This window comes from Sus scrofa, chromosome 12, assembly GCF_000003025.6.
Source record: "Sus scrofa isolate TJ Tabasco breed Duroc chromosome 12, Sscrofa11.1, whole genome shotgun sequence".
NCBI lineage: Eukaryota > Metazoa > Chordata > Mammalia > Artiodactyla > Suidae > Sus > Sus scrofa.
In genome coordinates, this window is record NC_010454.4 from 25,593,714 (window position 1) to 25,664,287 (window position 70,574).

Genomic DNA, 70,574 nt, shown 5'->3' on the forward strand with positions numbered 1-70,574 from the left:
TACAGCTCACGGCAATGCTGGATCCTGAACCCACTGAGCGAGGCCAGGGATTGAATCTGCATCCTCCTGGATGCTAGTCAGATGCACTTCCACTGAGCCACGACGGAAACTCCCCATGCAAAGGAGGTCTTATAGCACCCCTACCAACTCTGCTTCCCACCATCAGTGCCAGTCGCCGCTGCCCCTTCCCACTGGCGTTTTCCAACACCACTTCCTATCACACGGGAGCCCCGAGGCTGGCCTGTGAAGGCAGCCAGTAAAGTCTGAAGCTAGACTAGAAAGGTAGCAAGCGGAGGGCCTAGAACTCTAGCCAGGATGAGGCATCTGCACTTTATAAAGCCAGGGAGGGAGGAGTGGCTGCGGAAGGTTTTTCAAGAGGAAGAGGATGAGATCTGCTTTAGAAAAACGAAGTTCAGAGCGGTGTTCAGGATGAACCCGAGGCCTGGGAGAGGCGGGGACACCAAGTATGGCCTCCTGCGAACTTCTCACCCAGGCTACCGTCAGGGCGGGCTGCTTTGCTCACAGTGTTGGACGGCAGAGGTCGGGGGAGGGCCTCACCGCAAGCCCCCCTGATTGCTGGACCACTAGCTGATCAGAGCAGCATCTGCTAAGTCGGGCTTTGACTGACACCCCATGGCCTCTCCCTGTCCTTCAAATGGACCCACCTGGGGAGGACAGCACAGCTCCCCACCCCATCAGTCCACACTGGCAGAATCTGTGTAAAACTAGCCGTCGTAAGGAAAACGGCAAGCCTGGGAGGGTTTTTTTCTCTCCCACCCCATGTCCAACGCCCACTGCCTTCTTAGTCAGAGACCCTCGGGCCTGAACAAGGGAACTATTGAGCCTGACCGAGGGGGAGAGGGATGAAGACACTCCCAGCTCGGCCCCCTCCCCGGCAGGGACAGGACACGGCTTTTTTGATCCGAGGCCCAGGGAATCCCTCGCTGATAAAGGCCCATTGTGGCAGCTTCTGGAGAAACCCGGAGGCCATCGGGGGGAACTCTGGGGCTAAGCAGCCAGTTCACAGCCCTTGCACATTTGTGAAAAGAATCAGTTGGCGGAAGTCAAGGGAGAAGGAGGCCCCTGGGCCACCCCTGGCACCATCCCTGGCAGGGAGGATTCGGGGCAAACCCAGCAGGAACCTGCCTGCCTGCCACCGCCACTGCCAAAGGGCTGACCTGGAGGCAGGAGGACCCCAGAAGCTGGGGAGGGCCCCCCTCGCACACCTGGGTGAGAAACCCAATCTCCTGCCGACTGCAAGAAACACAACTGCTCTGTTAAAAAGGGCCTGGGGAAGAGTAGCCTCCTGCCCCCACCCCCCACAGGCGTCCAAGGCAATAAACAGCAGGAAAGGAGGAAGGCGGCCGAGTGGAAGCCGGTCTGGAACCTATTTAGCAGTCATGCTCTTTCTGCTCATCTTTCACGCACTTTGCGAGTCCAGGCACCTTGCAGGCCTCACTATTCTTACAGGAAAAAACCCAAAAACCAAGAAACAAAACCCCCGCAAGTGGGAAGACATATCCTAGGCTAACTGATGCCAGGGAGACAGTGGGGAGATGGGCTGGACGAGGCTCCCGAGCATCAAGCAGAACGAGGCTTTGGTGGGAGGGTCAGCCGAGGGTGGGGAGCCCGTCGTGCCCTTGTCCTAGAGCTCCCAGTGGTGGGAACGCACGAGACCCCAGCGGAGAGGCCCTGGGAGAGGCCCTGGGAGCCCGTCGTGCCCTTGTCCTAGAGCTCCCAGTGGTGGGAACGCACGAGACCCCAGCGGAGAGACCCCGGCCTGCCCCAAGTCTGCGCTTCAGGCCCCACCTTTCCCAGCTGACAGCAGGCCCATCACCCTGGGAGAGGAACTGCAGGATCCAGGTCAGAGACCAGCTCGCGGCGTCCTCTTAAAGAGACGGCTCTCCTTGGCCAGGTGGTGAGCCAGGGATTAACCTGAGAGCAGAGGTTAAAGCACAGTCAAGGTGAGGGCTCAATGTACGCTGCCGTCGCCGTTTTGTTGCTATGAGGATCTGAACTGGGACTGGCATTGGCTCATTTCTCGGTCACAGGTCGGCTTTCCCTCTCTGCCATTCAAAGTGCATAAACCCGGCCCCCCTTCAAAGGCTGAATCCTTTCCTCATCCAAGCAAAGCGGAATAAGCAAAACAAGCCCACGACAGGCAGGACACCTGAAGCCATCTGATGAATGTAGACACCTATCTAGGAGTTCCCGCCGTGGCACAGTGGAATCCATAGCATTGCTGCAGCACCAGGAGGCAGGTTTGATCCCTGGCCCCAGCCCAGTGGGTTAAAGGACCCAGCATAGCTGCAACTGTAGCTCAGATTTAATCCCTGCCCGGAAACTCCATATGCCTCGGGGTGGCCAAAAAAAGCAAAGTCTATCCAGAGCGCATGGAGGGCTTATTAGCACACGGGTGTTTTATGTCCATCTCTCGTTTGGTGGTGGGCCTACAACGCTCAGTTTGTAGGGGCACCAAAAGCCACGGGTAAATGAACCTCCATCCACCCTCACCTCCCTAGGAAACCACATTGCCACCAACCTCACCTGACACCACCGATTATTTCCGGCTGCAGCTGGACCTGGAACACAGCAGTGTCTTCTGAAACCAAAGCATTTTCTGCCTTGCCGGAGAGTCTATCCTCGCCGGTGATACAAACACCAGCACACAAAAACCACTAGAATGCTCTGTCCTCAACCCATGAATTCCAACAAGCAACCACCACCCCCCCCCGCCCCCGCCTGCCACCAGAAAAAAAAAAACCCAGAAAACAAAGTGAAAACACCAAACCCATTACGACTGAGCTGGGAGGTCTGGATGTCATTTATTGATAGCAGTTTACACACACTTGTTTTCTTCTGGTGGTTGTTTCAAGGCACAGGCGCAGAGCCCTCTGTAAGGGCAGTCTCTGAACGAGGGAGCCAGGAACGCAGGACGCACACGTCTTTGGCAGGCCTGTGCAGCCTCGGCAGGATGCAATCCTTCAAGCTGGAATTCCGCCGGTACTTGACACCAAGGTGGGGGGTGGACAGGAAGTCTGCAGGACTCACATCTCGGTCCAGGGCCGCTCTTTCACTAGCCGAGTCCACTCCAGTTTTAGGACCCTGAGGGGCAGCACATCAGGCCCACCCACCTTCACAGGGGCAGAGTTTTCAGTCCACGTCGGTTGTACACACCTGCTTCCGCTGGCCCCAGTTAAAGAGAATCAGCCTTATGCTGAGAGACAGATCGCTTCCTCTCGGACCCTCCCCAGCACCTCTCTGTGCAGGGACCACTGGAAAAAAACCGAGGCCTGTGTTCGCAGTTCAGCTGCATGGGCCTCAGGTCTTGAATGACTGATCGGTTGGAGGCCACCAGCGTCCTGCCCGGCTCGTCCCACTCACAGCCCTGCCTCTCTTCTGCCCATTGCCAGTGCCTAGGTGGGAGCGCCAGCAGGCCCCCGAGACGGGAGCCAAGTGGGTGTGCATAGGCACTTGGCAATTTTTGGTGGGGAGGTGGATAAAAAGAGGGGATGGAAATGAGAGGAATGAAAGAGCTTCGTCTGATAGAGTAATTAGAAATCCGAAGTGATTTTACTTTTATTTCCTTCACTTTAAGCCAATCATGAAGTTTCACAGTGATTTCTGGGGTGGGAGAAGGAAGGAGCGGCTGAGATCACCGGGGCTGGGGTCCAGTGGCCCCGGGAGGGGCGGGCCTCACTGCGGCAGCTGGAGGAGCACCGACTGGCCGGCCGGCAGGTAGGTGATGTTCCGGGAGCGTGACAGCTGGTACGCGATGTCCTCCGCGGCCTCCAGCTTGCGCAGCTCGATGAGGCCGTCGCCCGCAGTGGCCAGCGAGTTGGCGATCAGCTCCGCCGCCTTGGAGTCGCCCTCGGCGGAGATGATGGCTGCCTTCTTCTGCTGCTCAGCCTACGGCGGGCGGAGAGGCAGAGGGAGACCAAGGTCACAGCAAGGTCGGGGTGCCGGACGGCAGGCTACGGCCTCAAAAGCACCCGGTCAGGCGCCCTCACTGGGCCCTGAAAGGCACTCTGGGAATGGGCCGCCCCCTGCAGGCGGGGTCGGCAAGCACTGGCCGCCCAATCCTCCGCTCGCCCATCATGCCCACTGCTCAGCCCTGCAGGGACATGTTTCTGGTGGCTGCAGAAACCGCTGTCTTGTTTCACAGTCCTCCAGAACACGAATAACAACGCAATGCAGCCCCCCTGCTCTGAGGATCCCAGGCCAAGGAAACCAGGAGAGAAAGAAGGAGGAACCGACCCTCGTCTTTCCCTCCAGCTCCAAGTCAAAGCGACTTCGGTCAAGACCAGCGTGGCTCGGAAGGACCACAGACAGGGGACGCTCCCTAGACAGGAGCTAAACTGCTTCCTGACCAGGACGAGCTCTCCTGGGCTTTCCCTACCCTTTGGGACAGGATGGCATCGACCTGCACAGCACGACCTTCAGAAGGACGGGAGGAGAGCACAGTGCCAAGCCTCTCGGCAATGGACACACAGCTGTTTGGACACACAGCTGTTAAACGGAGGCTCTGGGACTGTTCACTCAACAAGTGATCCTTAGCATCTAGGCCCAGGCACGGTTGTGGACAGGTTCTAGGTGCTGGAGAGAGGAAGGAGAGCAAGAAGTCGCCACCCACACGGAGTGATATGCTCTGGAGTTAAACGTCTACCCATAAACCCCTCTATTCTCTGATTCTGAGGACCCCCTTGGATGAGGACTATAAACCCAAGACGACTAGTCGGGGGGCGAAGGGGGTACAAGAAGCAAATACATCTTTGCAAAGACCAAAAGACCAGGCTCCATGCAAACATGCTGTGTCCCAGCCCATTCTGACACATCTGGACGGATTTAGTGCTTGAGGGAAAAAAAAAAAAAAAAAAAAATCCAGTGATGATGGTACATCTGGCGCAACGTTTGATCCTTTCTGCTGTCAGCTTTCACTGTGTAACCATGGTTAAAAACGACTTCTCAGTGAAGCTGAAAATGTTCCAGAAGGAACATCTTTATTTGTGGGAGAGTGTTTTTGATCTTAGGGAAGTGGAAAAAAAATTACCCTTCAGTGATTTAGGAACATAACCCCACGTATCCCTGACTGGACCCCAAAGACTCTGGAACCAATTGCAGGAGCAGAGTCCCTTCAATCCCCTTCCGATGTCCCGGAAGAAGAGATGACAGATGATGAATTTCCAGGCCACCCAGCAAACCGGGAGGCGGAGCACAGGAGGAAGGGGGAGAGGGGCTCCTGCCATCTGGTTGAGCGCTCACCTTTTCCACCACAAATCTGGCCCTCTCTGCTTCCTGCTGAGCCACCTGTTTGGCTTCCACCGCTTCTGTGAACTCCTTGCCGAAGGTCAGATGCGTCTAAGGGGAGAGAGTGAGCGCGAGACCAGGCAGTGTAATTGCTTAGACAGCGCTGCTGCAAGGCCCCCATGGCCGCTGGAGGAAGAGGCCAGGAATGGCTCTAGCAGCTGGAGGCATCATGAGGCCAGAACACCCTTCCACCTCCACATCCGTGCCCTACCTGAGTGCACTTCCAGAATCCGCGGCTGCCCAAAGTGCCCCTGTGCATCATGCTGCCCCCTCGGGTGGGAAACAGCCCACGGGCGCCAGAAGGTATCACTCAACTGACCACCTCCCTAGGGGAGGAGACATGGGGGGTTCCAGCACCCCCACCGCTGACTAGTGCTCTTCCAGGGTCCTTTGATGGCCTGCTGGAAGCCCCCAGAGAAGCCAGATGGAAAAGTGAGCCCCTGAGAGGGAGGGATGCAGCTGGTTCTCAGGGATTCAAGAGCATGATGCTTGGTGCTTATGGATTAACCAGTCCACGTGTTCCTCACAGCGCCTCCACCACGCAACAGGAGGAGGACGGGTGAGGTTTCCAAACCGGGACTGTGCAAACCACGGTACTGCCTGTGCCTGAGTGCTTCTGGTCAAGGCAGAAGAGTAAGAGAAGGCAGGGAAAGATATCGCTTAGGGTGAAGGTTTAAAATTCTGATCACCCACAGACCTTCCCTAGTAACAGGCATGACCGAGACATTGCTGAAGTGTTGAGACAGTCGCATCGGGACAGTTCAGACTGTGCAAGGGATCCCAGCACTTCTAAGGCCTGGTCTAGGGTGACTTATTTATTCCTCTAACTTGTTATCAAACAGAAAGAAGAAAGGGGACGACAGCATTGGCTCTGCTACCAAATTCTACTTGCTTCATTTCTTTCCCCACCCTCCCAACCTCTACTTTTACTCTTTTTTTTTTTTTTTTGGTCTTTTTGCCATGTCTAGGGCCGCTTCCACGGCATATGGAGGTTCCCAGGCTAGGGGTCTAATCGGAGCTGTAGCCTCTGGCCTACACCAGAGCCACAGCAACTCGGGATCCGAGCCGCATCTGCAACCTATACCACAGCTCATGGCAATGCCGGATCCTTAACCCACTGAGTGAGGCCAGGGATCGAACCCGCAACGTCACGGTTTCTAGTCGGATTCGTTAACCACTGAGCCATGACGGGAACCCCTCTACTTTTATTCTTTTGGCTACACTTGCAGCCTGCAGAAGCTCCCAGGTCAGGGAGCGAACCCGTGCCACAGCTGTAACAACACTGGTTCCTTAACCGGTTGAACCATGAGGGAACCCCCCAAGAGTAAATCCCAATCCACTGTCCTTCAAAATTTTTAACACTCCTAATAACTCTTAAACTGCAGCTGTTCTCCATTGCCCGCTCCATTTCTGGACTCTTGTTCAAGGTTTGGGGATGAAAATACAATCCTGAGACATGAAAACGCAATGTGCAATTAAGGAATAAAATTGCTTTCTTTTTTTTTTTTTTGTCTTTTGTCTTTTTTTTTTGTTGTTGTTGTTATTGTTGCTATTTCTTGGGCCGCTCCCGTGGCATATGGAGGTTCCCAGGCTAGGGGTTGAATCGGAGCTGTAGCCACCGGCCTACGCCAGAGCCACAGCAACGCGGGATCCAAGCCGCGTCTGCAACCTACACCACAGCTCACGGCAACGCCGGATCTTTAACCCACTGAGCAAGGGCAGGGACCGAACCCGCAACCTCATGGTTCCTAGTCGGATTCGTTAACCACTGCGCCACGACGGGAACTCCTAAAATTGCTTTCTAAAAGGGCCAGCTGAGGGCAGCACATTCCTCTTGAAATCTAATTTTCTCCTCACACCTCTTAGATAGGGTTTCTTGCGGTCAGCCCGCATTTCCCCCGAATGGAGTGTGTGGTTAACGTCTAGCGAAAGGCCAAGCTTCTCCTTGGGCTTTTACTCAGCGTTTTCACACGGCCAAGGTGTGTAGCTTAACACTGAGAGGGAGTGGGAGAGCCTGAGGCGCTGCCCTGGTCAGAGGAGCCACGGGGCCGCAGCCTGGCGTCCAGCCAGCAGAGGGAGCCCAGCAGCCCTTCCCAGGCTGGAAGGTGGCTGCTGCAAGGTGGAGCAGTGCCCTGGGGTGAGTGCTGGGTGCTGGATGTCACTCAGGGTCGCTGTTTAAACAGCTGCACAGGCGCGAAAAGCGGGAAGTGGTGCCTCTCCCCAGCGACGCACAGGAGAACTGAACAGGAAACACTAGCTCACCACCCGAACAAATCACGCCAAAGGATTTTTCCCAGAGAATCCGAAACACGACCCCCTTCCCCTCATCCTCCTGGATCTGAAATGCTATCCTGCCCGTATTGCTTTCTGTCTGTGTTAAGGCATTCGATGTCATAGAAATACAGCCACACAGACCACATGGTCTCAAGAGGATGGCTTATGCCTCAGAGATGCCCCACCCCCCACCCCCAGTGCCAGGCTCTGGGCAACAGAACCACTCGTTTACACTCTATCACCTTTCACGGGGAGTTCCCAGGCCTCGCCTGACTGTGCTGCAGACCCTGAGTGTCAGGAAATTCTCAGGGGTCAGGCTGGGAGGTCCGTGCTAGGGAGAAAGACTCTCCAAGCTGTTCTCTAGTCTCTACCGGGCAGTGTCTGCCGGTGTCAAACGGGGTTAAGCGAGACATCACTCCCTGGGGAGCGCGGGAGAACACTCACAGTTTGGGGGAAGGTGAAAAGTCCAGTGGTTGGGGACCCTCTGAGTGGAACCAAAAATCAAAAGAAAAATGTCTGTGGCACATGGGAGGTCCAACGAACCCAAGGAGGAGCGCCTCATACCATCAGGAAGGTTCCACGTTTTCAAGTCTTCGTCGAGGCAAATCGTAGGGAGGACCTCACGGTGTCTACCCAGCCATGGAGCCATGCGCCCTCCCCCACAGGCTTGCCAAGGCTCTTACCAGAGACACGTCATCCAGGATGAGCCCAAAGGTGGCTGCTCGCTCCGTGAGGTCATCGCTCACCTGTCTGGAGACCAGCTCTCTCTGGGTGATCAGTTCTCCAGCGTCAAAGCGAGCCTGGTTCCAAAGGAGGGCAGAGGAGCCGGTCAGGATAAGGAGGAAGCGGAGGCCCAACGAGCCACCACCAAGCTCTTCCTGTCACCCGGGGACCTCCGGGGGGGCTGGGCTGGAGGCCGAGGCTTTGCCACTCACCACCACGGACTTGAGGATCTCTGTGGTGATGGAGGGCAGCACACGCTCGTCGTAGTCCTCCCCGATGCTGGTGAAGATGCGGGGGAGCTGGCTGGCGACCGGCCGAAAGAGGATACGCAGGGTGATGTTGACATTCTGTAAATCTTAGGGTTGGGGACAAATGCTGGGGTTAGAAATAAAAACCCCAGTGGCCTTCTGTGACCTCTCCTACCCAGATTTGCTGCGATTTATATGCGTGGTCGCCTTGGTAGAGAACCCAGCAGAGCACCTGCGTTAAAAGCTTCTCAAAGCTTTCTGGTGATGACAGCTTTTCAGGGCATCCTAATGTTCTTGGATATAAACAAGCTCAGATTATACGTCCAATAGGCGCCACGGAATGTTTGAAGCACTGAGTATTTTTACTTTTTTTGTCTTTTTGCCATTTCTTAGGCCGCTCCCGCGGCATATGGAGGTTCCCAGGCTAGGAGTTGAATCAGAGCTGTAGCCGCCGGCCTACACCACAGCCACAGTAACACGGGATCCGAGACGCGTCTGCAACCTACACCACAGCTCTCGGTAACGCCGGATCCTTAACCCACTGAGTGAGGCCGGGGATCGAACCCGCAACCTCGTGGTTCCTAGTTGGATTCGTTAACCACTGAGCCACGACAGGAACTCCAAGCAGTGAATATTTTAAGAAAACAAATCAATGCCAAGAACTGCAGTGCAAGGCTTCTCCAAGGCCCGGTGACTGTGGCTGGGGGCTGTGGAGAGGTGATCGTGGGTCCAGCTGACCAGCAGCCCGAGGCCTGGCTGCAGCCCCGACCCCGCTGTGTACTAACTGCACAGCCTCACCAAGCCTTAGCCCATCTCAGCCTGTCTCCTTGTCTATAAGAACGCCCCCACCCCCCAATTTCATCTGCCCTCCAGGCAAGTGGGGGGAAACTGAAGGAAGAAACAGACATAAAAGCACTCTGACAAACGCGCACCAGATGGAAGGGGTTATCAGACGCATCAAGAGGCCAGTTCTAATTACTTGGCCCGGTCAAAGGAATCCGGGAAGGGAACTAAAACTTCCCCTTGACAACCCAGGCCTGCTTGGCGCTAAAGTGCTCAGAGCTTGCTCGTGGTCACAGCAGTATGGACCAAGCGCCCGGGAGAGCAGCTCTGAACCAGGCACCAGATGTGGGACATGTTCACACACGAGTCCCTGATCTCTGCGGTTCCCATCAAGTTCTGAAGAGAGGTGCACAGTGTACCCTTGAGGCGCACCGTGTAACCACTAAACGGTAGAGAGAGAGAGCACTCCCGGAGAGAGCGAACACTGAGAACCAGGCCTGTAAGATAAAATAGGATTTTTCTTGATTAACCACACCCCACCACTGAGGTCCTCTGACGCGGTTGCTAAGCCGGACCCTTTACAAGGCTCCTTCCTCTCCCCGGCTGGCGGGGGGGGGGGGGGGGGGGGGCAACAGGACAGACGATGCAACACCAATGCACCGCGTCCCCTCCTCAGCCCGCCACACATCTCCCTCTCAAGTGCCAGCAGATGCATGTGCCTCGTAAGCGGGCTCCTCTCTGCTCTCCCCACAGGCTGTGCCCGCCACGCTTCCCTCTAACTGCCTGTCCGCAGGACCACCTCCCAGCTAGACCGAGCTCCTAAGGGCACCTGCTGCCTGCTGCCGTCGTCTTTAAACCCCCGCTCTCTGACCCAGCCCCAGGCCTGGCACCACCACAGAAAGCAAACATCTGCTGAGGATCAGCGACGTCCCCTCAACCCTCTCCCCTTGCTGCACAGAAACGTCACCCCTGAGCCTGTACCTGCCATTCCGTTTACCGCCCGTGCACCTCTGGGGGTGGGAAGAGGGGAGAACCAGAACAGCCATTCATTTTAGGCTCCGACTGGGACGCCAGTGGTGCGCCAGGCACCAGACTTGGGGATGTGGGCTTTGGCCTGTGCGAAAGCCATGAGAGTGCAGCACTGCTGGAAGCAGAGGCCCTGGGAAGCAGGGCAAAGGCTAAGTCAGCTGTGAAGGCCAACAGACGGGCTGGAGATCAGTTTACAGTCACCCTGGGGAATGAGAACCGACTGGGAAGGGTCAACTGAGGGGGCACAGGCGCATTTAGATTTCTGTAAACCTGGATCACCGGGTAACTCTTGAAATACATCTGCGTGCATTTCTCTAAATTTGTACGGCTCTGTGCGCGGATCTCCAGTATACAGGCACGCCTCGTTTTATTGTGCTTTGCAGACACTGCATTTTTTTACAAATTGAAGATGTGTGGCAACTCTGGATCAAGCAAGTCTATCTGTGCCATTTTTCTTTTCTTTTTTTTTTGTTTAGGGCCACACCCACGGCATATGGAGGTTCCCAGGCTAGGGGTCCAATCGGAGCTGTAGCTGCCAACCTACACCACAGCCACAGCCACGCCAGATTCGAGCCCCATCTGCGACCTACTCCACGGCTCACGGCAACGCCGGATCCTTAACCCACTGAGCGAGGCCAGGGATCGAACCTGAAACCTCATGGTTCCTAGTTGGATTTGTTGCTGCTACGCCCCGAGGAGAACTCCATATCTGTGCCATTTTTCTAAAAGTATCTGCTTTGTGTCTGTGTCACATTTAGGTAATTGTTGCAGTATTTCAAAAATTTCCAGCATTGCCGGATTTGTTGTAGTGATCTGTGATCAATGATCTGTGATGTTACTTCGATAATTCACCCAAGGCTCAAAGGCTGGTCAGCATTTTTAAGCCATAAAGTTTGCTTGTTTGTTTTTTTTGGCCACAGCCTGCAGTGGCGGGATGTGGGATCTCAGTTCCCAGACCAGGGATGGAACCTGGGCTGCAGCAGTGAAAGCGCCAAGTCCTAACCACTAGACCACCAGGGACTCCCCAACCACAATGTTTTCTTTCTTTATCTTAAACTTTTAATGACTTTTACTTTTTCCATTATAGTTGCTTTACAGTGTTCTGTCAATTTCTACTGTACAGCAAAGTGACACAGTCACACACACACATGTACACATTCTTTTTCTCACATTATCTTCCATCAGTAACTTTTTCTTTCTTTCTTTTTTTTTTTTTTTTGGCTGCGCCTGCACCATACAAAAGCTCCTGGGCCAGCTACTGAACCTCTGGCACGCAGCGACCTGAACCACAGCAGGGACAACACCAGATCCTCAACCTGCTCGGCCACCAGGGAACTCTGTCAAGCATTTCACTGTATTAGAGCATCTGCCTCGCTGTGGTGGTCTGTGACCAAACCAGGGGTATCTCGAAGGGTTGCCTATTTCCTTCTATGCTGCATAAAGGCACATAAAACTCTTTAGGAAAGATATGCCAGGAACTCTTACAATGTGAAGTTCGACCCCTTCTGGATCTCACAGTAGCCTCCCCGACTCTCCACTTGCCCTGACCCACACACAAGACTCACCTTTGCTACCAGTGATCACTGGCACGTTACGTGGTCGAGAGCGGCAGTCAAAGATAATTGGCTTCTGTACCCAAGGGATGAGAAAGTGCGTCCCTTCCCCTACAACAATGTCCTGCACACCACGGAACCGGTCAAAGATGACAGCTCTGTGCCCAGCATCCACTAGGAATGAAGGAAAACGATGGGTCAGAAAAATCCCTTCACCCGTTAACCAAAATGATCATGCCCTTGAAAGATCCCTGGCGCCTTTTTTTTTTTTTTTTTTTTTTTTTTTGCTTTTTAAGGGCTGCACCCAAGGCATATGGAAGTTCCCAGACTAGGGGTCAAATGGAAGCTATAGCGGCTGGCCTAACCACAGCCATAGCAACATCAGATCCAAGCCTCGCCTGCGACCTACACCACAGCTCACGGCAACACCGGATCCTTAACCCACTGAGCGCGGCCAGGGATGGAACCTGTGTCCTCATGGATACTAATCAGGTTACTGCTGAGCCACAACGGGAACTCCTCCCAGTGCTTTCTATTCATGTATTAAGTCTCCCCTCTCCTGCTCTACATTCCCAGACTTCTGACCTCTAGAGGCTTCTAAATGGCTACAAAACAAAGCAATCACTCCCATGTGTCTTCCCAAGGACTTTGGTTACAGGAGCTTTCCTCAGCACCCTTTCTCTCTGAAACAACTGGCTGCTGATTTTCTGATTAACCACCTCACTCCCAAACTCGCAAAGCATTTCCAGAAATCACTTCTCAAAACTTTCTAAAACTCACCAAGGTCTTCACTGTTACCACATTCCCTCCGGTTCCAGCCTCACCCAGTGTGCGCAGAAACAGCACCCTCACTCCGGCAACCCTACAACTCAGAAGGCCCCACTCTTTACTTCCAATAGCTTGGTTTCTCTACGGTTTTAAGGGGCTACAGAGCTGTCTTGCTGACTGAGAGAGAAATGAGTGATGGTGATGATGTCTAGCCATGCAGGGCTGGCCAAAAAGATCAGAGTATATCTGCCTTTTTGCACTTTGTGGTCAGTTCAATTATCTTTTTTTTTTTTTTTTTTGCTTTTTAGGGCCATACCCGTGGCATATGGAGGTTCCCAGGCTAGGGGCCTAATTGGAGCTGTAGCTGCCAGCCTACACTACGGCCACAGCAATGGAGGATCTGAGCCGCATCTGCCACCTATACCACAGCTCATGGCAATGACGGATCCTTAACCCACTGAGTGAGGCCAGGGATTGAACCCACATCCTCATGGATTCTAGTTGGGTTCGTTAACCACTGGGCCACAAAGGGGACTCCCTGGTTCGATTGTCTTTACCCTGAAAGTAATCCTCCGTGAGTTGGGTCAGTCCACTGCTGCTTTCCAACAGTGAAAGTTCAAGAACATCAGAGCTGGACGCGGTCTTACACATACACTAGTTCAACACTGTTGCCCGACCATGAGAAAGCTGAGGCCTGGGGAGGGAAAAGTGACTTGCCTAGGGTCACACAAGAAAGTGGATGAAAAACCAGCTTAAAGCCCTGCCACACTGCTGAAAGCTGGGCAATGCATCTCAACGCTATTTTCTCTGGAATGACCCAACCACAGCAGAGCAAAAGCTCCTGTTCAGGACAAGGACAAGGTCACCAAAGGTCTAAAGCCCTTGAGTTATCCCCCACACAGGCAGAAGGGAACAAACGAGATCTCCATTTCAGCTGGCCAGAGAAACCCTGACACTCTGCTGCAGCATCACTGTAAAGAACAAGAGCAACCGGAAACACCAAACTGGGCTGGGAGGCTCTCTGTGAATCTAGGCTCCGAGAGAACCTTACAGCTACAGGGACAGAGGCTCTGATGACAATGCAACTATACGGTGTTAGGATGGTGGCAGGTCAGTCTTTGGTCACAAACACATTCACGGACAGCGGCTGCCCACAGGAGTGTCACATGGGCCAGGCAGACCAACAGACATCTTCTGGCAAAGGGCAGTGGCCCACCACCCTTCAGTGTCTCACCATTATACAAGGCAGAGTTCACCACGCCTCCTGCAACGGCTAAGGCCAGGCCAAACTTGCCGATGGACTCAAACACCTTGGCAGCCATGTCTCCTTCTGCTGGACCCACTCACACCTAGGGGTGAAAATAAAATAAACAAAAGACTAGATCCCAAAATCCCGAGAGAAAGCCCTCTCTGAGACATCACGGGTACTTCTGAAGCTGGCTGTTTATTTCTCCATTCTTTTTTTGTTTTTTTGTTTTTGGTCATTTTAGGGCCACACGTGTGGCGCATGTAAGCTCCCAGGCTAGGAGTCAAATTGGAGCTGTAGTAGCCAGCCTGTGTCACAGGCATACCAGATCTGAGCCTCATCTTTGACCTACAAGGCAGCTTTCCGCAACACCAGATCCTTAACCACTGATCGAGGCCAGGGATCGAACCCTTGTCCTTATGGTTAGTAGGCGGGTTTGTTACCACTGAGCCACAACGGGAACTCCATTATTTCCCCATTCTTGAGAGCTTTGAATCATCCACTGAAGGACATTTCATAAATAACACTCTGCAGCTTTCAAAGGGTATTATCAATCCCTTTGCTTTTCTTTTTTCTGCTGCTTTTTTTCTACCACTTAAGAAAAGGGGCCTGGGGATGTTCCAGCACAACGGGTCAGTGGCATCCCTGCGGTGCCAGGACCAAGGTTCAATCCCTGGCCCAGCACAGTGGGCTAAAGGATCTGGTGTTGCTGCAACTGCGATTTGGGTATGATCCTTGGCCTGGGAACTCTATATGTTGTGGGGCAGCCAAACAGGAAACAAAAAGAAACAAAAGGAAAAAAGGGGGCCTGGGGCAGGTGGTTCAAAATGCAGGAGTTCCTGTCGTGGCTCAGTGGTTAATGAACCTGACTAGTATACATGAAGATGTGGGTTCGATCCCTGGCCTCGCTCAGTGCATTAAGGACCTGGTGTTGCCACAAGCTGTGGTGCAGGTTGCAGATGTGGCTCCGATCCCTCGTTGCTGTGGCTGTGCTATAGGCCGGCAGCTGCAGCTCCAATTCGACCCCTAGCCTGGGAACCTCCACAGGCCTTGGGTGCAGTGCCCTAAAGGAAAAAAAAAAAAGGAAGAGGGCATGGGATTATGGGATTGATACTTGATACTTAGCACCACACCAGACCACCCTCCCCTTTCCTGGAGAGGCAGGCCCCAGGAGAGTCTGTGTGGTTAATTCCTTGGAATTTGGGCTCAGAAAAGAATGTGATTACAACAGCAAAAGAATGACACTAGGCAGTCTTCCTCACATCAACCTCTATGAGGATTACTACAAAGGAGGAAACTGAGGCACACAGAGGTCACAGGAGGAGCCTAAGATCACACAGCTAGCAGTGATGCAACCAGGATTAGAACCTGGAGGTCTCGTTCTAGAAGGCAGAGCTAAACTCCTGACCCTGCTGCTGCTTATCATCCGGGATTGAGAACGACCTGTTGTTACGGAAGCACAGGCTGGATGACATTCTGGGGCCAACACACCACAAGAACCAACTGGGCCAGAAAGGCCCTAAACGGCTGCAAAGCGAGAGGGAGAGGGGCGGGGTGGGCGGGAGCAACGCCGATCTCACTCGAATCCACTCAAGCACTTAACTTTGTCTTGCTCCGCCCCATAGTGGTCATCCACTTCGGCCTCCCCTCCCTCCTCCCCAGATCACAACTTCTGAGACTACCCTGACCTCTCCCCGTGCATTTAAATATTTCTCTACCAGACCTGAATTCCCGGTCCTGACCCCTCAGCCTTTCCATTTCTAACAGCTTCTGGATTATTCCTCACCCTGCCCCCATACACACCTCCTTACTCTAACGCAACCTCCTCCCAGGCTCACCCCCGTTCCCTTCCGACACCAGGTGGACCCACGCACTCGTCCCACCGGCCCAAACTTCAAGGCATGGGAGCTCAGAGGGACCACGGAGACAACCCGTCGGGGGCCGCAACCACCCTGCTCCATTCTCACCTGCTTCCACTCTGACCTCCACATGAATTCCCCAGCCACACATACCGCGCATGCGCCGCGCAGCTCCTCCTCTTCCCCCCAGCTCTCCTTCCAAGATCCGCGTCTTTGATTGGCAGGGACTGGCGCTGTGCGTTCTGGGAAGCGTGGCTTGCGGCGGTACCCTGGTTCCCGGGCTCTTCGCACGGGAACTACAATTCCCAAAAAGCCATGCAGCGGCCGGCCCGAGCTGAAAGCTTTTTCTCTTTGGTGGTACTAAATGCCCAGGGTTGCCGCAAAGCCTTTTGGGGGCTGTAGTTTCTTGGGAGAGAAATGCACGTGCCTGTTCTGAAGCGATCCTAGAGCCCCCGAAGATGGGCCCTAAGGCTCTAGGAAAGAGTGGCTGAGACTGCTGGTAGGTGGCGAGGATGGGCAGAGGAAAGGTTGATCACTTTGGAGAAAGTTGTGAAGTAACCGGTAGGCTGAGAGGTGAAGGGGCTGTCTTCTTTTCTTTCCAAAGAAAGAAGTGTTTTGAGTTGTGGGACATGGATAGCCAGGGAACGTTAGAAACCATCTGGACTAGAAAATGAGGCCCAGATAGAAAGGGATTCATTCAGGGTCTTGCACCAATTTAGCAAAGGGGTTGGGCTTAAAGTTAGGGTCCCATGGGTACTTTTTTTTTTTTTTTTAAAGTCTCTTTGGAGTGGTTGCATGCATCGTACAAAGAACACGTGAAAACCTTACTGAAGGTTCATCTTTTGCTGACAATTTGCTCCATTTGCTTTGTCGCTCTAAAACAACAAAACAGCCAGTTATTTTACCAGTAAATTGGGTTTATTTGGGAACATCACTGAATTGCAATTCTGGACATGCAAACTTTGGCACCCTGCAGGCAAGTGTGCAGAGCAAAAAAGACCTTTTTTTATGTTGGAGAAGGGGGAGCTGGGAGGGGCTGTTATAAACAAAGAGTTAGAGGAAACAATTTGAAGTGTAGTGGCTTTTTATTGGCTGAATTGTGACGGTCTCTTATTGGCTGGGCTGTTGCTGGACGAGGAGAAAAATTTCCTTCCTCCTCCTGGATAGAAAAGTGGTACCCTTCTTCCTGTTGGGGATGCAATGGTAGCTCTTCCTCTTGGGTCTCTAGCTGTTGGTAGGGTGTGAGAGTTCCCTATTCTGGCCTTCCTGGCTCAATGTAAAATGAGCTTTCTCTTTATTAATTTTCACATCTTATAAGTTGTTGCCTCCTCTCCCTCCCTCGCTTCTCTCTCTTTGTATTTTCTAAGAGTAAGGATATCCTCTTATATATCTTTAATAAGTTCCATCTACTCTCTGCATTCCACTTTCCCCCCAGTGATCCAATAGTGAACTTCGTAGCAGTCTACACACACACACACACACGCCCCTGCTCCGTACAGGATGCAGTCCAAGATTAGGTCTTGTGTTTATTTTTCATGTCTCTTTAGTCATCTTTAATTTGTCTTCAACTTTCCTTGCTTTTTATTACATTAAAACAGGGAGGGGAAAAAAAAGAATGTTTCTCATTTTGCATTTGTCTGATGTTTCCTCATCATTAGATTCAGGTTTTGCCTTCTTAGCTGGGCTACTACCCAACTGGTATATGGACACATAATTGTAATGAAACCAGGCCCATTTCTGGATTCTAGTAGGACTGAATTCTTTCAACGTCTTTTCCTTGCATTCCTACCCTCTCTGTCCCCCTTCTTTGCCCCCGCTTGGCATGAATGATCAGAGCTATGGATGGCAGAACTCTTCAGGTGGTATGAGTTTGCCTTACCCGCCCACAGTCTTTTCCACTGCCTACCAGAATGCAAGCTCTATGAGAGCTGAATGTTTAGTCTGCTCTCTCCATTGTTCTATTCCCAGAACATACAACAGTGCTTGGCACACAGTGGACACTCAATAAGTATTTGCTGAATGAATGAATAATGAAGGATGTTGAAGTGGCTGGGTAGGCGGGCTGTGGCCAAGAAACACAAGGCAGGATGCTCTAGAATCCTGCAAAAATAGCCTTTGCATTGTCTGCTTCGACTGTTTTTTTTTTTTTTTTTTTGCTTTTTAGGGCTGCACCCACAGCATATGGAGGTTCCCAAGATAGGGGATCTGAGCCACATCTGTGACCTTCACCACAGGTCACGGCAACGCCGGATCCTTAACCCACTGAGTGAGGCCAGGGATCAAACCCGCAACCTCATGGTTCCTAGTCGGATTCGTTTCCACTGCACCATGACAGGAACTCCACCTGCTTCAGTTCTAATCTCACTAGCAGGAATGCTGAAAATAGGAAAAGAAACTAATTTTTATATGTTCTATAATTTTCCAGTCTTTGTACCTACACCATTCCACTCAAGTATCATTACCACCCATTATCCCTCTACAGATAAGGAAGGTGACGTTCAGAGGTTAAGTGGGCCTGCTTGTGGTCCCTCACCCCTAGTTAGAACCAGACTAGAGCAGAACACACATCTAGGTTTCAGCCCTGTATTTTTTCCCACTTCTCCACCTCGTGTCCTGGGAAGCAAAGGCAGCAAGAAAGCTCACATGACAAGAGGGCATTGTGGGGACCTGAGCTGGTTGTAGGTGGAGAGGTGGGGCGGATAAAGGATAAGGATACAGAGGAAGGTATCTGGGACTGATACAATTGTGCAAAAATTAGGGCAAGAGCAGCCTTGGTGCTTTAGGAGTGGATCCAGTTTATTGCTACCCAGAGCATTTACCCCTTCAGCTCTTCTTCCCACTCGGGTGTGCAGGTTGGAGCCAAGGACAAATACATCTTGCACAGTGACTGTGCACCAGTTGTTTCATAAACACATAATCTTATTTAACCCTGTGTTCATCCTCCCATTTTGGAAATGAAGAAATGGAGATTCAGAGAAGTCAAGCAACTTGCTTACAGTCACACAGTGGATACATGACTGATAGGCCTGATACCATAGCCCATGCTGTTTCCAAGCTGTGGCAATGTGTGACCTGTAAGTACTATCTGAACAAAAGTTGATGCTGGTGGCCCAGCAAGTTAAGGATCCAGCATGTCACTGCTGTAGCTCTGGTTTCTGCCATGGTGCAAGTTCGATCTCTGGCCTGGGAACTTCCACATGCTGCAGGTGTGACTAAAAAAAAAAGAAAAAAAAAAAAGAAGAAAAATGTTGGTTCTACTTTCAGGCTCAGTGCCAACCTGGGAGGTGTGGTCATGAAAGCACCTAATTATAGGAAAGCATCTCTTTTTCTTCATTTAGCACACAGATATTGACAGCTTCTTGGGTCATGCTGAATACTGGGGATACGGTAATGAGAAAGATGGGGAAGGTTGCTGTCCTCACGGAGGTTACAATCTGGGCCGAGGGAAGACATAGACAGACAAAGACAAGTACACAAAGAAATAAACGATATGGAATTTTGACCCCCTTCATGATGGAAGTAGACAATAGGAAGATGGTGAATCAGTAAGAGAAGTTTTGAGGAGTTCCCGTCGTGGTGCAGTGGTTAACGAATCCGACTAGGAACCATGAGGTTGCGGGTTCGATCCCTGCCCTTGTTCAGTGGGTTAACTATCCGGCGTTGCCGTGAGCTGTGGTGTAGGTTGCAGACGCGGCTCGGATCCTGCGTTGCTGTGCCTCTGGCGTAGGCCGGTGGCTACAGCTCCGATTCAACCCCTAGCCTGGGAACCTCCATATGCCGCGGGAGCGGCCCAAGAAATAGCAACAACAACAACAACAAAAGACAAAAAGACAAAAGACAAAAAAAAAAAAAAAAAAAAAAAAAAAAAAAAAAAAAAAAGAGAGAAGTTTTGATTGTAGGTAACAGAAAAGTGGACTCCAGCGACTTATTAAAGAAGTGGATCAAATAACAATTCCCAGAGTAGAGCCACTAATTTAGTGGCTCATGAAGGCCATCACTGATGCAGAATCTTTCCATCTTTTAGCTTTGCCATCTTGAGATGTTGACTTTTGGCCTCACCCTTGTCCCCACAAGGACACAAGATAACTGTGGAAGGTCCAAGATTAACATTCTCACACAACAACAATCAAAGGCCAGAAGGCAGGGAAAGGACATGGCACATTTTTGGGTTCCTTCCTAAGAGGGAGGTCAAGGTTTCCAGAAGCCCCCAAGCAGACATCCACCTATGTGTTATTGGGCAGAATTGCATCGTCTTCCCATTTCTAGACAGTCATTGGCAAAGGAATGGCATTGCGATGTTGGAATTCAATGAGCCAAGATTCAACTTCTAGGACCGGGGAAGTCTGGCTTCTCCTAAACTGCATGACTGTGTAATATGCTGGCAAATCAAAATTGGGGTTCTTGGAGTTCCTGTTGTGGCTCACTGGAAACGAATCTGACTAGCATCCATGAGGATGAAGGTTCAATCCCTGCCCTCGCTCAGTGGGTTAAGGATCCGGCATTGCCGTGAGCTGTGGTGTAGGTTGCAGATGCGGCTCAGATCCTCCATTGCTGTGGTTGTGGTGTAGGCCAGCTGTAGCTCCAATTAGACCCCTATCCTGGGAACCTCCATATGCCCAGGATGCAGCCCTAAAAAGAAAAAAAGAAATTGGGGTTCTTGGTAGCAGGGAACAGGATGCAAGGGAGAGTGGATGTAGGATGCAACCAACAGAGTCTGACACAAGGGGTCTGTTCCGGGCAAGCTGGTCAAGGAGGCCTCCCTGAGGAGGTGACATTTAGGGCAAGATGTAAAGCAGTTAGACTTGAAAGGTTGGGTAGGGTGGGAGAGAGCCTTCAAGCAGAGGGATTAACATCTGCATGTCCATCTCCAGGCAAGGTGTGACGGTAAAGAGATGAGGAGCCCTTGCAGTTGTATTATTTATTTATTTCCCTCTTTAATGTTCATTTGAAAACAGAGGTGAGGCATTCCCATTGTGGCTCAACGTAAATGAATCTGACTAGCATCCATGAGGACGCAAGTTCGATCCCTGGCCTCGCTCAGTGGGTTAAGGATCCTGTGTCGCCAATGAGCTATGGTGTGGATCTGGCATTGCTGTGGCTGCGGTGTAGGCTGGTGGGTACAGTTCCAATTCAGCCCCTAGACCAGGGAACCTCTGTATGCTGCAGGTGCAGCCCTGAAAACAAAAAACAAACAAACAAACAAACAAAAAACAAAAAAGAAAAGAAAGAAAAAGAAAACAGAGGTGAGAGAAACATTCACACTTTCCATAAGCCTTTTAATAAAACGAGAACAATGATGGCTCCCATAATGGAAGAGCCGCTACCCCATAACTTGAGGATGGGGCCATGGTGCTTGGGACAAGTTCTCCCCAAGGAGCCCTTTTTCGATTCAGGCAGTTCCTTGCTTACCTAGGCACTGAAAGGAAGAGTAGCCCAAGGTGCCACCTCCTAGTGGCCCTTGTGTAGGGTGACACTGAAACAAACAGGGACAAGTGTGAGGACACCCTGTTGCCAAGGAGCCAGCGTCCTGCTGCAGCTAAGCGGGGTTAGAGTTTGCTGCTGTATCCTTGGAGGAGGGGTGGGGCTGAGACAGAAAGCCTCAGACCTCATCAGAACTCAGAGGCTGTGAGAAAGCATCTCATGACAGCTCTGCCGGCAGATAGGGAATGAGTGAGAAACGGCCTCGTAGCAGCGTCTCACAAGGCTCCCTTTTGTCCCAGGAGGATCACAAGGCATTCTGCAAGACAGATTCTTTTTTTTTTTTTTTTTTTTTTTTTTTTGTCTTTTTGCCATTTCTTAGGCCACTCCTGTGGCATATGGAGGTTCCCAGGCTAGGGGTCCAATCGGAGCTGTAGCTGCCAGCCTATGCCAGAGCCACAGCAACGTGGGATCCGAGCCGCGTCTGCGACCTACATACACCACAGCTCAGGGCAACGCCGGATCATTAACCCACTGAGCAAGGGCAGGGATCGAACCTGCAACCTCATGGTTCCTAGTTGGATTCGTTAACCACTGCGCCACGACGAGAACTCCCCGCTGCAAGAGAGATTCTACTGAGGTTCCAGCCTTGCTGATATGGACTGTGTGAGAGCCATGTCAGGTTGGGAGAGCACCGTGCTGGAGCTGATTTCCTACAGTGCAAAGACCTTAAGGCAGGCTGGGCCTCGGTGCACTGAGAAACTGAATGTGACTGAAGCAAAATGAATATATAGGACTGGGAGAGCTACCCACAATACAGTGGTGAAATGAGCAAGCACCAGATATAGGCTTCGCTGAAAAGTGGTTTTATTTTTGTTTGTTTTTATTATTTATTTATTTATTTTTGGTCTTTTTACCTTTTTTTAAGACCGCACCTGTGGCATATGGAGGTTCCTAGGCTAGGGGTCTAATCAGAGCTGTAGCCGCCGGTCTGTGGCCCAGCCACAGCAACGCCAGATCCGAGCTGTGTCTGCGACCTACACCACAGCTCATGGCAACGCCAGTTCCTCAACCCACTGAGCAAAGCCAGGGATTGAACCGGCAACCTCATGGTTCCTAGTCGGATTCATTAACCACTGAGCCATGATGGGAACTCCAAAAGTTTTGTTTTAAGTGCAATGAGAAGTCCCTGGAAGTTTCCAAACAGGAGAAAACCTGCAGATCCTGACAGTCTGAAATCCCCAAGGAAAGAAATCCTTCATGCAATGATTCTTAAGCTTTTTGATTTTAGGACCCTTCTATGTTTTTTTTTTTCTTTTTAGGGCTGCACAAGCAGCACATGGAGGTTCCTGGGGTAGGGGTCAAATCTGCAGACCTATACCACAGCCTCAGCAATGCAGGATCCAAGCCACATTTGCAGCCTATGCTGGAGGCTGCAGCAATGCTGGATCCTTAACCCACTGAGGGAGGCCAGGGAGAACCTGTAGCCTCATGAATACTAGTCAGATTCTTTTTTTTTTTTTTTTTTTTTTTGTCTTTTTGCTATTTCTTGGGCCACTCCCGAGGCCTATGGAGGTTCCCAGGCTAGGGGTCCAATCGGAGCTGTAGCCTCCGGCCTACGCCAGAGCCACAGCAACGCAGGATCCAAGCCGAGTCTGCAACCTACACCACAGCTCACTGCAACGCTGGATCATTAACCCACTGAGCAAGGGCAGGGACCGAACCCGCAACCTCATGGTTCCTAGTCGGATTCGTTAACCACTGCGCCACAACGAGAACTCCCACTAGTCAGATTCTTAACCCACTGAGCCACAATAGGAACTCCAGATCCTTCTATGTTCTTTAAAGTTGTTAAATACCCCAAAGAGCCCTTAAAAGATGGTTTATAGAGACTCAAAATTTAAAAAATTAAGAAAATAATTACTTACTCATTTGAAGGTAACAATAATAAACTCATTATGTGTTCATGTATTTTTATTAAAAATAACTATGGTTTCCCAAATAAAAATATTTAGTGATAAGGGTGGATTGCATTACATTTTTGCAAGTCTCGGGTTCTTCATTTATTCTGTTGCACTTTCACAGGTCATGAAGCCTCTGGAAAACTCTACTGACACTCAGGAGAGAAGGAGAGTGAAAAAGGTAAGTCCTGATTTAGTATCATCATGAAAATAATTTTGATTTTACATACCCCCTGAAAGGGCTTCAAAGACCCCAGAGTGACCGCGACCACCCCTGGAGAGCCCCTGGCTTGGAGTGCCACTCGCCACTGGACACACACAAGACGCTTCCAACCAGCTTTTCAGTGCTTGTTTAAGTTGGGATATTCGTTAGAGCAAAGTCTGATTTGTTGTACCAAGGAGACCCCCAAACACAGTGGGCTAAAGATGATAGAATTTAAGTTTCTCTTTGTTCCACAGGTCATTCACAGACCTAGTTTCCTTTCATGGGTTTGTCATCCCCTAAAAGATTGTCTTTATTTAATCATGGGCCATCTGTGTTCCAGCTTGCAGGAAGGGAAAAGAGGAAAATCAGGGCAGCAATTTTGTTGTAAGCAAATGAGGCAGAAGCAGCACAGAGAAATTCCACTTCATTTTCGTGCTGAAAACTTGGTTGCATGACCTCATCTAGTTACAGAAGAGGCGAGAAAGTGTATTCTTTTGCTGGGCAGCCAAGTATCCCGGAAGAAAAGATTTGCAGACTGCACTCCCTCCCTTTCCAATATGCACAGACAAGTGACGTTAAGTCCATTTGAGAAAAGCCATAAAATGAAAGAGGAAAACAAACCAAACAAAAACAGAGAAGCAAAACAAAAACAAAACAAAAGCAACACAAACAAAACACTTGGCAGACTCAGAGTCAAGGCAAAGAGCAGGGAAAATCTAAGCCAACCGACCAACCCTATAATTGGTATCCTCAGATAAAAAGAAAGATCCTACCATCCATGAAACTAGAACAAGATGCCATTAAGAAAAACAGGTAGCGATGAAAGATGTTTTCTCCCCAATTCAAGAACAAGGCAAAGAGGCCCACTCCCATCACTTCTGTTCAACATGAGGAGGTCTTTACCAGTACAATAGCTGTAACAGGCACAAAAAAATAAATAAGAAGAGGCATACAGATTGGAAAAGATCAAGTAAAATGGCTTTTATTTATTGTGCATGTAAAAAAGCCTAAAAATTTTAGGAGTTCCCGTCATGGCTCAGTGGTTAATGAATTCGACTAGGAACCATGAGGTTGCGGGTTTGATCCCTGGCCTTGCTCAGTGGGTTAAGGATCCAACGTTGCCATGAGCTGTGGTGTAGCTCTCAGACGCGGCTTGGATCTGGTGTTGGTGTTGCTGTGGCTGTGGTGTAGGCCAACAGCTACAGCTCCGATTCAACCCCTAGCCTGGGAACCTCCACATGCCACGGGAGCAGCCCTAGAAAAGGCAAAAAAATAAAAAAAAAATAAAAAAAATAAATAAAAGAAAGAAAGCTGTGGTTTACTATCACTGGAATGCTACCCAGCAGTGAGCTGTAACAGGAAAGTCTCAAAACCACTATTCTGAGTGAAAGAATTCAGGTGCAAAAGAGTGAAAATTGTAAAGTTCTATTTATATGAAACTCAAGAAAAGAGTCTATAGTGTCAAAAAGCAGATTAGTGGGTGCTTGGAACTAGGATAATTGACTGCAGAATGGCTCAAGGGAACTTTCTGAGGTGATGAGAATTGTCTGCATACATATGTATATCTTTTTAGGGCGGCATCCACAGCATATGGAGGTTCCCAGGCTAGGGTCCAATCAGAGCTATAGCTGCCAGCCTACACCATAGCCACAGCAACTCGGGATCCGATCTATACCACAGCTCACAGCCACACTAGATCCTTCGAGCGAGGCCAGGGGTCGAACCCGCATCCTCACGAACACTAGTTGGATTCATTTCTACTGCACCACAACGGGAACTTCAAGAATTGTCTATACCTTGATTGTGGTGGTGGTTACACGGGTGTATTAATTTGTCACATGTTATCAAATTTTATCACACTTAAATAGGTTCATTTTCTCAATAAAGTTGACATCTCAAAAAAGGAAGTAGAGTATAAATAAGCTCCTAAGAGCAAAGGTTTTTGTCTTTCTTCACCGTTATATCCTTAACACTTAGAAGAATTCCTGCATATAGCAGATTCTTTGTGTTTCCTGAATGAATTATTGAAAACATTAAAAAGCTTTTGGAGATTAAAATTTTGAGATAAAACTTAAAACAAAAAATTCAATAAAGGGATGAGGAGATAAAATCCCTCCCAGAAAAGAGAACAAAAACCTGGAAATGGATAATAGGAGACAAAAATAGAGAATCAATTCAGGTCTGACATCTGCTAATAAGATTTGCAGAAAATAAGAACAAGGAAAGCTAAGGAGGAAGACATGATTTTTTTTTTTTTTCTTTTTAAGGCCACACTGTGGCATATGGAAGTTCCCAGGTGAAGGATCAAATCTGAGATGCAGCTGCAGGTGGCGTAATGTGAGATCTAAGCCACGCCTGAGACCTACACTGCAGCTCGTGGCAGCGCTGGATCCTGGACCCACTGGGCGACACCAGGGATCGAACCCGCATCCTCATGGATGCTAGTCAGATTCACTTCCCCTGTGCCACAATGGGAGCTCCCACTTAAGTGTTTCTTGAGTGCCTGCTGTGTATCATCAGGTGCTGTGTTAGACTCTTGAAACCCTAAGTGTATATAAACATGCTGGTCCCTCTTAGGGTAACCCCGGATCCCCAGATCCATTCTCGGTCCTGTCCTGTAGATGGGGTGGCCAGCTCTTTGGCCTGCCTCAACCCAGGTCACCTGCCACCTACTTCCAGGTGGGTTAGGCCAAGGGGAAGAACTGGGAGAGGTGAGGTGGGAGAAAAATTGAAGCATTTCTTCCTCCCTCCTCCCTTGCTTTGGGTGGTGTTTCTGGCAGTGGCGTGACTGCAGCCTCTACAGGTCCAAACCCTCCTTAGGATTCTAGTTCTCAAGGGACTTTGGTAATAATATTGCCCTGCCCTCCCCCGACCCAGCACCCAACTCACCTGGAGCGGGGAGGTGCTGTCCCGGGCATTCCAGTGGGGCTCTTGTGTCCGAGTCAGTCTGTGAATCCTTCTTTCCAGGTCACCCAGCCTTAGGTCCTAAACCGGTCTCTGAAAAGCCACAGATTTGGTCAAGAGAGCAACTCTGTTGCAGAGTAGAGACACTGAACTTGAGAACCAGGAGGCTTTAGGTCTCAGCTTTGTCGCTACTGCCAATTCTGTGATCCTGAGCAATGCATTTGCCTCAGTTTCCTCCTCTGCTAAATGGACATGAACTTACCTCTCAAGTTCAAAGTCGATACACAAAAGCAACCTCAGGACTTGTGCAAATGTGAGTTGCTGTCCTCACAGCCAACCCCTGTCCCCAGGCAGGATGCCCTCCTCACACAGGCCCCTTTCTTTTTTTCTAAACTTTATTTCTTTTGAAAGGGATTTTTTCCCCATTATAGCTGGTTTACAGTGTGCTGTTAGTTTTGTCATACAGCAAAGTGACCCAGTCACACATACATATATACATTCTTTTTCTCATATTATCATGCTTCATCATAAGTGACTAGATATAGTTCCCAGGGCTATACAGCAGGATCTCATGGCTTATCCATTCCAAAAGCAATAGTCTGCATCTATTAACCCCAGATTCCCAGTCCATCCCACTCCCTCCCCCTCCCCAACCACAAGTCTGTTCTCCAAGTCCATGAGTTTCTTTTCTGTGGAAAGTTTCATTTGTGCCTCATATTAGATTCCAGATATAAATGATATCATATGGTATTTGTCTTTCTCTTTCTGACTTACTTCACTTAGTATGAGAGTCTCTAGTTCCATCCATGTTGCTGCAAATGGCATGATTTTGTCCTTTTTTATGGCTGAGTAATATTCCATTGTGTATATATACCCCATCTTCTTCATCCATTCATCTACCGATGGACATTTAGGTTGTTTTCATGCATAGGACCACCTCAGTTGGATGCCACATGCAATTGGCTCTTTACCAAAAAAAGAGGAAAAATCATGAAAATTGCACCCCCTCTCCTGTCCCAGAATTGTTGAATAAGCAAAAATCTTCAACTTTTACAAGTCCACGTGGCAAAAGAAACGGGTGGGGTCTGGGAAGTGCTGGTGAGGATTCTGATTCACCTCTGTCCTCTGAGGTGGGGTAGAGGGGCAGGGAAGGAGTTGGGGATGGCGCTGGAGCCGGGAGGGCTGGGGGCTGGGTTTAACACACCCGTCCTGCCCCCCGCCCCCCCTCGACCATAGCTGGATGCAGTTCTGGGAGGTGCTTCTCCATTTCCACTGAAGCCTGGAGGGAATTGCACCAGCCACGCAGAGTCGTATGGGTTTTTTAAAAGAGAGAGGTTCATGATGAACTGAAACTGAGAGGTTCAGGGGATGCTGGTCCTGGGAGTGCGTGGAAGGGGGGATCAGAGTGGGGATGACTTTCATTGAACAACCGGTACCTGGGGGGGGGTTATATCAGACTCTTAAGAGCTGAAGTAAGCATTGGTCTTGCCTCTAGGAGCTTTCAGTCTGGCGAGCGCATGTGGATATGGGTCCTAAGCCCTGGAAACACATCAGTTGTGGCCCAGGAATCTGGCCCAGAGGAGAGTGTCTTGCTGGGGTCCAGCAGCTCCAGTGAGGATGAATGTCCTCTACAGAGGCAGGTAGAGTATCTGTTGCGGGACCAGGACCTGGGACAGGGCCCCTTTTGGAGGGCAGTCCCGAGGGAGCTGAGGTCCTGTGATCCACGGGCTTGGACGCTATGCTGACCTGGGACCCAGAGCAATGGTCTTTGTGACCACTAGGAGGAGCCAGTGTCCTCAGGTGGCCTGCAGGGCGGTGCTCTCTAGGGAGAGGGTGCTTTCAGAAGGTGGGAAGGGAGAGCCTCAGGGGTCTCCAGGCCTCCGCGAAACCCTCCCCTTTGACCTGGGCTCCGGCGGTCCCCTCTGTCTCACTCAGGGTAGTGGTGGGGAGTGGGGTTTCAGGTTCTGTGGAAACGGGCGGATTTGCACGTGAACGAGAAGCAAGTTTCCCAACTCAGAGTGGGACCAACTTAAGGGGTAGTTTTAGCCAGGCCATCGTACCCACCCAGGCCTGTTTCCCATTTGTGAGGCTTTGGCCAATGGGATGATTTCTTTCTTTCTTTTCTTTTCTTTTCTCCCCCCTCTTTTTTGGGTGCACCTGCATCATGCAGAAGTTCTTGGGTCAGGGATCTAACTTGCACCACAGCAGGGACCTGAGCCACAGCAGTGACAAGGCTGCATCCTTAACCTACTAGGCCACCAGGGAACTCCAGCTAGAGATGATTTCTGAGACCCTCTGTATAGTTAAAGGAAGGATTCCATAACCCAGGGGATCCTGCTGTCCATGGTTCCTGGCCCTGCCTCTTTCCCTCTGCCCTCCAGCCTCCCCTGAATTCTGCAGGGGTGACGATAGAGCTTCCTACCCCTATGTCCCCGCCCCCAGCCCCCAGTTCAGGGACAGTCCTCTGGGGGCTGTTGTGAGAGGCAGAGTCCCTGGGAGACCCGGGACCTCCGCTGAGACCCATGCTCTCAGCATCTCTTGGGCCTCTGTTTCAATCGGCATCTTATTCCCAAGCACAGCCTGGTCCCCAGCTGTCAGCCAGACCTCCCTGCCTGCATCAGAACGTGCCCAGGCTGAATGCTCCACACCCACTCCAGGCTGACCACCCTCGCCGTCACCCTGGCCTGACATCCTCAGGGTATTAGCCTCCACCTCCCTCTTTTCTGCCTTCTCTTTTCCGTATTCATGTGGCCCCAAGGTCCAGACAGTCTTACCTGGGATGTGCCCACCTCTCACTCTCTGGCCGTTCCTGCCCTAGTTCAGGTCTATTATTATTTCTTTCCGGAACTGGTCGGGCTCTTTGACTCCAGTCTGTCCTCTCTCTAATCTATCATCTACGCTGCTGCCAGAGAGCTCCTTCTAAAACACAAATCTGATTACGCCCCTCTCTGCTTTAAAATCTTGGCTGTCGCCTGGTGGCCTAAAGATAAATCCAAAGCCCTCATGAGGCTTCCAAGTCCATTCATGGCCTGACCCTTGCTTCCCGGTCCCAGCGCATTTCCCAGCATGCTCCTGGACCCCCCCCCCCCGCCCTGGACACACACACACACGTCTCCCCACCCACCAAGCAGCCCCTACTCTTTCAGGGTTATTGCCTTGGCACACATCAACCCCTCAGCTGAAAATTCTGACCCTGGCTTTTGCTCAGTGAACTTGGACGCCTCCTTGAAGTCTGCGCTCAAGGCTGTGAAGCCTTTCCCAAGTGTCCCAGGCCCCTGCTTGCCTATCTCTACTATCTGTCTGCCTCCCCCACTGGACTGTAAGCCCCTCTTTAGCTCTGTATCTCCATATCTAATCAATGCTGCATGTGTGGCAGCGATTCAATACAGGAGTTTGAATGAATGAATAAATATATGAATGGCCTGGGAAATTGCACGCTGGGCGGAAGTCTTCCTTTTTTTCCTGCTGGAGCCCATTGAGCAAAAGATAGGCGGGAGTGGTAGGAGACAAGGTGGGAAGGGTGTGGGGGTGGCCAGACCAGCCTGGGCCTTGGGGATCAAAATAAAGAGTTTAAATTAAAAAAATAATTTAAAGTATAGTTGATTTACAACGTTCTGTCAATTTCTGCTGTCTAGCAAAGTGTCCCAGTCTCTCTCTCTCTCACACACACAATATACATTCTTGTTTTTTTTTTTGGTTTTTTTTTTTCTTTTTTGCCTTTCTAGGGCCGCTCCTGTGGCATATGAAGGTTCCCAGGCTAGGGGTCTAATCAGAGCCGTAGTCGCCGGCCTATGCCAGAGCCACATCAACACGGGATCTGAGCCACGTCTGCGACCTACACCACAGCTTTCGGCAACGCCGGATCCTTAACCCACTGAGCAAGGCCAGGGACCGAACCCGCAACCTCATGGTTCCTAGCCAGATTCGTTTCTGCCGTGCCAAGACGGGAAATCCTTTTCTTTTTTCTTTGCTGGATCTCAAGTCCACAGATTTAGTCATTGAGCTGATACTCCTTAGAGAGAGCTGTAATATCACCATCCTCGTCCATGTCCTTATCATCCAACTATTTTGGGGTCTTTTCTCACACAGAGTGAAAGCCCACCAACATCCATGTCTCATGCGAATTGCCATTCTCTTTACTTCTACTAGAGAAGAATTTGAGTTTCATTCTCAAAGCAATGAGTCTTCGGAGGCTTTCAAGCAAGGGTGTGACCTGCTATGACTCTCATTTCAAAGATTGCTCTGTCTGCTCTGCGGAGAATGAGTGGCAGGGGACAGAGCGGAGCTAGGAATTCATCGAGAGGCTGCCCATGCCATCCAGGTATGAGATGGTGTGAGCTGGAGGGCGGCCGGCAGTGGAGATAGAGAAAGTGGGAAGGTTTTGCAGGGGCAGCAGACCAGATGGTTTGCTGGGCGAATTGTGAGGATCAAGTGAGAAAAAGACCTCTGCAACGAAGGTGCTAGAATCTCTATATAGAAGGGTTTGGGGAACAGTGGTGTTGTCAGAAGAGGGACCAGGGAACCTGTCTAGAATCTGTGTGCGTAGCAAGCCCACTGCTCTTTTTTTTTCTTTTTTCTTTGTAGGGCCACACCCATGGCATATGGAAGTTCCCACAGCAGTGTGGGATCTGAGCCGCATCCCTGTGACCTACACCACAGCTCGTGGCCACACCAGATCCTCCACCCACTGAACGAGGCCAGGGATTGAACCCACATCCTGAGGGGTACTAGTTGGATTCGTTTCCGCTGCGCCACAACAGGAACTCTTCAAGCCCACTGTTCCTGTCTAGACTGTATTTAACTATATTTATTTGGGCAGGTAAAGAGAGATGCTTAGGGAGATAATGAGGGAGAGGGTTTGCCCCTCCCACTGCCTCTTAACACCAACACAGGCCCCAGGGCCTTTGAATGGAAGTCTCTCACTGGAGCTTCTCAATGGGAAGAGGATGTCCGCCTTCTCCCCCTACCCCATCAAGCTCTACCAGACTCTTTTACTTTTTTTTTTGTCTTTTTCTAGGGCTGCACCCACGGCATATGGAGGTTCCCAGGCTAGGAGTCGAATCAGAGCTGCAGCTGCCACCCTACGCCAGAGCCACAGCAATGCAGGATCCAAGCCGCGTCTGCCACCTATACCACAGCTCACCGCAACACTGGATCCTTAACCCACTGAGTAAGGCCAGGGATCGAACCTGCAACCTCATAGTTCCTAGTCGGATTCGTTTAACCACTGAGCCAGGATGAGAACTCCTCTTTTACTTTCTTTGTAGCATTTCTCAAAGCGTTGGCAGAGCTCTTGGGTGCTTTTGCTGCACTTTCAAGCCTCCTCTCCATCTCTCCTGCTTCTGGGGGACTTTGGCAGGTTTGATGGAAGCCAAGACCTGTGCAGAGGTCCAGGCTTTTGTGAGGAGCTGGAGGGGGGTCTGCGCCCAGGGAAAGGAGGAAAATGAACGCCTTAGACTTCAAGCTGCAAGAAGCCTCCACCCCAGAAGGTGGTAGTTGCCCCTTACTCCCTTTCGCGCCCTCCCCCAGCTCAGCCAGCTGCTGGAGGGGGAAGCGGGGAAGGAAGAAGGCCTGGTGATTAAGAGCTCCGGTTGTCGGGGCTGGGGCCAAGGGGCACGCCCCCTGGGTGACATTTTCTCGCATTGTGTCCTCAGAACAAAAACGAGTCTTATTTGAGGAGTCGGAGCAGGGCGGGGGCAGGGGGCCGAATGGAATCGTGGCTCCAGGGAACGGCGATTACTCATCAAAGGCCAGGGCAGCCCGCGTCTTTGTGTGCCCTCCGCAGCCCGCCTGTGCCTGGCTGCAGGCCCCCAGCCCCAGATCCCCCCTCCCTGCCCTGCCCCACAAGAGCCGAGATCGTGTGTGGGGAAGGGCTGCTCCGCGCACAGTGGGGGGAGGGGGGTGACCAAGGCAGGCTTCCTGGAGGAGGGGAGCCTCGAGGAAGAGAATGGTTTGGGGCTAAGAGGAGAAAAAAATGGAGTGCCTCTCTGGTGACGAGGGGGTGAGTGTAGGGAGCAGGCGGGGCGGAACCTCTAAGGTGTCAATTCAGCCTCCGGATGGAGAGTCTTGGAGGGGTCGGGGGAGGGGGCTGCTTCCTGCTAGGAGGGCTATTTTGGGGCCTGAATCAAATCAAATCCGCTGCAGCCCCCAGAGCCCCTAGCAGCTGCGCAGAACAGCTGTCCCGCTGAGGGCTGGAACCTCGCTTCCTGTCCCCCCAGTGGGTGTGGGTTGCAGGGGAAAGGGGAAGAGGATGTGAAGGGCTTTGGGCCCCGAGTCAGAAACCCGGGCAAAGGAGTTGCCGCTGTGGCGCAAAGGGATCACCGGTGTCTCAGGAGCGCTGGGACTCAAGTTCCATCCCCGCCAGGTGCACTGGGTCAAGGCTGAGTTAAGGCTCCTGCCTTGCAGCAAGTGCAGCTGGGATCTGATCCCTAGCCCAGGCACTCCACAGACCGAGGGGCAGCAAAAAAGGGGGAAAAAAAACCATCTGGGAGTTCCCGTCGTGGCGCAGTGGTTCACGAATCCTACTAGGAACCATGAGGTTGTGGGTTCCATCCCTGGCCTTGCTCAGTGGGTTAAAGATCCGGCATTGCTGTGAGCTGTGGTGTAGGTTGCAGACACAGCTTGGATCTGGTGTGGCTGTGGCTGTGGCGTAGGCCGGCGGCTACAGCTCCAATTAGACCCCTAGCCTGGGAACCTCCATATGCTGAGGGTGTGGTCCTAAAAAGACCAAACAAACAAACAAACAAACAAACAAACAAAAAACGAAATCAAAAACAAAAAAATCTGGGCCAAAACCTTGTGCCTTTTCTCCTCTTGGGCTGGGCCCGGTTGAGGCTGAGAGTGGCCTCTCCTTCTGTCATTGGTGTGCTTCTGATCACTGGCAGGAAGTCACCCCAGAAGCTCTTCCCTGCACCCTCACCCATCCTTTGAGCCCCACCCAGGTATCTCCCTAGGCCCGGACAATCCTGCCCACCTTCCCTGCTCAACTCCTCCACCAGGAAGCCCTCCTAGTCCCCTCCTGGAGATCCTTGCTGGGATGGACCCTGTCCTCATCTGCTCCCCCCTGTCACCACACTCATCTCCCTGGTTGTCCTGGTCTCTGTTCTGGAGTATGAGTGTGCCAACTGCCCCATCAGACTGCCCGTGCTCAGAGAGGGAGGAGACTTAGCAAGGAGAGGGCAGCAGCCAAGTCTCTCATTAGATTAGAGGTTCCCCAGAGGCTGGAGGCTGGGGACACGTCTCCTTCCCCCAGGGCGCTGTCTCTCCCTTTTTTTTTTTTTTTTTTTTTTTTGTCTTTTGTCTTTTTGTCTTTTGTTGTTGTTGTTGTTGCTATTTCTTGGGCCGCTCCCGCGGCATATGGAGGTTCCCAGGCTAGGGGTTGAATCGGAGCTGTAGCCACCGGCCTACGCCAGAGGCACAGCAACGCAGGATCCGAGCTGCGTCTGCAACCTACACCACAGCTCACGGCAATGCCGGATCATTAACCCACTGAGCAAGGGCAGGGACCGAACCCGCAACCTCATGTTTCCTAGTCGGATTCGTTAACCACTGCGCCACGACGGGAACTCCTGTCTCTCCCATTTGATTCCTTCCTCTAGCTGCGCCTCTCAGCCCTCCATTTGGTGTTGACTTATGGGGCACTGGAGTCTGGGAGATGGTTCTGCTGGAGGGCAGGTGCCTGTTTGGACTCCTGAATGCACTGAGTGGAGCCTGGGTCACGCATGCCCACCAGAACCTAAGACGTGGGTGTGTCAGGGAGCCTCGGAGGAGCACTGACCCCCTCCTCCAGGGAGCCTTCCTGGGACAGGCCTGGAGGAGAACCTCTCTTGCTCTTTGGCCGATGCTGGCTCCAGGCCAGTCAGGGTCCACAAGTGTGACCAAGGCTGGGATGTGCCCTGCGGCAGCCCTGTTCCTCAGGTCACAAGTCCATGACAGGGTCCCTTGGTGCCCATCTTGTGTAGAAAGGGCCCCATTGTCCCCGGGGGCATAGCTGAGGGGTGAGTTCAGAGCCCAGAGATGTAGACCACTGGGCTGGTCACCGGCTTTCTGACCGCAGCAGGCGGGAGTCCAGGAGAATGGCTGGGCTGCTTGGTGGGGACAGGGGCTGGCACACACGCCAGTGCCCAGACACTGCCTTTCTCACTCATCCAGGCCCCCGTTCATTCCCGAGGCTCCCCAACACACACACACACACACACACACACACACACACACACACACCTGCCCTCAGGACAGCCCAGAAGAACTGATGACAGCCCCTCCTCTGCTCTTTCCACATTCCTGCCAGCACATGCTCTATTCTTTCCTCCCGGAAGGTATCCAGGCAGACTCTCCCCACCTTCCGGGGGACTCCAGACATAGCGACAACAAGGGGAAGTGGGACGGTGGCACCTGTCCCTGGGGGTAGCGGCAGCCCCTGGAGCCCCACCCACACTGGGTTGAGACCCTGGGTGCTTTGATCTCCCCTCTGGGCTGCACTTGGGAAGGGGGCTGCCAAGACTCACAGAGATGCACAGACCAGGTCTCTTGGCCGGGTCTGCATATCCCAAAGCTTGTTTGCAGATCTGAGCCCTCATCTCCAGAGCTCCCTCCCCTAATGAAATCTCCCCCCCTCCCCACTGAACACCTCACTTCGTGGAACCTCGCCTCCTTGCACTGAATTCTCTTTCCTTAGTGAATTCATCCCCCCACCTCTCATCGGAGTCCCCCTTTCCGGGAGAGTCACATCCTTTCCTTCTAATCTCTGTGGACCCCAGCAGGTCTGGTCTGTAATACACACCCCATAGATGGTGGCCGAGACAGTGGCACTGATCTGCTCAGGGCCCACCCCCACCCCACCCCCCACAGGGCACCCATCACCCCCACCACAGGCCCAGCCTCTGAAGGCTCTGCTGGGTCTGTAAGGGGGATGGATTTGGGACCAGCCATTTCAGCAGGTTGGGCCTCCTGGCTCAGCAGGGCCCCCCAGGCTTCAAGCAGACCGGGGACTGAAGGGCAGTGCATGGCCACAGGGTAGGTTGAACTTGATTTTGGCTCAGATCTGTATGATGTGGGGTTCAGGCTTCTTCCTGAAGCCTCCTTGCAGGACCATTCACAGATCACTCATGAAAGTCTTTTTTGCCTTTCCCAGGACCTCTCCCATGGCATATGGAGGTTCCCAGGCTAGGGGTCCAATTGGAGCTGTAGCCACCAGCCTACGCCAGAGCCACAGCTCATGGCCACGCTGGATCCTTAACCCACTGAGCGAGGCTAGGGATCGAACCTGCAACCTCATGGTTCCTAGTTGGATTCGTTAACCACTGAGCCAGGATGGGAATGCCAAAAGTGAGCTTCTTAAAGTGAGAGGGGCTCATTCCTTTTTCCCACCGTCTCCACCCAGAGAGGGCTGGAGCAGCCTGGCTTTGGGAGTCATTCTATCTGTCGGGTCTCAGTCCTGCCTGCAGTCGTGGAGGCCCCACCCTACGTGAAGCAGGGACAGCGGGCTGTGCAGTTCAGGGAGGAGGGAGGCTGAGACCCAGGGAGCCAGAGGCAAAGACTGGGAGCCAGAGAGGTAAGCAGGAGAGACAGGGGGGCCAGAGGGAGGAGGAAAGAAGGGAAGAGAAAATGAGCAGCAGAGGAGGGGGCTAAAGGACATTGAGAGGTTGGCAAAGTGCTGAGCCAAGAGATGGAAGGAAGGAAGCTATCCGCCTCCCTCCCGCCCTCCCTCCTCCAGCCAGGCCACGCCAGGCACAGCTCCAGACACAAATGCAGCCTATTGGGCAGAGGCCCCAGACTGCTGCGGGGTCCTTCTGGGCTTACCTGGCTGAGGGTGTCAAAGCACCCATCACTGATCGCCCCCATGCCACCTAGAAACACAGACTGTGAGTCCCTCTGGGAAGAGGATTCTGGGACTCAAAAAGAAGGCAGAGTTCCCATCGTGGTGCAGCAGAAATGAATCCGACTAGGAACCAGGAGGTTGCAGGTTCGATCCCTGGCCTCGCTCAGTGGGTTAAGGATCTGGCATTGCCATGAGCTCTGGTGCAGGTCGCAGACGCGGCTCAGATCTGGCATTGCTGTGGCTGTGGTGTGGGTTGGTGGCTACAGCTCTGATTTGATCCCTAGTCTGGGAACCTCCATATGCTGCGGGTGCGGCCCTAAAAAAAGACAAAAAAAAAAAAAAAAAAAGAAGAAGAAGGCAAATCTGCCCACATCCCCCCTCAGAGGCTCGACTCCTCTGTTGCAGGAAACCCTCTCTCCATCATAGGACTGGGCTGACCACTCGGAGGCCAGGCCCGCTGGCAGGAACAGAGACACCCCCCAACCCCCCACCTTCCACTGTGCCTCGCCAGTGACTATTTGCTGACTGTCTCTTTCATGTCGCTAATCGCCCGGCCCCATCTAATTGGTAATTAGCCTTGAGAGCCCAGCCTGTGCTTGGCTAATTGCTGTTTGTCTCACCCTCATCTCCGGCGGCGGAGCCGTGCCAAGGCTGCTGCCTGGGCTCTATCTGGGCTGCTGGCATCCATGCCAGGCCCTGTGGGGGTTTCTGCAGCCCCACCCTGCTCTGTTTTAAGGGGGCTGGAGGGTAGAGTACCTCTCAGCAGCCATCTCAGCCCTGCAAATGAGTGTCCCCAACAATCCCGGACGGCTGCAGAGTGTGGCCTCAGCCTTCAACAGCGTTCCATGCCCCGTTCTAGAAGGAGACAGCCTCGAGGGAACCATGGTTCCTGCTGAGGAACAGGGTCTGGGAGGGCTCCAGAAAGGATGAGATGTCTGAGATGGGCCTTGAAGCATGTCTAGGGTTTAACCATCAGAGACGGGGAGGAGGACATTCCAGGGAGAGGGGAAGACAGGGCTGCTTGGAAAAGAAGGGCCGAGGCAGGGCTGTTCAGGGACCTGGAGGTGGTTGGCCCAGTGGGCCTGGAGGGTCTGGCCTGTGGGTGGTGGGAGAGGAAGCTGGGAAGGCAGGCTGAGGCCAGATTGTGGAGGACTGGCTTTGGGTGTCAGTGGGATCGCATCCTCTGGCCAGTGGGAGCCATGGAGGGTTTTAGAGCTGAGGGGAGGCATGATCAGATCTGCTGTGGGGCCATGGGGAGGATGGGGTTTGAGGAGGAGAGACCAGGTCAGGGAGAGCCCTTAGGTGGCTGCTGATTTGGTGTTGGAGGTAGAGAGGAGGGAGGAGTGGGAGAATTGTTTTCGAAGCATCCACAGGATTTGCTGACCAATTAGAAGCAGGAGTCATCCATGGGGACTGGGTGCTAAGGGTGGAAGCCACCAAGAGTCACCCCCTCCCTCGACTGCCTTGTTGGGGAGTAGGGCAAGGGGCATCCCACATGTTTTCTCTGTAGCCTGGGGATCCTTTTTTTTTTTTTTTGGTTGTCTTTTAGGGCCATACCCGCGGCATATGGAGGTTCCCAGGCTAGGGGTCGAATCAGAGCCTTCCTACAGCACAGCCACAGCAAAGCAGGATCCGAGTCTCGTCTGCGACCTACACCATAGCTCATGGCAACACCAGATGCTTAACCCCCTGAGCAGGGCCAGGGATCGAACCTGCGTCCTGTCCTCATGGATCCTAGTCAGGTTTGTTACCACTGAGCCATGACGGGAACTCCAGGGATCCCTTTTTGAGAACTAACCCTTCTGGTCTCTTTTTTGTTTTTGTTTTTGTTTTTGTCTTTTTGCCATTTCTTGGGCCGCTCCCGCGGCACATGGAGGTTCCCAGGCTAGGGGTCTAATTGGAGCTGTAGCTGCCGGCCTACACCAGAGCCACAGCAACCCAGGATCCGAGCCACGTCTGCAACCTACACCACAGCCCACGGCAACACCGGATCCTTAACCCACTGAGCAAGGGCAGAGATCGAACCCACAACCTCATGGTTCCTAGTCGGATTCGTTAACCACGACGGGAACTCCGGGCATCCCTTTTTGAGAACTAACCCTTCTGGTCTCTTGAGAGGAGGTCTGTCAGGGAGCCGTCGCCATTGTCACAAGACACTGGCTGGACCGTTACCGTGGGCCCATCACTGAGCGCCCATTCCTGAGAACTTTCCTTGCACAGATGCAGCTCAGATTCCGAGTTGCTGCGGCTGTGATGTAGGCCGGCAGCTGCAGCTCTAATTCGACCCCTCGCCTAGGAACTTCCATATGCTGCAGGTGTGGCCCTAAAAAGAAAAGAAAAAAGATCAAGGAGTAACAAAATAGGCATGCTATTTAGGAAATTGGAGATAAATATCTAAAACCGACCAAAACTGTTAAAAATGGTTACTTCTCAAGAAGGGGGATGAGGGGGAGTTACTTCCTAAAGTGAGAAATGGGATAGTTTGAAGAGCGGGGACTGGTTTTTTCCTTTCTTTCTTTCTTTCTTTCTTTCTTTCTTTCTTTCTTTCTTTCTTTCTTTCTTTCTTTCTTTCTTTCTTACAAAAGCACTGTAGAATAAATTGACACTTTACTTATGTGCATATATAACTTGATCAAAATAAAAGCTATTTAAAAATCCTTAAAAAAAAAAAAAAAGCGGAAACTTACCTAGTTTCAGACTCAAAAGTATCCTAGCTGGGAGCCACTATTATTAATTGCATTTTTCAGAACCAAAACTGGGAGAGATTAAATCACTTGCCAAGGACACACAGCTAGGAAATGACCGAGGCTGGATGTACACTCAGGTCTAAGTCCTCGGCCAGAACTTTAAATGTGTTCTTAGGTTGCTTCCTACCCTCCTGTGATAACTACGCTAGGCTAAGGGTTGTTTCACTTATTGACTTATTTTCATCAAAATGGCACCAACCAGCTTGTTCCCCACCCCCCACGTGGAATTGCCTTTTTATTTAACTCTGTCCAAATCCTATTCAACTTTTTTTTTTTTTTTTGGTCTTTTTTAGGGCTGCACCTGCAGCACATGGAGGTTCCCAGGCTAGGAATCTAATCAAAGCTATAGCTGCCAGCCGACATCACAGCCATAGCAATGCCAGATCTGAGCCACGTCTGTGACCTACACCACAGCTCATGGCAATGCCAGATCCTTAACCCAATGAGTAGGGCCAGGGATCGAACCTGCATCCTCATGGATACTAGTCAGGTTCGTGACTGCTGAGCCATGACAGGAACGCCCCTATTCATCTTTTTAAGACCAGGACATAAGCCTGCCTCCTCCAGGAAGCCATCTGGGATTTTGTAAGCCTCCCTCCACACCCTGGAGAGAATCTCTCAGGTGTGGACTTGATTTTGAACCTCATGGTGGCACTTCCTCTGCCCTTCCCCTTGTCCTGGAGCCCCCTTTGTAGGGAAGGCCTGCCCGGCAGGAGGCGCCACATGTGTTGTCCACATTGCCCTGGACCACTTGGGTCTTTCATCCCCACTGAAAAGCAAGAGTCCTGGATCCCTTGGTCACTTTTGCTCTCCACCTGCAATGCCACCGCAGCCTGACATTGGTCAGTGCCTGCTTGCCAGCTGTGGGCTGAGTGATGCTCTCCTGCCCAAATAGAGGCAGCTCCTCTCTATTGGATTCAAGGGGCTCCTGGTTGTCCCCCAAAGTCAAGTTCACCCCTCACAGCCACTAGCTCTGCCTCTGTCCTGTAGAGCCAGAGGCCTGAGCTGGCAGCTCTACGCTTGGCTCCGAGCAGGAGTTTCCCCCAAGTGTGGGGGGATTTCTAGGAAGATGGCTTGGAAAGGCCCACATGTGGTCAGATGCGTGAGTTCTGGTGTTTCATCAAAACCATCAGTGACAATTTGTGCTTTCCTTTCAGGGCCCCTATTTCCTCCAGCCGTGCTGGCCTTGAGCCCCGAAATGATGCATTTTCCTTTCCAACCAGCCTGGAGAAGCCTTGGGTAGAAGCTGGTGGAAGTAAAGGCAGACAGGTGAGCAGATGAGCTGATGGTCCTTTGCCCCTTGAGTGGGTCCCAGCCTGAAGCAATCAAAGGGCCATGGAGACCCCACTGAGCACAGGATGCTGGGAGGAGATTTATTTATTTATTTTAAAATCTTTTTAGGGCTGCATTCACGGCATATGGAGCTTCCCAGGCTAGGGGCTGAATCAGAGCTGTAGCCACTGACCTATGCCACAGCCACAGCAACATAGGATCTGAGCCGTGTCTGTGACCTACACCACAGCTCACGGCAACGCTGGATCCTTAACCCACTGAGCGAGGCCAGGGATCAAACCTGCAACCTCATGGATACCAGTCAGAGTCATTTCTGCTGCGCCACGATGGGAGCTCCCTGGGAGAATTAGAACAGAGTGTTTAGCTGTGATCTGGAGACTTGAGGGACCCTTGGAGGTGCCTCGGGCACTTCCCTGGACCATGAGCGGGCATCATGTATCTTAGTCTCCCCCACAAGTGTCTTTCTGTCCATGGTTCCCACAGTTGTTGCGGATGTGTGGCTAAACTGCTGGGTTCAGCCAGCTCTGCCCTTACTGCCCAGGTAACCTCAGGCAGTCTCTCAACAACTCTGGGCCTCGTCCCTTCCTCACCTGCGATACAGGGACGACAATGACAGTCACAGTGACTTCAAGGTGGGCTGTGATGGTTGCGAAACCTGCAGCAGGTGGCCTGGCCCTCCGTCGGGCTTTACAACATTAGCTTGGATTATTTTAACCATCTGCTTGGATTTTTGTTTGTTTTTTTTAATCCTCTCTAGCCTGTCTGCCAGGCTTAGGGAACAGCCTGGCACAAGGCCGGCAAAGGCAGACGATGCCCACCCCACCCCCACCCCCTGGCACTGTCTCACTTCTGGGAACCCTTCTTCCCGGCTGGGCCAGGGCTCAGAGAAGAAGCGGAGAAGATCCAGGTGTCCCGTGGCCTGGTCCTTCCGGGAGGCCCCTCGGCCTTCCCACCTCTGAGAACATTAGGCCTTTGAGACGTGCCCCCAGCCTGCCCCCAACCCTCCACCCCCGGCCTGACAATGGGGGCTTCAGAGGGGACGGGTGGCAGGACACAGTCCCCTCTGTGAACCAGAGCTGACCGCCAAGCTGGTGCGCCTTGGAGACACATTCCTCACGGGGCAGGGAAGGATGCAGGGAGGGGGCCGGGCATTGGCCCCTCGGCCTGCCCCTGACCCGAGGGGGGGCTTGGACAAAGGTCCCCTCTTCCTGCTCCCTGTCCTCTTGGTGCCCATCCAGGAAATGTGCCACCAGGGCCACAAAGGAAGGCCTCAGGCCAGGATGGGGTCGGGGTCACCTCCAGGTTTGAACATAGCACCCCCAGTGCCCCAGGGACAGGGGCAGGTAGAGGCCGGAGAGGAAGCCATCCAGGGGACAGTCTGGTGGAGCAGGTCATGGGCCCCCGGGGCACCCAGGCCACCTTCTCTGCATCCTCCATCCTCAGCCCTCTGGACCATCTCTCGGATGACATCTCCATCATTGTCCAAATGCCCCTCCTTCTCTCAGGTCTTCCTGGATTAATCCGGGCAGGGGAATGGCTTCACTCAGCTCCACTCAGTGTGAGGAAAGGAGTTCCACCCAAGGGCGACAGCCCTCTCCCCTCATCAAGATCAGTGTCCAAGGCCACTGCCCTTACCTCTGGCAGGATGAAGGGACATCTGAACCAGGAAGTCCGCCTTCCCCTAGCAGCCCTGTCTCCCCTCGGGCACAGCTCAGCAGTTCACATTAACTGAGCCATCCCTATGGGTCAGGCCTTTACAGCATTGCCTCTCATAGCCTAGGAGGTGGGTACCCGTGACGGTCCCCAAGAGATGAAGTCACCTGTCTGAGGTCATGCAGGTACTACCGTGACGGTCCCCAAGAGACGAAGTCACCTGTCTGAGGTCATGCAGGTACCGTGACAGTCCCCAAGAGATGAAGTCACCTGTCTAAGGTCATGCAGGTACTGTGACAGTCCCCAAGAGATGAAGTCACCTGTCTGAGGTCATGCAGGTACCGTGACGGTCCCCAAGAGATGAAGTCACCTGTCTGAGGTCATGCAGGTACTACCATGACGGTCCCCAAGAGATGAAGTCACCTGTCTGAGGTCATGCAGGTAGCAGAGCCAGGATTTGGATCCAAGCCATATAACCCTCGGGATTCATTCAAGTGGAGAAAAAGCACAGGGATGACAGGCCAGCCGTGCCAGGACCAGTGGATACTGGTCTCCTCCAAAGGATTCTTGCTGATAAAGGTAACAGGGAGGATAGTGAGAGGAGCTTGGTACCAGGGATAAAGAAGGTGTTGATGAGGAGGTTAGATCTCTAGGAAGTGCCTACGTGGAGATCATTCTGTTGTGTATTCAGAGTCCTTCATTCATCTAAGCAGCTCCATAGAGGGCAGGGGTAAAGAGCTCGAGTGCTGGAGACTGACGGACTGAGTCCAAATCCCAGCTCTGCCATGATTCTCTGTGTGACTTTGGCAAGTTGCTTCGCCTCTCTGAACCTCAGATCCCGCAGATGCTAAAAGGACTTATTTTGTAGGGTTGTTGTGAATAATACATGATATAATTCATAGGAAGTGGTTTGTACTGTGCCTAGTACTGAATGAACACTCAATAAATGTTAGCAATTGTTACTGTTACTTCTGCTCCTTGCCAGGTGCTGGGCTAAGATGCCAGAGTTACAAAGATGAATGGGACTGCTTCTTCCCTTAAAGAGACTGGTGGAAGAGAGAGAGAGAGAGAGGGATAGAAAATGGAACAGGTGCTGGGAGAAAAGTCTGTACAAACAGCCGCTTACGAGGCCTGGACGATGAAGGAGGGCTTCCCGGGGGAGGTGACCTTATCTGGGACTTGAAGGATAAACAGGAACCTGTCAGGGAGATAAGCAAAGAAGAGATAAAAGCCATTCCAGCCGGCGCACTGCGAATACAAAGTGCTCTTGTGCAAAGGAAGTGTCACGAGGGGAGCAGTGTGTGTTTTGCAGGCAGGAGGAACTGGGTCTGGCTCCAGTGTTAGGTGTGGCATAGGTTAGCGGCAGGAGGCAGGGTCCTTCAGATCCAGCGGGGCCTTGCTGCTCCTCCCAAGATTTTGCCTTTTGTCTTACAGACAAAGGTAACCTGTGAAGGGTTTTCAGTAAGGGCAAGACATGAATTACATACAAGACAGGATTAGGAGTTCCCGTCGTGGCTCAGTGGTCCACAAATCTGACTAGGAACCATGAGGTTGCGGGTTGGATCCCTGACCTCGATCAGTGGGTTAAAGATCCGGTGTTGCCGTGAGCCGTGGTGTAGGTCGCAGATGCGGCTCGGATCCCGCATTGCTGTGCCTGTGGCGTAGGCCAGTGGCTACAGCTCCTATTAGACCCCTAGCCTGGGAGCCTCCATATAGAAAAGAGAAAAAGGACAGTAGAGTAGATCCTGAGACTCGAGGTTGGATGTAAGAATTTGTGATGATTGGGGGGCCTTGGGATTTCTTTGGGGAAATGAAATCCCCAAAGGGGAAATATGGGAGCCTTTGGCTGATGCTGAAGGAACAAGTGGATGGTTCTTGGATGGAAATAAGAGTCAAGACACATTTCTGGGGCTCTCTGAGCACGGCCTGTGTGTCGCGGAGATCCTGCCTGCCTTAAGGAGTATAGTGCGTGCATGTGTGCATGTGTCTGTCTGTCTGCGTGTGCGCGCCTGTAGGAGTGTGAAGACACACGAGAGAATGAAGGAAGGACCTAGATGCCATTCTGGGTCCTGATTTGGACCTAGGAGAGCTGGCCCTTCCTAAGAAATCAGAATTCCTCTCCTAAGGATAAAGCAGAGATGGGGGGAAAGTGAGCACTAAACCTCTTGCTGCGCCAGCCTGACTGAAACCCTTGGCTCCTCAAACAACATAGAAGCATTGGGTTTGGAGTCTTGCCCACTTACGGTGGAAGATTCTAGAAGACTGACTCTCAAGCTTCAGCCCATTTTTTTTTAGAATTCCCTGGGGATCTTGTTACAATGCAGATTCTGATTCAACAGGCTGGGGTGGGACCTAAAAATCTGCCTTTCTAACCAGGCTCCCCTTCCCCCTGATGCTGATGCTGGCCGGTCCAGAAGGATGGCTCACTGGCTCACTTTCCTACTGTACATTTCCAGTCGCCTAGGGAGATTTTAAAAAAAAAATCATTATTATTACTTTTGTTGTTTAGGGCTGTGCCTGCGGCATATGGAGGTTCCCAGGCTAGGGGTCGAATTGGAGCTGCAGCTGCTGGCCTACACCACAGCCACAATAACGAAGGATCTGAGTCATGCCTGTGACCTACACATCAGCTTATGGCAACGCAGGGTCCTTAACCCACTGAGTGAGGCCAGGGATTGAACCTGCATCCTCATGGATACTAGTTGGATTTATTTCCTCTGGGCCACAACGGGAAGCTGATCCCTCGGCATATGGAGGTTCCCAGGCTAGGGGTCGAATTGGAGCTGCAGTGCCAACCAATACCACAGCCATAGCAATACAGGATCCGAGCCGCATCTGCAACCTACACCACAGCTCATGGCAACGCCGGATCCTTAACCCACTGAGCGAGGCCAGGGATGGAACCCTCGACCTCATGGTTCCTAGTCGGATTCGTTAATCACTGAGCTACGACGGGAACTCCCACCTGGGGAGATTTTTAAAAGAATAAAAGGAGGCCAGGAACTCACCCCGGACCAATTAAATCAGACTTTTGAGGGGAAGCGCCTGGGCACTCATGGTTTTAAAGCTCCCTTGGTGATTCTGAGGCACAGTGAGGACACGAGAGGAAAACTGCTCCAGAACATGCCTGTTCAGGCTGGAGCAGGGGGTTCAGAACTCCCTTCCCGGGGGAAAGACTAGAAATAGAAGGCAAGTCACACAAAGTCTTAGCCCGTGCCCTGTGAACAGCATTCCTGGTAACTCCACAAGGGCAGCGGAGGGGTATCCATATCGGGAAGGGGAAGGGGCAGGAAGGGCAGCCCCCTCTCAACGCTTGGAAAGTGGCTTTGTCCAGTGTTTGAGGCACGAGGCTAAATATAGCCTGGGCTGGGGGCTGAATTCAGGCCATTGAGGGAACAGGCCTCTTGGCTGCCCTGCCTCAGGCCTGGGCCACAGAAAGCTGGAGAAGGAGAAGCTGGGCAAAAGGGGTGGTATCGTGTGTGTGTGTGTGTGTGTGTGTGTGTGTGTGTGTGTGTGTGTGTGTGTGTTGGGGGCGGGGAGTTGGAAGGGGAAATCCAGGTGGTATCGTGTGTGTGTGTGTGTGTGTGTGTGTGTGTGTGTGTGTGTGTGTGTGTGTGTGTGTTGGGGGCGGGGAGTTGGAAGGGGAAATCCAGGCTAGATCAACGTCAAAAATGAAGGTGCAGTAATGAACCTGACTAGGATCCATGAGGACTGGAGTTCAATCCCTGGCCTCATTCAGTGGGTTAGGGATCTGTCGTTGCCCTGAGCTCTGATCCTGAGTTGCTGTGGCTGTGGCTGTGGCCAGCAGCTATAGCTCTGATGCGACCCCTAGCCTGGGAACCTCCATGTGCTGCAGATGAGGCCCTAAAAAGACAAAAAAAAAAAAAAAAAAAAGAAAGAAAAGAAAAGAAAAGAAGGTGAAATGTTGGGGGGGAAAAAGGAGGCAGATTCCTCACCTTGTGCTATTGGACTGAATTGTGTTCCATCTAGAAATTCATATGCTGAAGCCCTAACCCCTGATGTCGTGGTATTTGGAGATTACTTATATAAGGAGGTAATTAAGGGTATATGAGGTCATAAGGGTGGGGCCCTGATCTGATAGGATTAGTGTCCTTATAAACAGAAACATCAGAGGGGTTCCTGCTATGGTGCAAGGCAACATCTTTGCAGGTTGCCGGTTTGATCCCCACCCAGCACAGTGGGTTAAGGGATTTGGTGTTGCCGCAGCTTCAGCCTATGCTGGCTAGGTCACAGCTGTGGGTCGGATCTGACCCCTGGTCCAGGAACTCCATATGGTGTGGGGGCAGCCGAAAAAAACAGACATCAGAGAATCAGTCACTTTTCTGGCATCCTGCTTGCATGCAGCAAAGGAAAGCCATCCATGAGTCTAGAAGAGAGGTCTCATCAGAAACCAGGATGGCTGGGACCTTGATCTTGGATGGTTAGCCTCCAGAACTGTGATGCAATAAATTACTGTTGAGTAAGCCTCGTAGTCTATGGTATTTTGTTCTGGTGGCTGGTGCTAGGACATCTTGGAAGCATAACCTACCTGCCTATTCCTCTTACCAAGCTTTCATCCATTTCTCCCAGAATCAATTTCCCTTCCAGAAACCTATTCAAAGAGGAAGGAATCCTTCACTTCCATAAAGGAGGCTTACTCGGAGTTCCCATTGTGGCGCAGCAGTTAAAGAATCTGACTAGGAACCATGAGGTTGTGGGTTCAATCCCTGGCCTCGCTCAGTGGGTTAAGGATCTGGCATTGCCATGAGCTGTAGTGTGGGTCGCAGACACAGCTCGGATCCCACATTGCTGTGGCTCTGGTGTAGGTTGGCGGCTACAGCTCCGATTAGACCCCATAGCCTGAGAACCTCCATATACCGAGGGAGTGGCTTAAGAAAAGGCAAAAAGACAAAAAAAAAAGAAGAAGAAGAAGAAGAAGAAAAAGGAGGCTTACTCTAGTCTCCTACCCATCACCACAGGAGGAAGTTCTTCCTGCAATCTAGCCACAATCTCTACAGCTGCAACTAGACACATGGGAGAGAAGACTGGTGCTCCAAACCTGCAAAACCACATTTCTTTGTTGGAGTGCCTACCAGAGGCTTAAGGGAGGCACAGAGGTTGGGGGGTGGGGGGAAACACAGCAGAGAATGGGTCAGACCCAGTCCTGGCCTCTTGCACACCCACTCCTCTTGTATAGAGCCACTGAAGCAGACAGGCACCTCCGCAGCGTGCACAGCATCCTCGGAACGCAGCTCGCTGTGGTACCAAACTCCGACCCCGAGGAGTGTGGGCTCTGTGGCTCGTCCCCACCAGCCTGGAGTGTTTAAGTGGTGAGTTTGCACAGCCGTGAGGCCAGAGGCACATTAAGGATTAACTTCCTGGCTGCAGCCAGCCTGGCTCAGCCTTCCTGTTAGAGGATTCTGTGGGCTGCATCTGCCCAGAGACTCGGCTGTACAAAACCACAGCCCCCTCTCAGACTTCGGCCCCCACTCATCCACCCAAGCCCCCTCGGGCGCCCAGGCAGGAGCTGTTCCTGTGCCTCTCGCCAAGGCCTTCCAGATGTCTGTGAGCAGCCGGCCAGAGCCTTGAGGGGGTCTCAGGTTCAGGGGAGGTGTGCAGAGCTGTCTTGGCTTTGCTGTCTCAGCTCCTGGCACGCTCGCTTAACGAAGTCCAAAGGTCTAATTGGTCTGACTACCTTATGGAGGGCGCAGCTCACCATCTGCAGTCTTAGTCTGGATTGGGGGGTTTGGGGAGATAGCTCAGGACTTCCAGAACCCCACCCCCACCCCGGCCCCATTACTAGAGAAGGCAGTCTGCTGCTTGGGGCCACCCAGGCCAACTGGGGAGACACAGCCTCTGTGCTCAGGGGCTCCCAACCTGACCAGGGAGTATGGACACCTCTACAGATGAGTGAACTGAAGGTGGGAACGTGGGGGAGGGGGATGGCAGGGGATGGCAGGGACTGCCAGGCTGGGCTGGGACCCTCGTGGCAGGGGTGGTGGTGGTGGCAGATGGCAGGGGAAAAGCAGGTGTAGTGACACTGTGTAGGTTAGTTTCACTGCAGGCCTCTTTGAACGGTCACCAGGGAAGTCCCAAAGGCAGGGGCTGTGCCACCCACCTCAGAGAGGGCAGAGCCTTCTGCGCTCGTGTCCTCTGTGCTGGGCCAGGGCCACCCACCCCTTGTGACCCCCCCCAAAGGACAGAGGGGCTTCTAAGGTGTCTTAGGGCCGGGACTGGCCCAGAGTGGCCCAGCCCCTCTCCAAATAGCAGCCCCTGGGGCTGGGCCTCTGGGTGTTGCCTCCACCACCTCCCTCTGCTCCTCCAGCGCCCGGGTGGCGGTGGGGGTGGGCAGTCAGTATGTGCAGGGGAGGGGGAGCCATTAGGGAGCGGAGTTGCTGCAGGACTAGCGGATTCTAATCGATGGGCTCATGTTATATTTATCAGCCACAGTACTTAGGCGCTGCCCTGAGCAGGACTAATGGCCTCCCCATTGGAGACGCCATTACAGGAAGTGGAGGGGAGGGGGCGGGGTGCTGAGAGGAGATGGGGGCCTGGCAAGGGCTCCTTCTCCTGGCAACCGCCCTCCACCCCTGCCCCCAGCCCCTCCTACAGGGGCATCGCAACTGCAGGTTGTTGCCATAGAGGGAGCGCCAGGCTTCCTCACTACCCCCCACCTCCCCTGAGTGGGAAGAACCACCCACAATCCTCCGCCTGAGGTCACCACATTCATCCCTCTGCCAGCCTTTCAGGGCCGTCTTTACCTCTACCCTTTCCGCTTTCCTGGACGGAAGCCACACCCTCTTGCCCACTGTCTGAATGACAGCCATGGGGGCCAACCCAGGGGCTCAGATTTTCCTGGGGCGGAGCCAACAGCAGTTGCCATGGTGATCTTTTAGGGTGGTGGATGGGGGGGGTGTGTGTCTGGATACTTCCTGTAACAGCCTTAATTGCTCATTTATTTAGGGCAATTAGTCCCTCGCGACCCTCCCTTCCTTGACCCCAGCAGTGACTGTTCTCAGCTCCCACAAGATTCCACTAGGACAGGGTGGGGCCTGGATGAGAATGCATCGGGTGAGGAGGGGCAGGGAGGCAGGGTGCTCCCAAAGTCTGAGAATCCTTCCTTGTCCTGGCCCCTGCTCCCAGCGTGCTCTTGGCCCTCTCTGGCTGGCCATTCAGTCCCACGAGTGGACACACCCCTCCACCCTCTCAACATTGGTGGCCTTTGGACAGCCACTCCCCGCCAATGGCACCGCGGTCTTCCGCAGTCAGAGTTGGCTCCTCCCTCCTCACAGCTGCCGCTCCCCTAGCTGAAGCTCTCAGGGCACTTCCCTACCCTGCCATGTTGCACCCTGTCTCATCAGATGGCCAGGGGCCCCCTTGTCCTGTGCCCCAGATCTGCAGCCCTGCACCCAGCTTCCTAGAACTTCTGAGTCTGAACTCTTAGGAACTTTTGGGAGTCCCCATTGTGGCACAGCGGAAACATCTGACTAGTATCCGTGAGGATGTAGGTTCCATCCCTGGCCTGGCTCAGTGTGTTGGGGGTCCCGCGTTGCTGTGGCTGTGGCTAGGCTGGCAGCTGTAGCTCCAACTGGACCCCGAGCCTGGGAACTTCCATATGCTGCGGATGCGGCCCTAAAAAGCCAACCCCCCCCCCAAAAACCCTTTGGCTTTGGAAGGATCCCTTTGCACGGATGGGGGACACTGGTCCAAGAGAGTAGAGAACAAGCACAGGGGTTCTGGGTGAGTTAGAGGCAGAGCCAGGACTAGAACCCAGTGCCCCTGATCCCCAGCTTAGTGCTCAGTGACACCACAATGGCACCCCCTCCAAACTCCATTTAGACCACCCCTCCTCTGGCCTGCTCTCTTGTCCCTCTTATCTGCTTTCACCCCATCCTGAGGCAGCAGCTTCTGAAGGCCTCCCAGCTCAGCTCCGCAGAAACTCTGGTTCAGACTCTGGCTCTGTTGCCCTTCCAGAGTGTGGACACTTCCTCCGGCCTTCTGCACGCCCAGCTTCCCCTGTGCGCACAGCCCGCCCTATGACTGTCCCTGTGGGACTCTCAGGTCACCCCCTTCCCAAAGGCCTCCTGATCAAAAGTTGAGGCAAGCTCTTGGGGACCTTTCGTTTTTCTTATGGGGTTTGGAACCATCTTTGCTTTTTTTTTTTTTTTTTTCCCGCTTGTTTTTGTTTTTTGTTTGCTTCTAGGGCTGCACTGGCAGCATATGGAAGTTCCCAGGCTAGGGGTAGAATTGGAGCTGCAGCTGCCAGCCTAGGTGGCCACAGCCACAGCAACGAGGGACCAGAGCCGCGTCTGTGACCTACACCGTAGCTCACAGCAACGTGGGATCCCTAACCCACTGAGGGAGCCCGGGGATGGAACCCTCATCTTCACGGATACTAGTTGCATTCATTTCATTGTGCCACAACAGGAACTCCTGGAACCATCTTTGTAGACCCAGCCCCAGGAGAATCCTGAAGATCCTTTGAGGAAGGGTCACCTTCTAGCCTGGGAACTTTTGCTCAGTTCCCCTCCCTGGGTGTACCCATCTCGAACCTTCCTCATCTCTACCAGTGCTGGCTGCACCAGCCTCCCTCCTTGTTGATGCTCCTTCCTGGGCCCCTGGGGAAACCCTTCTTAGAGGAGGGGAACCCAGGGCTTTGGGGACAGGGGACAGGGGGAGGATGCCTGGACTCAGCCTTGGTGTCTCCTTGGCTCTAGGACAAAGAGAGCCATGTTGGGGGTGACCTCACCCTTTGGGCATCCTCCTGGTGGACAAAGGGCCCAGTTGTTTCCCAGCCTGGATGTGGTTGGCGGGAGGATGACACTCCCGTCCTCGGACCCTCTTTAAAGGCCCTGCACTTTTAGCTGATGCTGCTTCAGCAGTGCGGTGAGGCGGGCCCCACGGAGGGAGGCTGACCCAGTTGGGCTTCAAGAGCAAAGCCCGGAATATCTGTTAAGACATCCTTCCTAGGGTCTAACCTCATGCTTGGGACCCTGGAACTTTTGCCCCCCTCCCTGGTGTACCCATTTCGAACCTGAAGTTGGAAGCAGACCCTCTCTGCTTTCTTTTGTTCCAGTAGTGATTTCTGTTTGGGGGTGGTGGCAGGGGGAGGGGTGGGTGGGGATCTTGTCTTCTATTTCCTAGGAAAGCAGTGGTTTTTCTCTCTCTCTCTTTATATATATATATATATTTTTATACATGTATATTTCATATATATATATATATTTTTTTTCCTAATAGTATTGGGAGCCTTCAAATGAAATCTCCCTAGAAGTCTGATTAGTAAAGCAGATGAAAGTTGGAAGCTACTTTGGTTGAAGTGTGGGGATTGGAGGGGTGGTAGGCAGAAACCTCTTCAATCCCCACTCCCATGGTAGCATCTTGCCAGGGTGGGTGGGGGGAGCGGGGAGGGCGGGGCTGTCCACAAAGCATAGTGTAAAAATCACTACCTTACTAATTAATTAATTATTAATTAATTTATGGTCTTTTTAGGGCCGGTCCTGTGGCATATGGAAGTTCCCAGGCTAGGGGTCAAATTGGAGCTACAAGCTGCTGGCCTACACCACAGCCACAGCAACACAGGATCCGAGCCTCATCTGCAACCTACACCACAGCTCAAGGCAATGCCCCGATCCTTTACCCACCCAGCCAGACCAGGGATCGAACCTGTGTCCTCATGGATACTAGTCAGATTCGTTTCCACTGAACCACAATGGGAAATCCAGAACCACTACTTTAGACTTCTTTGCTCCGTGCTGTTCCCTGTGCACCCAGGAGCCAGGTCTCCATAGCTGCTTAAAATCTAGTTGTTAAGGGAGTTCCCATTGTGGTGCAGCAGAAACAAATCCAACTAGGAATCATGAAGTTGCGGGTTCGATCCCTGGCCTCGATTAGTGGGTTAAGGATCTGGCGTTGCTGTGAGCTGTGGTGTAGGCTGGCAGCTGTAGCTCCAATTAGACCCCTAGCCTGGGAACCTCCATATGCCACTAGTGCAGCCCCCCCCCCCCAAAAAAAACCAACCAACCAAAGAAAAAAACCAAACTACCAGCAACAACTTGCTATTAAGTAAATAAATGGATGTCTCCACATCCTCGCTTATGTGCTATGAGGTTCTCTTAAGGGCCTGGGTTGGGGCCTCTCCCACGCCCCTCTGCTCTAACCATAATCCAGATCCTGGCGTGTCCATCCCCAGTTCGAGGGCTCCCTCTGGTTATGCCAAAGCTAGCCAGTGTCCGTGGCGGAAGGGCCAGAGCAAGGGACATCAGTGGGTCTGATGAAGTAGCAAGCAGAGTGCAGGGGAGGGCTGGCCACTGGTTATGGCCCACATCTGCCAACAGCCCAGACACAGGTCGAGTCCCCAAAACGGCCTGAGGTGGCCCAGAGCAAGGAGGGATTTGCCTTCTTACTTCCTCCTACATGAGCCAGGGGCCCCACGTTCTAGCCCCAGCTCTACCACTTACTGCCACGGATTCCTGGGCAGGTCACCTGCCTTCTCCAGGCCTCAGTTTCCTCCTCTGTAAAAGTGATGCAGTAGGACTGATGAGATACTCCAGGCTTCAGGGTTCTGCATGTCGTCAGATTCGTTTCTGCTGAGCCATGACGGGAGCTCCAAGGCTCCAGGGTCCTGAGCTATGCTCTTAGGGTTAGGGGCCGGGGGCAAAGCCCAGGGTTGGTTGATACAGAGAAAGGGAAAAGGTGTGGAAGAGAAGGAGGGTGAGATGGAACCTGGCAATGTCCCCTCTCATGCCTTTGGTGGCACAGTGGGCTTCTTGGTTTACATTTTCCCCCAGGGCTGGGTCAGGTTTCTTTGCCCCCTGCTCCATCGCCCTTTGCCACCTTGCCCATTGGTGTTGCATATGCCTACCTCTCCCTGAAAATGAACTTCCCCTCTGACACATCTATTCTTTCCTCATCCCTGTCTCCCATACTTTCATAATCCCATAATGCGCCTCTTCCTCCAGGAAGCCCTCCCTGATCTCCATGTCAGTCTGCCCTGGCCTGGGTTGAGAGTCCCTTCTCTCAAGGCCCTCCACATGTGTTGTCATCATCCTGTCACTTAGAAACTCCTTGAGGGGCGTTCCCGTCATGGCTTAGCGGGTAGTCTCAGTGAGGAGGTGGGTTTGATCCCTGGCCTCGCTCAGTGGGTTAAGGATCCGGCCTTGCTGCAAGCTGCAGCATGGGTGGCGCAGATGAGGATCAAATCTGGTGGTGGTGTGGCTGTGGTGTAGGCTGGCAGCGGCAGCTCCAATTCCACCCCTAGCCTGGGAATCTTGGGTGTGGAGTAGCTGGGAGGCTGTGAGTGCTATGGGGTGTTAGGGGGGCATTTCGATGTGCCACAGGTGTGGCCCTAAAAAAAGAAAAGAAAAGAAAAGAAAAAAAAGGTGGAGCGGGGGAAGAAGGAAGAAAGAAACTCATCGAGCATAGGGACCCCCTTCTTTTCCTTCCACAATGCCCATGGCCTGGGTTCACAGCAGGGCCTTGTGGAAAGCAAGACACGAGTGACCCAGAGGGAGACACTCAGTGTGGGGCCGGTGAGGCTGGCCTTGCGTACACTTGGCCAGGCAAGCCCTCCGGACCCGCAGCCTCACCCCAAGTATACACAGATCCAGACAGTCCAGCGCAGACACACACACAGCCGAGAGCCAACACACTGTGAGCCCCCACATGGGGTGAGATGGGTTGTGGGGGAGGATGCGGAGGGGGACTGCCCTCCAGATGTTGTTGGAAACCCAACACATCCCCTCCCCCCCTCCTTCTCCCACTTCCCGTTCCATTTCCCCTAAATATTTACGGATCTTTATTTACATTCTTTCCCTGGGGTGCCCGGCCCTGTCAGGTCCCATTTGCTCGCTCTTGTTCCCTCCCGCCGGCTCCCCTCCTCCTTCCCCCTGGAATCTGGAGCTGGGAGTGGTATGTGGTTGGCAAAACCCTCCTCCCAGGCTCATGGGGTGTTGGGGGCGGTGAAGCCACTGGGCTGGCAGCTCTGGGCAGGGCTGGGGCCGACAGGGGCAGTTTGCCTGCACACGGCTGCCTGTCCCCAATCTGGGATCGCTTTAGCCACCCCCCCAGTTGTTTCCCAGAGGCTTCTGGAAGAGACTGATGGATGCCAGATGCCAGGAGCACAATCACCCAGAGAAGGCCCTGAAGGCAGGGAGGAGGGAGAGCTGGGACAGACGTGACAAGGAAGGGGGGTTGACTCTTCTGTTCCTGGCTGGGTGGCTACACAGAAGCAGGCTGCCCTCTCTGGGCCTCCTTACCTTTAGCTGACTAAGAAGCCTGGAAACATGAATTTCCACCCTATTCCCAGGCTGCCAGCCCCACGTCTACCCTATTAGTGAGTTATTCAATCAACATGTATTGAGCACCTACTGTGTGCCAGGCCCTGTCCCAGGTGCTGATGACATGGCAACAAACAAGCACCTACTATGTGCCAGGCCCTGTCCCAGATGCTGATGATATGGCAACAAACAGACAACTGTTTCTTATCCTTGGAACACACATTTGCTCTCTCATGGGAGAGAATAAATAGATTACAGGGCAGTTGGGGAGTTCCCTTTATGGCTCAGCATTAACGAACCTGACTAGTGTTCATGAGGAGGCGGGTTCAATCCCCGGCCTTGCTCAGTGGGTTAAAGATCCAGTACTGCCATGAGCAGTGGTGTAGGTCATAGGCGCAGCTCGGATCCCATGTTCCTGTGGCTGTGGTGTAGGCTGGCAGCTGCAGCTCCGATTCCACCCCTAGCCTGGGAACCTTGGGTGTGGAGTAGCTGGAAGGCTGTGAGTGCTATGGGGGTTGTTGGTGGGGAGCAAGGTAAAGGCAGTAGGAAGTGCCAAGGGCAGGGCTGGGGGAGGGGGTGATTTTATGTTCTTTTGTTTTTCTGGACTGCACTGGGAGCATATGGAAGTTCCCAAGTTAGGGTTCGTATGCCACAGCCATAGCCACAGCCACAGCCATGCCAGAACCGAGCTGTGCCTGTGACCTACACTGTAGCTCACAGCAACACTGGAGCCTTTACCCACTGAGCAAGGCCAGGGATCGAACCCACAACCTCATAGATACTAGTCGAGTTCGTTACCTCTGAACCACAACAGGAACACCCAGGGGTGTGATTTTATTATTTTATTTTATCTTATTTTACTTATTTTTTTTGTATTTTAGGCTTGCACCAGCAGCATATGGAGGTTCCCAGGCTAGGGGTTGAATCAGAGCTGTAGCCGCCAGCCTACACCACAGCCACAGCAACACCAGATCCGAGCCACGTCTGCGACCTACACCACAGCTCACAGCAATGCTGGATCCTTAACCCACTGAGCAAGGTCAGGGATCAAATCTGCAACCTCATGGTTCCTAGTTGGATTCGTTTCTCCTGCGCACTGTGCCACGACGGGAACTCTTTTTTTTTTTTTTTTGTCTTTTATGATTTCAAATCGCATAGTCAGGGGAGGTTTCATTGAGAAGTTGACACTTGAGCAAAGCCTCGCAGGTGCAGGGGTGAGCCGTGGGGCTGAAGAATTTGTTCTGGGAAGAGGGAGCAGCCTAAGGAGCCTGGTCATGTGTTTGAGGAGCAAGGAGGAGGCCAGCGCTGTGGAACAGTGGGAGCTGGGGTGGGAGGGGAGTAGGAGATGAGAGCAGGATAGAAGGTGACTCTGGCTTTCCTCGGAGTGAGACGGGAGCTTCTGGATGGTTTTGACCAACGAATGACACTAGTGGACATATTACTGCCGCAGGATGATTCCTGCCTCCCTGGCACTGTCCCCTCACTGCTCACACTGCCTTTCCTTGACTGCTGCCTCTGGCTCTTCAGGTACCTTCCCTGGCTGCCTGTGGCTTGGCTTCTATAAAGCTTTCTACTCCAGGAAGCCCTCCAGGATTGCTCAGAGGGGGCTAACTGGCTCTGTCAGGACAGTAGTTGGCCTTTTCTATCTCTCTTTTTTTTCTTTTTCTTTTTATGGCCACAGCTATGCACCTAGTTGTTGAATCGGAGCTGCAGTTACAGGCCTACACCACAATCACGGCAACACCAGATTCGAGCTGCATCTAAGACCTATGCCAGAGCTTGTGGCAACGCCAGATCTTTAACCCACTGAGCCAGGTCAGGGTTCGAACCCACATCCCCACAGATGCTGTGTCGGGTTTTTAACCCACCCAGCCACAACAGAAACTCCTGTCTTTTCCCGTTTCACTGGAGAGATGCTCAAGAGAAAGGCTGTGGTGGCTCCCTGCCAAGTCCTCATTCTGGGCAACCCAAGGACCAGAGAGGGTGGCCACTTTCCCAAAGAGACCCAAAGAGTCTCCCTAAACAGTCAACATCCTGCCTCCCACCTGAGGCACCCTGAGTTTTTCACAGATGCTCTGCTTTGCCTTTCCTTCCTCTTTTTTTTTTTTTTTTTTTTTTTTGCCTTTTCTAGGGCTGTGGCATATGGAGGTTCCCAGGCTAGGGGTCCAATCGGAGCTGTAGCCGCCAGCCTACACCAGAGCCACAGCAACGCGGGATCTGAGCCTCATTGGCAACCTACATCACAGCTCCCGGCAACGCCGGATCCTTAACCCACTGAGCAAGGGCAGGGACTGAACCCGCAACCTCATGGTTCCTAGTTGGATTCGTTAACCACTGAGCCACAACAGGAACTCCAAAGAGTAACTATTTATTGAGAGTCCACTATGTGCCAGGCACCATGCTAGCCATGGGGATAAGAGAGAGCAAAGCCAGCTTGGCTTCTCCCCGCATGGAGGCCATGATCTAGTGGAGAGCAGACATCCATTAAATAGCCACACAAATGCAGTCAGAATGACGACTGTGGTCAGTGCCAAGAAAAGGTAGAACGTGAGGCCCTGAGCATATTCATGGAGCATTTGCTGAGCCAGGGAAGCTGAGGGACTTCCCAGGTGGTGATGCTCAAGCTGAAAGCTGAGGGGAGGGGAGAACAGTCCAGGCAGAGAAGACAGTATATGCAAAGGCCCTGTGGTAGGAGGGAATGTGTCAAAGGGGTTGTGAGAAGGTAGTTGTGGCTAGATTTTGAAAAGCAAGGGGGGAGTTCCCTGGTGGCCTAATGGTTAAGTGATTCAGTGTTGTCACTGCTGTGACTCGGGCTTGATCCTGGCCTGGGAATTTCCACATGCCACAGCCATGGCAAAGCAAAAAACAAAACAGAACAAAACAAAAACCCAAGGGGGGCAGAGAGAGAGGTGGGCAGAAACAGAAACTGACCATGCAAATTCTTCTGGGTCATTTTAAAACCTTAATCGAGGAGTTCCCATCTTGGATCAGTGGTTAACGAATCTGACCAGGAGCCATGAGGTTGAGGGTTCCATCCCCGGCCTCGATTAGTGGGTTAAGGGTCCGGCATTGCCGTGAGCTGTGGTGTAGGTTGCAGATGCAGCTCCGATCCTGAGTTGCTGTGGCTCTGGCAGAGGCCAGTGACTACAGCTCTGATTAGACCCCTAGTCTGGGAATCTCCATATGCCGTGGGTACGGCCCTAGAAAAGACCAAATAAATAAATAAATAATAAAAATAAAAAAATAAAACCTTGGTGGAAGAGCAGTTGCAGCCACCTAACGTTTTGAGGTTGTGTTGGAGGGTGACATGCTTGTCTAGGTTGGCGGCATATTGGGGGTAATGAGAGTGGAGGTGGGGAGACTTGTTAGAAAGTGTTGGCAGGGGTTCAGGCATGAGCTGATGCTGGCTCCAACGAGGAGCTGGCAGGGAATTAGTAAGGGGAGGAAGGTGGCGACAAGGAAGATGACTGGATTCCTGCCTGTGGGGTTTTCCACCTGTGAAGAGGAAAGAAACAGCTCTACTTTCTCCTGGCAATAAGTGAATTCGTGGAGATCAAAATTCTCCTCCTCAGGAAGGCATTGGCATGAGCTCTGAGAATAGCTTACGCACCCCAACCCGACGGTTGTACCTTGGATCGACCCCCACATCCTTGATACCCCTGCAGAACCCAGATGGGAAGAAGATATGCACCTTACACCGCAGGGAGCGTGATTTATTTTATTTTATTTTTGTCTTTTTGCTATTTCTTTGGGCCGCTCCCGCAGCATATGGAGGTTCCCTGGCTAGGGGTCGAATCAGAGCTGTAGCCACCGGCCTACGCCAGAGCCACAGAAAAACGGGATCCGAGCCATGTCTGCGACCTACACCACAGCTCATGGCAACGCCGGATGCTTAACCCACTGAGCAAGGGCACGGACCGAACCCGCAACCTCATGGTTCCTAGTCGGATTCGTGAACCACTGCGCCACGACGGGAACTCCGGGAGCATGATTTAGAGGCGACGGCTCGCTGCCTGTGGGGTTAGAGGAATAACGTTGGTAAGAACCAGGAGCGGGAGATGAAAGAGGAGACAAGATCCAGACCCGGGCGGAGGTCTCTGTGCCAGGAGCACGAGAGAGAGAGCGGCTGTGAACAGCTGTAGAACAGTCAGGAGCTGGCGGAGATGAGGGGTGACCTCCGAAGCGGGCGCTGGCCTGGGTCTCAGCTGCAGTGGCGATCCCGTACCTGCAGAGGAAGGAGATGCTCTCCAGAAACCTCCACGGTCTCCTGCACCACAGACTTGGCCCACCACCCGGAGCCCAGGCTTGACAGGGACAGAAAACGCCCAGGAAAAAGAGAGATGGAGATTGTTTGTACTGGAGCTGGGTGGACACCCCGGGAATGCTCTGGTCAGGGGACATGATCTGAGAAGTCTTCCTGGAAGAGGTGGAAGTGGAGGAGGAGGGGTACTCAGAAGGGGCTTTGGGGAGTTCCCGTTGTGGCTCAGCGGTGATGAATCTGACTAGCATCCATGCGGTTGCGGGTTCGATCCCTGGCCTCGCTTCGTGGGTTAAGGATCCGGCGTTGCTGTGAGCTGTGGTGGAGGTCGCAGACATGGCTTGGATCCCGTGTTGCTGTGGCTGTGGTGGAGGCTGCTGGCAGCTGCAGCTCCAGTTCAACCCCTAGCCTGGGAACTTCCATATGCCGCCAGTGTGGCCCTAAAAAGACAAAAACAAAAGGTGTGGGGGGCGGTTGGGGCTGCTGGGCTTGTCAGTCCTATCTGGCGCAACTGGGATGTATTCATTCAAGTTGACAGCAAGTTGGGTGTTAGGTGATACTGCCCCACCCCCCTCCCAGTGCTTCCCTCCAGGATTCCATCCTGCTGCCAGTTTCCAGACTCCCGGGAACGTGGTGGGGGGCTCACTACACTGTGCCCCTCCCCCACGACTCTCTCCTTCTCTCCCACTCGGATTGCTTAGCGCCACTGGCTTTTCGGAAGATCTGCACGCCCGGCTCCCTGCTCCTCCCAGCAGTCCCAGGGGGCCCCCGAGTGAGCCCCCACTTGGCTGGCAGTGCAGGGTCTGCTGTGCCTTCCGCTCGCATGCTGGCATTTGGGAGGAAAGTGAAGATCTTGCCTGGAGCATTGCTCTGCTCAAAGGAGGCCCCCAGGAGGAATCAGCCCTGACCTGTAAGGTATGGAGGTTCAAGTGCAGGAAGGATCTCCTGGGCTACAAAGGGGGACAGCCGAGGCGCTGCAATTCGAGGAATCAGTTCACAATGCACCCCTGTGGTGTGGAAGGTCCCTGGCTGAGGGCTTGATGAGGGGGAGGATCAGGTCTTGGGGACAAATAGGGACCGGGACGACACACAGGCAAACAAAGGCAGCCAGACTGGACATCTGCATCTGGCCCAGAGCAGGCCTTCAGTGGATCCCTGTGAAGAGAGGAGGTTTTGGTTCCCAGATCAGCTTTCCACTTGGTCTTCCTGCATCTCTAGCTTCTTGCCTGCAAAACGTAATCCGGGTGCAATCACTTGTGATGGAAGATAATGCGATAAAAAGCATGTATATATGTGTATGACTGGGTCCCTTTGCTGTACAGCAGAAATTGACCAAACATCATAAATCAACAAACTTTTAATACAATTTTTTTTTTAAAACAATGTCCTCCTTGTACTTGCTTCCTCATCAGGCTGTATGGGGAACAAATGAAGGGAGGATGGGGAGGCTGCTTCGTAAACACAGGACATAGGGCCGAGCCCAGCACAGTGCCTGGCGCTTGGCGGTGGCTCGGTGTTGAATAAACACCTGAATGAGTTGGTCCCCAGCAGACGGAGCTCCGCGCAGGCAGAGACCTGACTTATGTTTTTCCGGTGTTAGTTCTCCAGTGCCTGGCACATTGGAGGCACCTGATAAATATTTGGATTGAATGAATGATGGCTGAATGAGGGATGAAGCTTAATCCTAGCCTTGAGAGTGTCTAGAACCTTGGAGGTGATGAGATTGAAACCGTGGGGCCATGAACCACGCTGCTTTAGGAGGCATCAGGATTCCCGTTTGAATCCTGTCTCCCTGCAGAAAAGCTACTTCCCATTTTACAGATGAGGAAAAAGGCTCAGAGAGTGGGTGACTTATCCACAGCCTCACTGCTCCTAGGAAGTGATAGGCTCAGGATGGGAAGCCCAGATTGTGCCTCAAAGCCTGTGCTTTTCCTTCCATGATAGTTTCCTCTGTAGGGGATTTATTGGGACATGGCCTTCTTGACTATCTACTTGACAAGCTAGAACATTCTTTTGGGTGGGGGAGATAACTCATCATGGCCTGCCTTCCCAGTGACTCCGTGGTCAGGGGCTTCTGGGTCCAATAAGAAGCTGCGATTCATTCAGCATGGGCCAGGTCACACTCTTGCTCAGGACAACCTAGAGAAGAGAGTTCTTGCTGCACTGTCACAGTCTTGGTCACGTCTCCCCGCAGCCACTCTTCCCCTTTGGCGGTGCTGCTCCCCAGCTGCTGCTACGGACCCAGGTCCCTCAGGCAGGGACTTGTCATGTCACAGCTGGCCTTCCCCTCCCTGAGTGGACTTACCATTCACTTCACTGCTTCCCAAAGTGTGGGAAAGTTTCTTGGGCTGTTTAAAGGTATTTCTTGCAAAAAAAAAAAAAGATTGTTCATGACCGAATAAGTTTGGAGAAGCTGTGTCAAACATGCTAACCTTGCAGGACTTCTCAGAGCCTTTACTATGCTTATGCGGAATGGGACTCTCAAAGGGATGGGAAACTCCAATAGAACATTTCCCAATCGTATTGGCCCCCTACCCCCATCCCCATTTTGTTCTTCAGGAGCATCTCTTAGGACCGATAATGTCCAGGGCACACTGGGAATTGTCGCTATAGCTGTGGAGAGTCCTGCAGGCATTTCGGCAGAGCCAGAGGATCTGAGTTGTGTTTAGGAAGACTGTTGGGTGAATGGGAGGAGCCAAGGCAGAGGCAGAGAAAGCACTTAGGACGCTTCACCGGCCAGCCAGGCGCCGAACCAAGATCTCTGTCCTCAGTCAGCTTGCAGTCAAGTGAGGGAGGCTGACTCCCATCAGGAACTCTCCCCCAGGGCAGAAGATGCTAAATGCACAAATTGAACTGCATCTCCAATCCAAGAAGGCTCCTGATGACTTATTCAAATGGCAGCCAATAGCTTTGGCTGGCTTCCTCTGCTTCCTCTTTTCAAGAATCAATAAATTACTTGAGATTAAGTCAGATGGTCCTTTATTGGTTTTTTTTCCCCCCTCTCATTAATGGGTGAAAAACAGTCTCGGCATTCACCTCCCAAAGTAACTTGGGGTCAGTGTCCCACCTCACTGGGGCGATTAAAACTCAAGTCAGGAGACTTGGTTCCGAAGTTTAAATGGCAATGCCTGGTTTATTTTTAGTCTATCATATTGTCAAAGGGCCAATCCCTGGGCACTGAGGACAGCTTAGATTCAGCCAGGCTGGGGGGGCAGGATACAGCCATTCTGGCATCCTCACCTCTCCCCGCCTCCACCTAGTCCCACACTGACTCTGCAGCTCCAGTTACAGAGAAATGAGCTAAGGCAGCACCCCCCTCCTCGGGCAGGTCAGGCAGCAACCAGTTCCCCAGAAAAACTGGATGAGAGCAAAGACTCTTTTCACCATCTCTCCAAAGCGCTGATATCAGTTCTATATAAGTCTGTGCATCCAGCCTGGATGTTTGTCCAGAGGTCATGGCTGTTAGGGTACCTTGGACCTCATATGGACAACGGGTATCTGGGTCTTGCCCTCTGACTTGTTCTGAAGCCCCCCTCCTCCTTGGAGATCCTCTCTGGTTCACAGTTAAGGGCAATGGAAACGCCTTCTCCCCTCTGTGCCACAGCCTGAATTTGAATGGGATTCCCCCTCCCCAGTCTCTCCTCTTTCTTTGGAACCAACCTCGAGTACAGGATTGTTTGCCACCATCAAATCGGATTGGTTCATTCCCTTCCTCAACCACCTTCAGGGGCTCCCTAATGGCTTCAGGATAAAATCATCTTTAGAAATGGCATAAAGAGCCCTTGATCAACTCCTGCCTACTCTCCAAGCATTGCTCCTGCTTCTCAGTTGCTTTAGGCTCCAGCCTCCTGAATCTTATTGCAATTGCCCCCCGAAAATCCTCCATGCCTTACACATGCTTTTTTTTTTTTTTTCTTTTCTACTTGGAACACCTTCCTCCAGCTGGTTTGCCCAACAAATTCCTATTTGGTCTTCAATTCTGGGCTCAAATTCTAACTGCTTTGTAAAGCCTTCCTTTCCTGAGTACTTACCCTGTGCCACACACTACGCCAAAAGCACTCGCTGTTCACCACTATGTAATTTTCACAATCTCTCAAGGTAAGTGTTATGATTCGTCTTACTTTGCAGATATGGAAGCTGGGACCTAGGACAAGCAACTTGCCCTGGTCACAGCTGAGCACTCAGGATAGAAGCTTACTTCTTTCTTCCAGCTCCTATCCCCACACAGGTTACAGCTTGTGCCCTGCTCCCCAATTAAAAGCCACTCTTTAAAAAAAATTTTTTTTTTTTTTTTGGTCTTTTCCTAAAAGGCCCTACCACCCCTGTGGCATATGGAGGTTCCCAGGCTAGGGATCGAATTGGAACTGTAGCCGCCGGTCTATACCACAGCATCCGAGCCGCATCTGCAACCTACACCACAGCTCACAGCAATGCCAGATCCTTAACCCACTGAGGGAGGCTGGGGATTGAACCTGCATCCTCATGGATGCTAGTCAGATTCATTTCTGTTGAGCCACAACAGGGAACTCCCACTCTTTTAAAATTTGAATGGAAGTATTGTGTTAGTTTTAGGTGTATAGAGTAGTGATTCATGGTTCTTTTTAAAAAAATTTTTTTTTTGCAGATTATACTTCCTTATCAGTTATGACAAAATATTGGGTATCATTCCCTGTGCTATATGAAAACTCCTGTTGCTTGTTTATTTTATGTAGTGGGTATCTGTTAATCCTATACTTCTAATTGGTCCCTCCCCTCTCCCTCTCTGCTTTGGTAGCCATACGTTTCCAGTCTTTCACTCTCTGGTTCTCATGTGCTTGCCGGTCTGTAGTCCTGCGGACCTGTAAGCTGCTTGAAGGCAGGCGCTCAGATAATCACTTTGTTATGTGCCTGACACAGAAGAGGTAGGCAATTAATGCTTTGGAAGGAAGGATGAAAGGACTTAAGGGGAGGGCTCTTCAGAGTCTCCCTCCCAACCCCCGCCCCCCCGCTTGAGCCAACCAAGCCATGTGCCATTAGTAATTAATTAGCAATTAATTATCTAGCACTGCTGTAAAAATTACCACACATTTAGTGATTTAAAAAATATAAATGCGCTGCAATTCCCGTCCTGACACAGTGGAAACGAATCTGACTAGGAACCATGAGGTTGTGGCTTCCATCCCTGGCCTCGCTCAGTGGGTTAAGGATCCAGCGTTGCCGTGAGCTGTGGTGTAGGTGTCAGATGCAGCTCGGATCCTGTGTTGCTGTGCCTGTGGTGTAGACCAGCAGCTGTAGCTCCAGTTCGACCCCTAGCCCTGGGAACCTCCACATGCTGCGGGTGTGGCCGTAAAAAGCAAAAATAAGTAAATAAATAAAAAATATAAATTCAGGGCAGAGATTAGAAGCCTAAAATTGTCCACAGGAGTGCATCCTTTGGAAGGGGAGTCGCTGTTTCCTTGCCATTTCTAGCTTTTAAAGGCTGCCCGCGTTCCTTGGCGCCATGGACAAGGGGTCATGGCGCTTCCTCACTTCACGCTGGCCTCTGCTTCCATTGTCACGTGTCCATGAATCTTCTGCCTCCCACTTTCCCTTATATGGACCCTTGTGTTTACACAGAGCTCATGAGATAATCCTGGATAATTTCCGTCACAAAATTCGTAAGTTTAGGCAGGTCCCCTTGTGGCACAGTGGAAACGAATCCGACTAAGATCCATGAGGATGTGGGTTTGAGCCCTGGCCTCACTCAGTTGGGGATCTGGTGTGGCTGCGACCGCTGTGGTGTAGATTGCAGATGTGGCTTGGATCCCACGTTGCTGTGGCTGTGGCTGTGGCCAGCAGCTGTAGCTCTGATTCGACCCCTAGCCTGAGAACTTCCATGTGCCGTGGTGTGACCCTAAAAAAAAAAATAAATAAAAAATAAATAGCTTAATTTTAATAATATCTACAAAGTCCCTCTTGCCATGGAAGGTAACATAGGTTCCAGGTATTAGAACATGGACAGCTGGGGAGGAGGGAACTATTCTGCTGACCGTGACCACACCCTTGAAACCGAGAACAGATCAATATTGGAAGAAGGAAGGTTTTTGCCTGTTTGTTTGTTCGTTCTTTTTCTTTTTAGGGCTACATAAGGGGCACATGGAAGTTCCCGGGCTAGGAGTCAAACAGGAGCTGTAGCTGCCGGACTATGCCACAGTCACAGCAACTCCAGATCCAAGCCACATCTGTGAACTATACCACAGCTCAAGATAACGCCGGATCCTTAACCCACTGAGTGAGGCCAGGGATGGAAGCTGCATCCTCACGGACTCTATGTAGGGGTTCTTAACTCGCTAAGCCACAATGGGAACTCCCAGAAAGGTTTTTGGAGTCTCCAATGAGACCCCTGTGTGGCCCCATTTGTAACCAGGTGATGGGACTATAGGATCCCCAAAGTCCTCTTTGGGGACATTTTATGAGCCCAAGATTCTGCCCCTGAAGCAGGAGGGAATGAGGTCAGACCACAGGAGGACCATCTACTTCTCCTGCCAAAGGGGACACCTGCTCATTCCAATGTTAACTCTGACTCTTGTCAAAGACCCTCGTAACCCATCAGGCCAGAGTCCTGCTGCTCCCGGTGCCGAGGCAGGTGCCAGGGATCCAGGGACCCCCTCCCACCCCAGAGGCCTTGCCTTCTGCTCTTGGTGCTGGACAGGAAGCCCTGTCTGGGCATATTGTGTCCCCATGGAGGCCTGAAGCATGGCTCAAAAAGGGGGTACAGGGCCCCCCGAGTCCTCGTCATGTGTCTTGAGTGGGCAGAGCCAAGGGGTAAAGAATGGCACTGCTCTCAGTCATGATTTTTCAGTGCGAATTATTAGAGAAACGCAAATCGAAATCTCTGTGAGGTACCATCTTACACCAGCCAGACTGGCCATCATCAAAAAATCTGGGAACAATAAACGCTGGAGAGGGTGTGGAGAAAAAGGACCTCGCCTACACGGTTGGTAGGAATGTACCATGGTACAACCACTATGAAAAACAATATGTCCAACATCCATTTCATGATCAAAACTCTTATCAAAGTGGGTATAGAGGGAACATACCTTAATATAATAAGAGCCATTTATGACAAACCCGCAGCAAATATAATACTCAATAGAGAAAAGCTGAAAGCCTTCCCACTAAAATCTGGAACAAGACAAGGATGTCCACTCGCACCACTTTTATTCAACAGAGTATTGGAAGTCCTAGCCATAGCAATCAGACAAACAAAAGAAAAAAATGTATCCGAATTAGAAGAGAAGAGGTAAAAGTGTCACTCTATGCAGATAACATGATACTGTATATAGAGAACCCTAAGGACTCAACCTCAAAACTACTCGAACCAGTCAACAAATTCAGCAAAGTAGCAGGATATAAGATTAACATTCAGAAATCAGTCACATTTCTGTATACTAACAATGAAATATTAGAAAAGGGATACAAAAATCCCTTTTAACATTGCACCCCCAAAAATCAAATATCTGGGAATAAACCTGACCAAGGAGGTGAAAGACCTATATGCTGAGAACCATAAAACATTCATCAAGGAAATTAAAGAGGATGCAAAGAAATGGAAAGGTATTCCATGCTCCTGGGTTGGAAAAATTAATATTGTAAAAAATGGCCTTACTACCCAAAGCAATCTGCAGATTCAATGCAATCCCTATTAAATTACCCATGACATTTTTCACAGAACTACAACAAACTATCCAAAATTTATATGGAACCACAAAAGACCCAGAATTGCCAAAGCAGTTCTGAGGAACAAAAACCAAGCAGGAGGCATAACTCCCAGACTGCAGGCAATATTACAGAGACACAGTCATCAAGACAGTGTGGTACTGGTACCAAAACAGACAGACAGACCAATGGAACAGAATAGAGAACCCAGAAATAAACCCAGACACCTATGATCAATTAACCTTTGACAAAGGAGGCAAGAATATAAAATGGGAAGAAGACAGTCTTTTTGGCAATTGGTGCCAGGAAAACTGGACAGTTGCATGCAAATTAATGAAACTGGAACACACCATCACACCATGCACAAAAATAAACTCCAAATGGCTTAAAGACTTAAATGTAAGACAAGACACCATCAAACTCCTAGAAGAGAACATAGGCAAAACATTCTCTGACATCAACCTTACAAATGTTTTCTCAGGTCAGTCTCCCAAAGCAACAGAAATAAAAGCAAAAATAAACCAGTGGGAACCAATCAAACTGACAAGTTTTTGCACAGCAAAGTAAACCATAAAAAAACTCCAAAAAGACAACTTACAGAATGGGAGAAAATAGTTTCAAATGATGCACCTGACAAGGGCTTAATCTCTAAAATATACAAACAACTTACACAACCCAACAGCAAAAAAGCCAACAACCCAATTGAAAAATGGGCAAAAGACCTGAATAGACATTTGTCCAAAGAAGATACACAGATGGCCAACAAGCACGTGAAAAAAAGCTCAATATCACTGATTATTAGAGAAATGCAAATCAAAACTACTACCACCTCACACCAGTCAGATCGGCCATCATTAATAAGTCCACAAATAACAAATGCTGGAAGGGGGTGTGGAGAAAAAAGGAACCCTCCTGCACTGTTGGTAAGAATGTAAATCGGTGCAACCACTATGGAAAACAGTGTGGAGGTACCTTAGAAAACTATATGTAGAACTACCATATGACCCAGCAATCCCACTCTTGGGCATATATCTGGACAAAACTTTCCTTGAAAAAGACACATACACCCGCATGTTCATTGCAGCACTATTCATAATAGCCAAGACATAGAAACAACCTAAATGTCCATCAACAGATGATTGGATTAAGAAGATGTGGTATATGGAGTCCCCGTCGTGGTGCAGTGGTTAACGAATCCGACTAGGAATCATGAGGTTGCAGGTTCGGTCCCTGCCCTTGCTCAGTGGGTTAAGGATCCGGCATTGCCGTGCGCTGTGGTGCAGGTCACAGATGTGGCTCGGATCCTGCATTGCTGTGGCTCTGGCGTAGGCGGGCGGCTACAGCTCCGATTGGACCCCTAGCCTGGGAACCTCCATATACCGCAGGAGCAGCCCGAGAAGTGGCAAAAAGACAAAAAAAAAAAAAAAAAAAAGAAAAGATGTGGTATGTATACATAATGGAATACTACTCAACCATAAAAAAGAACAAAATAATGCCATTTGCAGCAACATGGATGGAACTAGAGACTCTCATACTAAGTGAAGTAAGTCAGAAAGAGGAAGACAAATATCATATGATATCACTTACATCTGGAATCTAATATATGGCACAAATGAACCTTTCCACAGAAAAGAAACTTATGGACATGAAGAACAAACTTGTGGTTACCAAGAGGGAGGGGGAGGGAGTGAGAGGGACTGGAGGTTTGGGGTTAATAGATGCAAACTGCTGCCTTTGGAATGGATATGCAATGGGATCCTGCTGTATAGCACTGGGAACCATGTCTGGTCACTTGTGATGGAGCATGATAATGTGAGAAAAAAGAATGTATACATGTATGTGTGACTGGGTCACCTTGCTGTGCAGTAGAAAATTGACAGAACAGGAGTTCCCATTGTGGTGCACAGAAATGAATCCAACTAGGAACCATGAGGTTGTGGGTTTGATCCCTGGCATCCTTCAGTGGGTTAAGGATCCAGCTTTGCGGTGAACTGTGGTATAGGTTGCGGACGGGGCTCGGATCTGGCGTTGCTGTGGATGAGGCGTAGGCCAGCGGCTACAGCTTGGATTCGACCCCTAGCCTGGGAACGTCCATGTGCTGCAGGTGTGTGGCCCTAAAAAGACAAAAGAAAACAAAAAACAGAAAATTGACGGAACACTGCAAATCAGCTATAGTGGGAAAAATAAAAATCATTAAATGTATATATATAAAAAGAAGACAATATGGAGGTTCCTCAATAAACTAAAAATAGAACTACCATACGATCCAGCAATCCCCTGGGCATCTATTCGGAGAAAACCATCATTTGAAAAGATACATGCACCCTAATGTGCATTGCAGCACTATTTAAATAGCCAAGGCATGGAAGCAACCTAAATGTCCATTGACAGAGGAGTGGATAAAGAAGATATGGCTATATGTATACAATGGAATATATGATTGGAAGTCAGCCATAAAGAAAAATGAAATAATGCCATTTGCAGCAACGTGGATGGACCTAGAGCTTATCATACTAAGTAAAGTTAACCAGATGGTGAAAGACAAACATCATATGATATCACTTATCTGTGGAATCTAAAAAAGGATACAAATGAACATATTTACAAAATAGAAACAGACTCACAGACTTTATTTTTTATTTTTTTTAATCTTTTTGCCTTTTCTAGGGCCGCTCCTGCAGCATAGGGAGGTTCCCAGGCTAGGGGTCTAATCAGAGCTGTAGCTATTGGCCTACACCACAGCCACAGCAACGCCAGATCCTTAACCCACTGAGCAAGGCCAGGGATCGAACCTGCAACCTCATGGTTCCTAGTCAGATTCGTTAACCACTGGGCCACAATGGGGACTCCAGACTCATAGACTTTAAAAACAAACTTATAGTTACCAAAGGGGACTGGGGGAGGGGAGAAATGGACTGGGGGCTTGGGATTGGCATATGCACACTGAGGTATATGGAATGCCTGCCAACAGCGACCTGCTGTATGGCACAGAGACCTCTATCCACTATTCTGTGATAACCTACATGGGAAAAGCATCTGAAAAAAATGGATGTGTGTACGCGAATAACCGAGTCACTTTGTTACACAGCAGAAATGATCCCAGCATTGCAAATCAACTATACGTCCATAAACCTTCAACAAATGAAAAAAAAAAAAAGATTTTTGAGGGAAACGTTTGGTAATTTAACTGAACATAAAATATTTTTGTATAGAATCATGTATGTTATGGAGGAGAATACAAAATTGCCTAGAATGTTGGAAACAACACTGGAGCATCCATCGTGGGGCAGCCGCTGAAGGAAAAGCTGGAGGAAGCAAAGCAGAGGCCCGACTGGGGTTCTGGTGGTGGGGGCGGGGGGCACACGAGATGCTGCGAGAGAAAACAGGTGTGTGTAAGGGGCGGTGGGAGGGAAGGTTCAGGAGTGATTATGGACAAATCTGTGTTGAATGAGGCTCCTGGGGGAGGTAGGCGAGAGGGACATGCATCTCCAGCCGCTGCCCCCGCCTGGCCCGGCCTCCACCTGCTCTTCCTTCAGAGCCTGAACTGGGGCCTCAGATGTTTCCAGATGAGGCCAGATGCCGGGAAGGGGGAGGGAGCCAGCCCCTTGGGGGCTGGGGGGGGGAGTGGATGAAGGCAGAGCAGGAAGTGAGAAGTGTGATCTCCAGCCAGGGCCTTTATACACAGGGTCTCGGCTAATCCTCACAGCAACTGGGGAGGCAGGTGTCCGACCCATTTTTACAGAGGAGTCAACTGAGACTCAGCGGTGCCACCTCAGCATCTGCAATTGCCCACCTTCCTGCCCCACCGCCTGGCCCCCCTTCCACACTCTGGATGGACAAACTACCCCTATCTCCTCCAGAGGCCCCTCTTCCCTCTCCCAGTCTCACCACTGACCCCTCCTCTTTTCCTTGCCCTTGCTTCTCTGGCCACTCCTTGCCTCCTCCTCCAGGAAGCCATCCCGAGGCTCTCACTCAGCTCTGTCCTGCTGGGCTGCCTCTTCAATCTGTCAGCAGTGGTAAGTGTCTCACCTGCCCCCATCACGCTGGGGGCTCCCCAGGAACTCAGACTCCTCCTCCCATCAGATCACCTCACTCCTCCGAGGTTGAAGGCTGCTCACTTACGGTCCTTGTGGAGGGGGCCAGGTTGGTCCCCGTGGCAGGTGCCCCGGCATGGGGAGAAGTTCAAAGGCAGCCACCCGGGGCCTCAGATGAGGTGAGAGTCTTGGCCACATCCCCAGGCCCATAAAGAAGGATGTTAATGGCCTCTGAGGGAAGGTTGATCAAAGGGATGGGTCGGGAGCTTACTGCCAAGATAATGGCTCCTTCCAGGTTCAGAGTCAACACTGGCACCTCCTTTCTGCCCCAGCAAACAGAGTGTCTCACCGTGAGGCTGCTGATGCAGAAAGCGGTTTGCCCCAGCTCCCTATGGCTCCCTCCTGCCCGCTGCCACAAGGGCCCACCTCTCCCCCCTCCCCCAGGACCCACAGGGCTGTCCTCTCCCAGTGGAGTGAGAGGGGACGGGCCAGTATCAGCAGGGAGGTGGGAGGACAGTCTGGCCGATAACGACCTGTGA

At 51.8% G+C, this 70,574-nt stretch overlaps 1 protein-coding gene and 1 long non-coding RNA gene across 5 annotated transcripts; one reads left to right on the forward strand and one right to left on the reverse strand.

Annotated features, from left to right (window-relative positions):
- Positions 2,807-15,980, reverse strand: PHB (prohibitin). 4 transcript variants are annotated; one of them, XM_003131560.6, is made up of 7 exons: positions 15,899-15,980; positions 13,920-14,034; positions 11,930-12,091; positions 8,517-8,659; positions 8,265-8,381; positions 5,263-5,358; positions 2,807-3,909 (listed from the first exon to the last, which is right to left on the reverse strand). In XM_003131560.6, exons 2-7 carry the CDS (start codon positions 14,005-14,007, stop codon positions 3,697-3,699), a joined length of 819 nt encoding a protein of 272 aa, XP_003131608.4. In that variant the 5' UTR covers positions 14,008-14,034; positions 15,899-15,980; the 3' UTR covers positions 2,807-3,696. The 4 variants fall into 4 exon arrangements, with proteins under 4 accessions (XP_003131608.4, XP_020922794.1, XP_005668921.2 ...); XM_021067135.1 differs by having other exon boundaries at positions 15,806-15,906; XM_005668864.2 differs by having other exon boundaries at positions 15,735-15,906.
- LOC106505435 lies at positions 16,211-28,409 on the forward strand. Its single transcript, XR_002337165.1, has 3 exons — positions 16,211-16,289; positions 23,294-23,350; positions 27,774-28,409. It is a non-coding gene; the product is annotated as an uncharacterized LOC106505435 (long non-coding RNA).

Bases quoted from the DNA above. Each gene is read 5' to 3' on its own strand.
- PHB (XM_003131560.6), bottom strand. From the start codon at position 14,007: ATGGCTGCCAAGGTGTTTGAGTCCATCGGCAAGTTTGGCCTGGCCTTA. The intron at 5,359-8,264 runs GTAAGAGCCTTG...CTCTCCCCTTAG, and splicing joins TCCTGGATGACGTGTCTCTG to ACGCATCTGACCTTCGGCAA. The intron at 3,910-5,262 runs GTGAGCGCTCAA...CGCCCGCCGTAG, and splicing joins CCAGATTTGTGGTGGAAAAG to GCTGAGCAGCAGAAGAAGGC.